At 44.2% G+C, this 72,089-nt stretch overlaps 1 long non-coding RNA gene across 1 annotated transcript; it reads left to right on the top strand.

The window, feature by feature from the left end:
• Nucleotides 1-41,837: 41,837 nt before the first annotated feature.
• LOC123188556 (uncharacterized) lies at nt 41,838-45,307 on the top strand. Its single transcript, XR_006494805.1, has 3 exons — nt 41,838-43,137; nt 44,116-44,180; nt 44,562-45,307. It is a non-coding gene; the product is annotated as an uncharacterized lncRNA (long non-coding RNA).
• Nucleotides 45,308-72,089: the final 26,782 nt, after the last annotated feature.

The following is a 72,089-nucleotide window of genomic DNA, read 5'->3' as shown; positions in this document are numbered from 1 at the left end:
CTTACTCATATAAGAAAAGAGTAGAGATACTCGTGGCAACGCATGGTAAATCATGTCGAACATGGCTAGTTGTAGGCAGGCTATCTCTACAGCCATGATGATAGTGACTACACACGGTAAGGCTGACTTTGGTATGCTGAACATGTCGCCTACACAGGTGTCATCTCCAGCGCAGGGTCTTGTCACTTCACTGTGAGGAGCAGCATATAATAATTTGACCAACGGGTAGTACTATTACTAGTCTGGCACCACTAAGGGAGTCCTGGATTAGGGGGTCTCCGGACAGCCGAACTATATCCTTTGGCCAGACTATTAGACTATGAAGATACCAGATTGAAGACTTCGTCTCGTGTCCGGACGGGACTCTCCTTGGCGTGGAAGGCAAGCTTGGCAATACGGATATGTAGATCTCCTCCCTTTTAGCCGACTCTGTGTAACCCTAGCCCCCTCTGGTGTCTATATAAACCGGAGGGTTTAGTCCGTAGGACAACAACAATCATACCATAGGCTAGCTTCTAGGGTTTAGCCTCTACGATCTCGTGGTAGATCAACTCTTGTAATACTCATATCATCAAGATCAATCAAGCAGGAAGTAGGATATTACCTCCATCGAGAGGGCCCGAACCTGGGTAAACATCGTGTCCCCCGCCTCATGTTACCATCCGCCTTAGACGCATAGTTCGGGACCCCCTACCCGAGATCCGCCGGTTTTGACACTGACATTGGTGCTTTCATTGAGAGTTCCACTGTGTCGTCATAATAAGGAGGGATGGCTCGTCTCGTTGTCAAGAACAAGATCACCTCTGGGGGAGCCCTGGCTGTTGGCCAAACTCTTCGACTAGACGGCTTCGTCATGACCGCCCGCTCAGCCGCTGAGCCGACAATGAGTTCTCGAGTCATCGAAAATAGCCTCCACATCGGCTCGAAATTCACCGAGTAGATGGATCCAATTGAGCTCTCCTCTTTGAACGATCTCTTGGATCGCATTGCCGCTCTGGGAGTTGCTACGGACTATGATCGGATTGGGCTTAAACTCGGCCAAAGGGAGATTAACTCTCCGCCGGTCACCCATCAGATAGCGGTGGTGGAGGAGCAATGCGGTGAATCTTCCTCTATCCTGAGGACGAACTATGTCCGGATTCTCGAGCTCTCTGAGCCGGATATCCGTCCACGGGAGGACATCACCCTAACCCTGAACCTAGAATCAGGCAGTATGTCGAACCTGCGGGGCAACATCCTGGAGCCCGAACTTCCTAGATCGGAAACTCCCCCGCCCCTGGGTCTCAGATTGGGTCAAGGTCTGGACTTAAATCCACCCACCCACCCAGATATAAACGATCTTTCCCACATTAGGCAAGATCCCCAAGAGACATTACATCACTATTGGGCCAGATTCCTCCTTGTAATGAACAAGGTCAAGGACTGTCGCGAGGAAGATGCAATTTCGTTCTTTTGCAACAATTGCATGGACAAGGGAATCCTCAACGCCATAAGTCGCCGTGACATAGCACACTTCACTGACTTGGCGGCCATAGTACGGAAGTATTGTGCAATGAAAAGCGCCTGGAAAACCCAAACAAAATTTTGGGATAATCCGGCTCTGACAAAACCCCCAGTCCGAACTAAAAGGGTGCACTCTCATAAGTCACCCGACTCAATTACAAAGAAGCAAAAGCCCACTACAGGGTGTGGAACCATATTGGAGGGATGGCTTAACGGGCCCTGCAATATTCATAGTACATCGGATACCATACCAACACACAGCCTTAGAGCATGTTGGGTACTCCGGCAGGTGGCCAAGAGCGGTGAGGATCTCCTCATTCAAAACACCACAGAGCACCATGCCATGGATAACAATACAGTATTGACGGTCTTCGAGATCTTTGCCTCAATTAATAGGCGTAAGCGAGCACTCTGCAGCCTTACCGAAGTCTGCCACATGGCAGCAATAAATCATGGAGCGACACGGCTATCACCTTCAATGCCAGTGACGAACCTAAATTCCGAACAGCCCGAGCACCAGCCGCCTTGGTCCTTAGTCCAATTATGGACGGCTTTCGGCTTACTAAAGTGCTGATGGACGGCGGCAACGGATTAAACCTCATTTATGAGGAGACTCTTCAAAAAGTGGAAATAGACAGAAACCGTATTGAGCAAAGCAGTACGACCTTCCGAGGAATCATCCCCAGTCGGGAGGCACATTGCGCTGGGAAAATCGCACTAGATGTGGTATTCGACACTCCGGAGAATTACAGGTCCGAAGAAATTACATTCCAAGTGGCCCCATTCAGTAGCGGATACCACGCCCTCCTAGGGCGGGAGGCATTCACGATCTTCCAAGCCATACCCCATTACGAGTACATGAAGCTCAAAATGCCCGGGCCCAATGGAATCATCACTCTAGCTAGTGATCCGGACATAGCACTCCGCGCCGAGAACAAAACAGCCGCACTGGCCCTCGAGGCATTATCCGAAGCCCTTGCGGTGGAGGAATTAACTGCGCTGCGCTCCATAGTGGACAAGGACGACGTGATACTCAACAAAAGATCCAAGTCCACCTCTTTTAAACCAGCGGATGAAATAGTCAAATTCCAAGTCCATCCAACGGACCCCGCAAAAACAGCATCCATCGGGGCACAGTTAAACCCCGCTGTAGACGCCGCACTATGGGAGTTCCTGCGCAAGAATTGGGACATATTCGCCTGGCATCCTTCAGACATGCCAGGAATCCCACGCAGGCTGGTCGAGCATAGCCTTAACATTCTAAAGGGATTCAAGTCGGTCAAGCAGACTCTTCGGCGTTTCTCCGAACCTAAGCGACAAGCCATGGGAGAGGAGCTAGCCAAGTTACTGGAGGCCGGATTTATTAGAGAAATAGAACATCCGAACTGGCTAGCAAACCTGGTAATGGTACCAAAGAAGGACAAATCCTGGCACCTATGCATTGACTTCAAGGACCTTAATAAGGCTTGCCCAAAGGATCCCTTCTCCCTCCCTCGCATCGATCAAATTATCGACGCCATCGCAGGAAACGACTCATTGTGCTTCCTCGACACATACTCCGGTTACCACCAAATTAAGATGGCGGAGTCCGATCAAGCCGCAATGTATCAGCGCATGTTTCAGACATGTCTGGAAAAGCAGATCGGCAAAACAGTGGAGGCATACATAGACGATGTGGTCATTAAAACCAGACACGTCGACTCCTTAATAGACGACTTGAGGCTCACATTCGACAATCTCTGAACATATGACATTAAGCTCAATCCAGAAAAATGCGTTTTCGGCGTACCCGCTGGAAAGCTCCTGGGCTTCATCGTCTCCAGTAGAGGAATTGAAGCAAATCCGGCTAAAATCCGAGCTCTGTCACAGTTGGCTATCCCCACTGACCTCAAGCAAATCCAGAAGTTAACTGGATGTGTGGCGGCCTTAAGCCACTTTCTCTCCCGATTAGGAGAAAAGGCACTCCCCCTTTATCGTCTTCTTCGGCGCACCAAACACTTCGAGTGGACGGACACAACCACGGTCAGATTGGAAGAAATAAAAGCCATCCTGGTCACCAACCCAATCTTGGCCGCACCAAATGTCGGCGAACCAATGTTGTTATATATAGCGGCAACTCACCAAGTTGTAAGCGTAGTGCTCGTCGTCGAACGAGAGATGGATGGACATAAATTCCCACTTCAAAAGCCGGTATATTACGTATCCACTGTCCTCACTCGATGCAAATCACGGTACACACATTATCAAAATATAGCATACGCGGTATTCATGGCATCCCGGAAATTACGACACTACTTTCAAGAGTGTTCAATTACGGTGGCCTCAGAAGTACCACTCAACGACATAATAAACAACCGCGATGCCACGGGCCGTATTGCCAAATGGGCTATCGAGCTCCTCCCGTTCGACATAACATATAGACCACGGAGAGCCATTAAGTCGCAAGTACTGGCCGATTTCATCGCCGAGTGGACAGAAGCCGAACTCCCTAAAGAGTACGGCGCGTACTCCAATTGGATCATGCACTTTAACGTCTATAAAATGCTGGCTGGTCTGGGGCTGGCGTCGTCCTGACGTCCCCCACCGGAGATACTGTCCAATACGTACTCCAAATACTATACACAGACTCCAACAACACAGCTGAATACGAGGCCCTATTACACGGTCTCCGGATGGCAGTTTCCATGGGCATTCAACGCTTGGAGGTGCGTGGGGACTCGAACCTCGCAATATCTCAAATAAATGGAGACTTTGATGCCAAGGATCCGAAAATGGTGGCATATCGCAACGCCGTCCTCAAAATGTCAGCTCGGTTCGAGGGGCTTGAATTCCACCATGTGGCTCGGGAAAACAATCAGGCGGCGGATATCCTCGCTCGTATCGGCGCTAAGCGCGATCCTATCCCACCTAACATATTCTTGGAAAGGCTATTTAAGCCATTTGTGGTATGGGAAGGGGACACCGGTAACAATAGTCTGGACTTGGCCACAACACCAGATACCGAACACTCTGACACAATCGGAGGCTCTGCCATCGAAATAACACCTTCAGCCCACGTGATAATGGCCGTCATCGCCCCATGGACAGAACCATTCCTGGCCTACCTAACCAGGAAGGAACTACCCGAGGACCAAAATGAGGCATGCTGCATAGTGCGGCGATCTAAAGCCTACAAGGTACATGAGGGAGAGCTTTATAAGAAAACTACTGGAGTCCTTCAAAGGTGCATCTCCGAAGAGGAAGGGCAGAAGCTTTTGGTAGAAATCCATGGTGGACTCGGCGGCCACCACGCCGCAGCCCGGGCCCTTGTAAGCAAGGCCTTCCGTACATGTTTCTATTCGCCGACGGCCCGGGCAGTTGCACAGTATCTGGTCCAACATTGCGTCGGTTGCCAGCTTTTTGCAAACCAAAGCCATATGCCACCTACCGCTCTCCAAACAATCCCCATTACTTGGCCCTTTGCTGTCTGGGGGCTTGATATGGTCGGACCCCTTAAAGGGGGAACCCATAAAAAATACTTACTGGTCATGGTGGATAAATTCACCAAATGGATAGAAGCCAAACCCGTTAAAACGGCTGAATCCGGACCGGTGATAGACTTCATATCTGGGGTTGTACACTGTTATGGCATCCCCCACAACATCATCACTGACAACGACGCGAACTTTACAGCCGACGAGGTAAAACTTTGGTGCAGCAACATGGGCATCAAGCTCGATTATGCTTCTGTCTATCACCCGCAAACTAACGGTCAAGTCGAGCAAGCAAATGGTCTTATCATGAGTGGCATGAAACCCATATTAGTGTTGTCCTTAAAGGAATCAAACACGCACTGGGTAGAGGAGCTCGACTCCGTACTATGGGGGCTGCGGACCACGCCGAATCGCACTACTAGATACACACCATTTTTATGGTGTATGGTGCAGAGGCGGTTCTGCCTTGCGACATAATTCATGACTCACCTCGAGTGCGCATGTACGAAGAAAAAGAGGCCGAGCTCGATCGACAGGACAGTTTGGACGCCCTGGAGGAGGAGCGCGATGTGGCAAAAGCCCGTTCCGCATTCTATCAGCAACAAGCTCGAAGGTATCAAAGCAGAGAAGTATGGGCCAAAACCTATAACGTTGGTGAACTAGTTCTACACCTGCCGGAGAAGAAAAAGAACAAGCTCAATCCCAAATGGGAAGGTCCTTCATTATTGACCAAGTTCTGACCAGTTGAGTGTACGGTCTGCGGGATGCATCGGACAATCGACTCCAGCCAAACCCATGGAACGCAGCCAGACTCCGAAGATTCTACGCTGAGTGCCAGACTCTATGTTCGTCTCCTTACCCCCGTCAATTTTTTGCATATCCGTTATCTGTCTTTTCTCTCTTTCTCTCCTCTTTTTTCTTCTCCTTAAGGCCTTAAAAGGCTAACTTGTGTCCTGACTACACAATCTTGACGCGCTAACCGCGCTCATTATACCTGGGGGCTTCTTATACAGAAGCTTAACATAACTATTTTTCTGGGCTTTATGCCCCACACATGTGTTATTATTCCGCATGTACCTTTTTCCGCCATTATATGCATCGATATGACTTAAGTTTTGGCCAAGCTGGGTTGCCTGGCTCTTGTATTTATGCCCTACGTTCCCATTAATTCAGCTAGGGCATAAGGGGAGCACCTCTGCGATTGTTATTGTCAGGTCAGCCGGATGTGTACCTCAGACTAGGTGGAGCCGAAAGCTAGCGTTCTTAAGGGAATATTCAGTCGGTGAACAAAAGGTGACTTTTATTTATTTTGATACATGCCCCCAGATGTTTATAGCCTGCGTCTCTTTCCACAGTTCGGACATGCACATTAGGGCATGCGTACCCAGGGAAAGGAAACCTTAACGGAACTATTCTCCCTGGAAGATGTTTCTTACTATCCATGTAATATAACATAGCTAGTTGGGTACTTGTCTGTTCAATCACTTATGACCCCTACGCCTGGTTTCCATGCATACCCCGGTTTTTACATAACCGAGCGGGTATTCGGATACACTCCGGACTATCGGGTCTAGAGGTCGAAGCGAAAAGGTCCGCCATGACAAATGATTTACAATCCGGCTAGGGACATTATATATGTCACTTAAAGTACACAGTCACTAAGAATGATTAAATTCTTCTTCTATACCATCCAACAGGCTGTCTAGCCTACAATCCTGTTGGGAATACATTGCGGCTAATTGTACTTGGTCATACACCAAACTGACGGGGATCTCTTTCCCATCAGGCCCCACAGGTCCGACCTCGGCCATGTGGTTTGGGTCAGCTTTGGTATATCACTTCTTCACCATGGCCTAGGCTTCCCTTGCACCTTGTCAGCAGGCTGATATCTTCCATAATCGGAAGCGCCGTCGCGCTCCCTTGAGCTTCTCTATAAGCTCCCCCATGCCTACTGGCGGGGAGGCTATGACGCCCCCGATTTGACCGTACACTAATCATACACGCAAACGTGTACGATCAAGATCAGGGACTCACGGGAAGATATCACAACACAACTCTACAAATAAAATAAGTCATACAAGCATCATATTACAAGCCAGGGGCCTCGAGGGCTCGAATACAAGAGCTCGATCATAGACGAGTCAGCGGAAGCAACAATATCTGAGTACAGACATAAGTTAAACAAGTTTGCCTTAAGAAGGCTAGCACAAACTGGGATACAAATCGAAAGAGGCGCAGGCCTCCTGCCTGGGATCCTCCTAAACTACTCCTGGTCGTCGTCAGCGGGCAGCACGTAGTAGTAGGCACCTCCGGTGTAGTAGGAGTCGTCATCGAAGGTGGCGTCTGGCTCCTGGGCTCCAACATCTGGTTGCGACAACCAGGTAGAAGGGATAGGGGGAAAAGAGGAAGAAAGCAACCGTGAGTACTCATCCAAAGTACTCGCAAGCAAGGAGCTACACTACATATGTATGCATTGGTATCAACTGGAATAAGGCTATCATATGTGGACTGAACTGCAGAATTCCGGAATAAGAGGGGGATAGCTAGTCCTTTCGAAGACTACGCTTCTGGCAGCCTCCGTCTTGCAGCATGTAGAAGAGAGTAAACTGAAGTCCTCCAGGTATCATCACATAGCATAATCCCAACCGATGATCCTCCCCTCGTCGCCCTGTGAGAGAGCGATCACCAGTTGTATCTGGCACTTGGAAGGGTGTGTTTTATTAAGTATCCGGTTCTAGTTGTCATAAGGTCAAGGTACAACTCCAAGTCGTCCAGTTACCGAAGATCACAGCTATTCGAATAGATTAACTTCCCTGCAGGGGTGCACCACATAACCCAACACGCTCGATCCCATTTGGCCGGACACACTTTCCTGGGTCATGCCTGGCCTCGGAAGATCAACACGTCACAGCCCTACCTAGGCACAACAGAGAGGTCAGCACGCCGGTCTAAATCCTATCGCCCATTGCACACCTGCATGTTGCGTACGCGGCCGGAAGCAGAACTAGCCCCCTTAATACAAGAGCAGGCTTACGGTCCAATCCGGCGCACGCCACTCAGTCGATGACGTCACGAAGGCTTCGGCTGATACCATGACGTCGAGTGCCCATAATTGTCCACGCGTAGATGGTTAGTGCATATAGGCCAATAGCCAGACTCAGATCAAATACCAAGATCTCGTTAAACGTGTTAAGTATCTGTGAACACCGACCAGGGCCATGCCCACCTCTCTCCTAGGTGGTCTCAACCTGCCCTGTCGCTCCACCACAAAGTAACAGTCAGGGGCCATCCGCAACCCAGGCCCACCTCTACCGGGATGGAGCCACCTGCCCCTTCAGCCCCCATCTCCGAACAGTATCACATGTAATGTAATTGTGTATAGTATATTGTATATGCCCGTGATCACCTCCCGAAGTGATCACGGCCCAGTAGTATAGCATGGCAGACGGACAAGAGTGTAGGGCCACTGATGGAACACTAGCATCCTATACTAAGCAGTAGGATAGCAGGTAATGGTAACAACAGTAGTAGCAAGGACAGGCTATGCATCAGGATAGGAATAACGGAAACCAGTAACATGCTACACTACTCTAATGCAAGCAGTATAGAGAAGAGTAGGCGATATCTGGTGATCAAAGGGGGGGGCTTGCCTGGTTGTTCTGGCAAGGACGACATGTCGTCAACACTGTAGTTGAAGTGGGGTTCGCCGGCAGTCTCAGGGTCTACCGGAAAGAAGTAACGGAGGGGGAACACAATAAATAACAGAGCAATCAAAGTATAACATGGCAATGCGCGATGCTAGAGGTGACCTAACGCGGTAGTAAGTGATACTGGTGAAGGGGGCAAACATCCGGGAAGGTATTCCCGGTGTTTCGTGTTTTTTTATAGACAGGCCGGAGGGGAAAAGTTGCAGGTTTGATATGCTAGGGACGTGTGGCTGACAAACGGACTGCCTATCCGGATTCGTCTCGTCGTTCTGAGCAACTTTCATGTGCAAAGTTTTTCCATCCGAGCTACGGTTTATTTTATATTAATTTAAAAAGGATTTAATCATTTTCAGGAATTAACAGATTTAATTTAAACCAAAATAGGTTTACTACACCAGCATGACGTCAGCATGACGTCAGCGGTCAACTGTGACCGTTGACCGGTCAAACTGGCAGGTGGGGCCCGTTCGTCATTGCCTTAGACTAACTAAGCAGGTTTAATTAGTTTAATTAAGTCATTAGGTTAATTTAACAGATTTAATTAAGTTAATTAATTATCTAATTAATTAATTAATATTTTTCTAATCAATTTTCTATTTTTTTCTTTACCCTAAAACGTTCAGGGGCGGGGCCCCACTTGTCAATGGCCCAGGGGCCAATCGGGTTCGGGCGAGCAGCGGGGCGGGCACCCGAACGGGCGCGAGCACGAAGGGCGCTGGACGCGCACGGCGCACACCGGCGCCGGCGGCCAGTGCCAGGGGTGGCGGCGGAGGGATGGCCTGGGCGAGCAAGAGGCCAGGGCGGCGCGCAGGCGGGTGAGGCCGGCAGGGCTCGCAACATTGGCGAGCGGGGTCGAGCGGGGCGGCACCAGCAGCAGCAGATACGCGGGCGCGCATGCACGTGCGAGGCGCGGCCAGAGGACGGCCAGCGCGCGGCCGGTCGTGGCCAGGGGGCGGCATGGGGCGCACATGGGGTGACCGTGGTGCAAGGTGTAGGCGCCGTAGGGCGCGCCGTGACCGCGGCCAACAGCCGGAGCCTGGGACAGCGTGGGGCGGCGATAAACAACGTTGGGGAGGGGCAAACAGGGGGAACGGGCGAAGGCTCACCCCGGGGAGGCCGTGGACGAGCTCGGCAAGGCCGGGAGGCGCCGACGGTGGAGATCGACGGAGATGACCGCGGCGGACGAACGGGAGAGAGAGGAGAAGAGAGGGGTTGGGGTCCTCACGATCGAGTAGAGATCAGGGCGACAAGGCTCGAAGGAGGCTGTTGGGGAGGAGGACGGGGACGCGTGCGTCGATGGAGTCGAGGCAGAGGAGCTCCGGGTAGCGGCGAGAAGCGACGGCGGGGTCGTCCTCGGGCGCTGGGACGGCGGCAAGCGACGGTTCCTCGGGCGGGGTCGCGCGGGCGAGGTGGGGCTCCGACGCGGCAAGGGATCAGGCGCGGGGTGCTCGGCGACGATGGAGAACGAGAGGGAGTGGGGTCGTTGTGCGGGGCGACGGGGATGGGCGTCGTGGGTTCGTTCCCCCCGATCCAGATCGTGGAGGAGAGGGGAATCGTGGGTGGGGAATTGGGGATTTAGGGTTACGTGGGAGGGAGAGGTGGCCTTGTAGGCCAGAGAGGGGGTGCGGTTGGGCCGGTTGGCTAGCTGGGCCGCACGGCCAACTGGGCCAAGGCCCAGTCGGGGGGGGGGTTGTCTTCCTTTTATTCTTTTGTTTCCTTTTTATATTAGTAATTTTGCTTTATTGTTTTATCTTTATGCTCATTTAATTTTGTTTTACAAAATATATACAGAAGCACCTAAATTAGTGTGAATAGTTTTACCACTGCCACAAAAAGTCCACACCTAATTAAAATAGTTTAATACTCTATAAATTATGAAAGGCATTTATTTAAATGTCTAAGCTATAGTTTTATTTATTTTAGAGCCTTTAAACACTTTATCAAAGTTTGGTTTCTCCACCACAATTACCTATGCAATATTTGGATTACTCCGAACATTTAAGTTTTAATATTTGAAAACTTTTATTGTTTGCCTCTATTTTGAATTTGAATTTTGAATCGGTTTTTGAACTAACCCGAGATTAACTACAGTGACAGAGGTGACGTGGCATCATTAACGGGGGTTACTGTAGCCTAATTATCCGGGCGTCACAATTCTCCTCTAGTACAAGAAATCTCGTCCCGAGATTTAAGAGGTAATGAAAGGGGGAATGGATTGGTTACTAATCTAGCGGGCCTTCTCAGTCGTGATTGCTCTCCTCGAAGAGGTCGATCCATAACGCTGATGTCTTCATACTTCAGCTTGAGGTCATCATGATGAAGTCGGTATCCTTTCTTTGGGAACTCCATCGTACTTACGAATAGGAAAGGGGCAGCTTCAAAAGGACAGACCTCTACAAGGTTGCTTATCCGGTAGATAATATTAGGGAAGGTGGCAGAAAGTAACTCTCGAGTTGAAACTTAAGAAATTAACGAGAGCAAAATAATGAGGTTTCATGGGAAGTTTCGAGCGAGCAGGCAACAGTTCGATGCCCGAAATAGGGCGGGAAAGCGGCTCAAAGCAATCGGGAATAAGTATTGCGTCCGGTAACATATTTGATGATCTCTCAGAAGGTGGTTCATGAATTACATACGAGGACACACGCGAGGAACAACCTTGGGAAGAGGGGGTGCAGGAGAGTCAGGTTTCGATCCTGTGGAACTGTGGGTTATGGGCCCACCATGTGGTTAAAAGTAGGAAAAGCGTTGATATCTTGCACGGTCATGATAGCAAGACATGTCAGATAATAACCTGTCAGTTATGTCGGCAACAACATCGGTACCAAGGGCGAGGGATGAAGAGAACAATTTTCCTGCTCGTTGAAACGAGGCGGACCAATAGGCAAAGTTCTCATCCATCGGTGGTTACCGGAATGTCATCAACAATAGTAACAGGTCTCACTGACAGAGTTGTACAATGAGGTGCTTACTAAGCATGGAATTATCACTGCACAGTTAAGTCAGATTACAAAAAAGCTTAGCAAGACAATGGAAAGGAAAATGCGATTATCAGGTTTTAAACAGAAGAATGGAAAGGAAAATGTGTTTTAAACACATAATTCAGGGATATATCCTTCCCAAGGACAAGCAGAGCATGATATCCGTGGCAGGATATCATGTAGAAAACCCCTTAGGTAAGGGGAGAGAAATTTCATGACATTACCCATACAACGGTGTTTGGATAATTGAGCAAGAAACATTTAGCATTGGCATCAAATGTTCTTGTTGAAAATCGGAGTACCACAGATAGGCTTCGAGATAGCATTGACATGGTCATCAGGTAAGGATCAGGCTATGGATACACAAAGGATCCATCAGGAACAACTTATAGAATAAGTCTTACCATTTTCTCATGGAAGAAAGGATAACCTTACTAAAATGGAAACTATAACCACAAGTCCTCCGGCCAGGTGTGATGGGCATGACATCACCTTACCAATATATAAGGACCAGTGTTATAACTCTTGGAGATATGTCCCAACCATCATATCTGACCGGGATTCATATCTGATTGGTGTTAGGATATCTCAGACTCGGGGTGCCTGAGAAAAGAGGTGCAACACAAGTGACGAGATGACATTATATGACTCTTGGGAAATGAACTATGAAAGCGAGTCCCGATCAAGGGTTCATCATTAAGCCAAGGGGAGGATGAGGAAGTGGCTGATGGACTCAGCAATAATTCAACGAGGTATCCAAAAGGATGCATCTCCACAATTATGTGGATAGGGAGATAGCATTTGTCAGATCAAATAATATAATGAAGTATGCTCGAGGAAAACATACACAATTAAACATTGGTTGAAAGGTGCGCCCGAATTATGGGTTGGGTTGCACGACCAATGTCAGAATGGTGATTCAATAATCAATAGTCTAAGAATGAACGGATATGGCAAGAAGTATCACTTGTACCAAGAATGCATAAGAGGTGGTGAAATTCCCACAACATTCTTGACATAAAAGGTGGTAATATCCAAGGTAAAGAAGAACAATGCTGGGTAGCAAGGAACTCAAGGTATAACACAAAACACGAACAAGTTTGTGTCGAACGGAAGGCAATAAAGTGGTAGATGATAAAACAAATCATCAAGGGCAAGGATGGTATTTCTCATCATGAATTCGATATATATCTTGGAAGAGCTCAGGATGTTGCTGATGACCACGACACATTTGTCGAGAGATTTCATGAAGATGTAATTGGTCGGCGATGACATCAAGTCAAATGATGATGCAGCGAAAGTCAAATAATACTTGAAGAAGAACTCATAAGAAGTTATGCAGTTCCGTGATAATCTCGAGATACCAGAGGGGGTAATACTCGATGACAGATCAAAGTAGAGGTTGGACTGGGGTATTGCTCTATAGAAGACAAGCGCTTAAACTTGCACGCGAAATGGTATTTAAAGGAGAACATGGTCGGAACCACGATTGCAAAAGGCCAGATCCCGGATATAAGATGAACTTATACCAAAGGAATAATTTAATTTAAGAGAAGCTTTAATGATAAGATCTACATCGTGTCCATGGGCATGAACACAAAGTTCAAGGTCGACTCCCACTTCTCCAATGCATAACCTTCCATTCACTTCTCACTTTCGAAGAAGTTGTAGTGTTGAAATTTTATCTGGAAAATACCAGAAGTGTATGACTCGTGAAAACTTTCGAGTTCACACAGTTTAGAGAAGGCATATGTTCAACCCATAGGGGCTTCTTAGAAACATATACCACAAGTTTCAAGAGTAAATATCACAAGCTCGAAAGTAGAGCAAGGTTGTGAAAGTAGATGATACCATTTACCAAAGGCATTATGTATCCGAGGGAAGGCTCACAAGGTTATTGAATATGAAGGACGATGTCGGATAAAATCCATTAAAGGATCTGCCGGTCTATAACAGAGCTGACGTGAGCATCGGCACACAACCAGAGGAAGTAACAATGCAAAGGCATTGGATTATGGAAACAACTGACTAATCCAGAGCTCAAATGCAAAGGAATTATGATTTTCAAATCAAGGGATCAGAAGCAATGTTCTGATTAGGGATGGATAAGTTGAATAGCCTTAGGGGTACAATCGACGGCAATTGGATTTGTTGAGAACCAGCTCATGTTTAAAATGACGTCTGAGCCGGAAAGATAGTATAAAAGGATCAACTGATGATTGCGTGCATTCGCACTCATGTTGAATTAAAGGGATCAAAATGACGGTGTCTAAGGATACTAACGAATATTGCCAGACATATGGAAAGCATCCATCATGCAAGCAGACAAGTATTGCAGAGCAATAAGCTACTAAGGATTTTTGGAGGATCGAATAGTATTTCGGTGACCATTATGAAACACATGATCAATTGGGGGATGAGCGGATACTCGATAAGTGCGAGAATTATCCGTAGGGGTATTCATGTGACAAAAAAAACAGCAAGGCAGTAAGCTCAAAGGATTATCGAAACAACGACGAGTATTTCGGGGTATCTTGTAATAACAAGACCAACTGGGAATAAAATTAAGAACGATAGGTGTAAGTATTTATCCATAGGGATTTTTCACTGGTAGGGAATTGCAAAAGCAATGGCACAAGGTTTCGGGAGAACATCGGAGAGTATTATCAGAATCTTCTGTTGAAGCAGTCGATCATCTGTAATGAAGGGCTCTCCGGGAGAAAGTGATAATGAGATCCTAATGTTAGATTTAGCAAAATTCATTTAACCCGAATAGAAGAGAGTTCAGAGTCCCAGAGTAAAGATCGAGGAGTAAAAGATTCTAATACCACCCAAATGGCGACGTGGGCCCGTAAGGCACACAACAATGTTAGTAAAAGTTTTTGTAATGTCTAGACTCAACTTCGACCAAGGAGTGTGGAAGGGGGGATTCCTATAGGCAGTCTGCTCTGATACCAACTTGTGACGCCCCCGATTTGACCGTACACTAATCATACACGCAAACGTGTACGATCAAGACCAGGGACTCACGGGAAGATATCACAACACAACTCTACAAATAAAATAAGTCATACAAGCATCATATTACAAGCCAGGGGCCTCGAGGGCTCGAATACAAGAGCTCGATCATAGACGAGTCAGCGGAAGCAACAATATCTGAGTACAGACATAAGTTAAACAAGTTTGCCTTAAGAAGGCTAGCACAAACTGGGATACAGATCGAAAGAGGCGCAGGCCTCCTGCCTGGGATCCTCCTAAACTACTCCTGGTCGTCGTCAGCGGGCAGCACGTAGTAGTAGGCACCTCCGGTGTAGTAGGAGTCGTCGTCGAAGGTGGCGTCTGGCTCCTGGGCTCCAACATCTGGTTGCGACAACCAGGTAGAAGGGATAGGGGGAAAGAGGGAGAAAGCAACCGTGAGTACTCATCCGAAGTACTCGCAAGCAAGGAGCTACACTACATATGTATGCATTGGTATCAACTGGAATAAGGCTATCATATGTGGACTGAACTGCAGAATGCCGGAATAAGAGGGGGATAGCTAGTCCTTTCGAAGACTACGCTTCTGGCAGCCTCCGTCTTGCAGCATGTAGAAGAGAGTAAACTGAAGTCCTCCAGGTATCATCACATAGCATAATCCTAACCGATGATCCTCCCCTTGTCGCCCTGTGAGAGAGCGATCACCGGTTGTATCTGGCACTTGGAAGGGTGTGTTTTATTAAGTATCCGGTTCTAGTTGTCATAAGGTCAAGGTACAACTCCAAGTCGTCCTGTTACCGAAGATCACGGCTATTCGAATAGATTAACTTCCCTGCAGGGGTGCACCACATAACCCAACACGCTCGATCCCATTTGGCCGGACACACTTTCCTGGGTCATGCCCGGCCTCGGAAGATCAACACGTCGCAGCCCTACCTAGGCACAACAGAGAGGTCAGCACGTCGGTCTAAATCCTATGGCGCAGGGGTCTGGGCCCATTGCCCATTGCACACCTGCGCGTTGCATACGCGGCCGGAAGCAGAACTAGCCCCCTTAATACAAGAGCAGGCTTACGGTCCAATCCGGCGCGCGCCACTCAGTCACTGACATCACGAAGGCTTCGGCTGATACCATGACGTCGAGTGCCCATAACTGTCCCCGCGTAGATGGTTAGTGCGTATAGGCCAATAGCCAGACTCAGATCAAATACCAATATCTTGTTAAACGTGTTAAGTATCCGCGAGCAGCGACCAGGGCCAGGCCCACCTCTCTCCTAGGTGGTCTCAACCTGCCCTGTCGCTCCGCCACAAAGTAACAGTCGGGGGCCGTCGGGAACCCAGGCCCACCTCTACCGGGATGGAGCCACCTGCCCCTTCAGCCCCCATCTCCGAACAGTATCACAGGCAATGTAACTATGTAAAGTATATTGTATATGCCCGTGATCACCTCCCGACGTGATCACGGCCCAGTAGTATAGCATGGCAGACGGACAAGAGTGTAGGGTCACTGATGGAACACTAGCATCCTATACTAAGCAGTAGGATAGGAGGTAATGGTAACAACAGTAGTAGCAAGGACAGGCTATGCATCAGGATAGGAATAACGAAAAGCAGTAACATGCTACACTACTCTAATGCAAGCAGTATAGAGAAGAGTAGGCGATATCTGGTGATCAAAGGGGGGGGGCTTGCCTGGTTGTTCTGGCAAGGAGGACGTGTCATCAACACTGTAGTCGAAGTGGGGTTCGCCGGCAGTCTTGGGGTCTACCGGAAAGAAGTAACGAAGGGGGAACACAATAAATAACAGAGCAATCAAAGTATAACATGGCAATGCGCGATGCTAGAGGTGACCTAACACGGTAGTAAGTGATACTAGTGAAGGGGGGCAAACATCCGGGAAAGTATTCCCGATGTTTCGCGTTTTTTTGATAGACAGGCCGGAGGGGAAAAGTTGCAGGTCTGATATGCTAGGGACGTGTGGCTGACAAACGGACTGCATATCCGGATTCATCTCGTCGTTCTGAGCAACTTTCATGTACAAAGTTTTTCCATCCGAGCTACGGTTTATTTTATATTAATTTAAAAAGGATTTAATCATTTTCAGGAATTAACATATTTAATTTAAAGCAAAAATAGGTTTACTACACCAGCATGACGTCAACATGACGTCAGCGGTCAACTGTGATCGTTGATCGGTCAAACTGACAGGTGGGGCCCGTTCATCATTGCCTTAGACTAACTAAGCAGGTTTAATTAGTTTAATTAAGTCATTAGGTTAACTTAATAGATTTAATTAAGTTAATTAATTATCTAATTAATTAATTAATATTTTTCTAATTAATTTTCTAATTTTTTTCTTTACCCTAAAACGTTCAGGGGCGGGGCCCCACTTGTCAATGGCCCAGGGGCCAATCGGGTTCGGGCGGGCAGCGGGGCGGGCACCCGAACGGGCGCGAGCCCGAAGGGTGCTGGACGCGCATGGTGCATTCCGGTGCCGGCGGCCAGTGCCAGGGGTGGCGGCGGAGGGATGGCCGGGGTGAGCAGGAGGCCAGGGCGGCGCGTAGGCGGGTGAGGCCGGCAGGGCTCACAGGGATGGCGAGCGGGGTCGAGCGGGGCAGCACCAGTAGCAGCAGATACGCAGGCGCACGTGCACGCGCGGGGCGCGGCCAGAGGACGGCCAGCGCGCGGCTGGTCGCGGCCAGGGGCGGCGCGGGGCGCACGTGGGGTGACCGTGGTGCGAGGTGTAGGCACCGCAGGGCGCGCCGTGACCGCGGCCAACAGCCGGAGCCTGGGACGGTGTGGGACGGCGACAAATAGCGTTGGGGAGGGGCAAACCGGGGGAACGGGCGAAGGCTCACCCCGGGGAGGCCGTGGACGAGCTCGGCAAGGCCGGGAGGCGCCGACGGTGGAGATCGACGGAGATGACCGCGGCGGACGAACGGGAGAGAGAGGAGAAGAGAGGGGTTGGGGTCCTCACGAAGGAGTAGAGACCGGGGCGACGAGGCTCGAAGGAGGCCGTCAGGGAGGAGGAGGGGGACGCGTGCGTCGATGGAGTCGAGGCGGAAGAGCTCCGGGTAGCGGCGAGAAGCGACGGCGGGGTCGTCCTCGGGCGTTGGGGACGGCGGCAAGCGACGGTTCCTCGGGCGGGGTCGTGCGGGCGAGGTGGGGCTCCGACGCGGCAAGGGATCAGGCGCGGGGTGCTCGGCGACGATGGAGAACGAGAGGGAGTGGGGTGCTCGTGCAGGGCGACGGGGATGGGCGTCGTGGGTTCATTCCCCCCGATCCAGATCGTGGAGGAGAGGGGGATCGTGGGTGGGGAATTGGGGATTTAGGGTTACGTGGGAGGGAGAGGTGGCCTTGTAGGCCAGAGAGGGGGGTGCGGTTGGGCCGGTTGGCTAGCTGGGCCGCACGGCCAACTGGGCCAAGGCCCAGTCGGGGGGGGGGGGGGTTGTCTTCCTTTTATTCTTTTGTTTCCTTTTTATATTAGTAATTTTGCTTTATTGTTTTATCTTTATGCTCATTTAATTTTGTTTTACAAAATATATACAGAAGCACCTAAATTAGTGTGAATAGTTTTACCACTGCCACAAAAAGTCCACACCTAATTAAAATAGTTTAATACTCTATAAATTATGAAAGGCATTTATTTAAATGTCTAAGCTATTGTTTTATTTATTTTAGATCCTTTAAACACCTTATCAAAGTTTGGTTTCTCCGCCACAATTACCTATGCAATATTTGGATTACTCCGAACATTTAAGTTTTAATATTTGAAAACTTTTATTGTTTGCCTCTATTTTGAATTTGAATTTTGAATCGGTTTTTGAACTAACCCGAGATTAACTACAGTGACAGAGGTGACGTGGCATCATTAATGGGGGTTACTGTAGCCTAATTATCCGGGCATCACAGAGGCGGATGGCCACAAGGCTTAGGCAATACCCTGCATCACTTGCCGAACTTGTTCGTGTAGTTGTGAGAGCTCTGGTAGAAGATCACCCGCAGACCCGGGCATCTCTTCCACGGGACGACCCGTCAGCATACCTACAGACATAACTCTGTTAGCCGGCTTCTTCGCTGAACTCTTTCAAAAGTTCGTTCAAGCACTTACTGAAAATGCCGCGTCGAAGCAGCTTATTCTCCTTCACGGAGTCCGCAAGCTGGGCTCGAACATCTTTCAGTTCCACGCCCAGCTGGATATTGGCGTCCTGGAGATTATTTTTCTCCTGCCTGACCCGCGTAAGCACGCGCTCGCCAGCATTTAGCTGTCGATTAGCACGTTGCGCATTCTCCGGCACGTCCTCCGGATTCACTCCGGAGTCATCTGCAACATCTATTGTTAGATTTGCATGTCTGCCGCATACTATCTGGTACCTGTCATTCTTTGCAATGGAAGCAAGTGTTACCAGAGGGGGCCTTCTCGGACTCCTTCAAGGTGGCAACCGCGGCCCGTAGCTGGGCTTTGCACTCTTCCAACTCTTTAGACAATTGGGTATTCTTCTCCGTAAGAACCTGCACAAATAATGATCCTTAAATCAGTTGTGTCAACTGTTTCAAGTCTCAGGGGCTACTGATATATATAATCGTCAGATTTTCTTACTTGTATATCCTTTACATACTGGTCCGTGGCTCTGGTAAGACCGTTTTGAGCAGCACGGATGTACGCGTCTCCTGAGTTGAAGGCATCGAACGCCTCTTGGGAGAAACAAGCGTCACGGAGTACGGCCTGGCAACGCATGTGATTCATGGTGCTCTCCACTTCAGAATTTGTAGCGGATAGTCTATCCACATCCTCTGTAGGAGGAGCATCCGGCGTTCGCCCCATGTTAGCTTCTGCCTCTATGTCCGGCCCTGGAGCCCGACTGGTGGAGGCGTGATCGGCAACCTCTCCGGATATAGTCCGGCGAGCGTTTTTCCTACTAGGAAACATGGACGTCATTATATTTTAAGAAAGAGGACAACCACGGAGCGAGGTTCTGTATCATACCTCTGCGTCGGTGCCTCAGTCCTGACCGCCTTCCTTTTTAGCCTACCCGGCTTCGGTGCCCCTTGTTGGTGAGTCACTGTGGGTTCGGCATGGCGTCCCGAGGGCCTTCCCTGTAAAACACCATATGTGTATGTTAGGTGAAGTGCATAAAAGGGGATCCTTCTCGGAAGTTGGGACTTCGGTTTTTCTTACATGCGATGCAGGGAGTAGCCCCCGGATAGTTGGCTATGATGGCTACCATGGCATCATGATACGTCTCCGTCGTATCTATAATTGTTGATAGTTCCATGCCAATATTCTACAACTTTCATATACTTTTGGCAACTTTTTATACTATTTTTGGGACTAACATATTGATCCAGTGCCCAGTGCCAGTTCCTGTTTGTTGCATGTTTTTTGTTTCGCAGAATATCCATATCAAACGGAGTCCAAACAGGATAAAACTGACGGAGATTTTGTTTTGGAATATATATGATTTTTGGGAAGAAAAATCCACGCGAGACGGTGCCCGAGGGAGGCACGAGGCAGGGGCGCGCCCCTGACCCTCGTGGCCACGCCGTAAGGCGGTTGATGTCCTTCTTTCGCCGCAAGAAAGATAATATCATGATAGAGATCGCGTTAAAATTTCAGCCCAATCGGAGTTACGGATCTCCGGGAATATAAGAAACAGTGAAAGGGTAGAATCTGAGAACGCAGAAACAGAGAGAGACAGAGAGACAGATCCAATCTCGGAGGGGCTCTCTCCCCTCCCACGCCATGGAGGCCATGGACCAGATGGGAAACCCTTCTCCCATCTTGGGAGGAGGTCAAGGAAGAAGAAGAAGGGGGGGGCTCTCTCCCCCTTGCTTCCGCTGGCACCGGATGCCACCGGGGGCCATCATCATCACCGCAATCTTCACCAACAACTTCACCGCCATCATCACCAACTCTTCCCCCCTCTATGCAGTGGTGTAACCTCTCTCTTACCCGCTTTAATCTCTACTTAAACATGGTGCTAAAAGCTATATATTATTTCCCTATGATGTTTGAGTAGATCTGTTTTGTCCTATGGGCTATTTGATGATCAAGATTGGTTTGAGTTGCATGTTTTATTATTGGTGCTGTCCTATGGTGCTCTCCATGTCGCGCAAGCGTGAGGTATTCTCGCTATAGGGTTTGCAATATGTTCATGATTTGGTTATGGTGGGTGGCGTGAGTGACAGAAGCACAGACCCGAGTAAGTAGGTTGTTTGCGTATGGGATAAAGAGGACTTGATACTTTAATGTTGTGGTTGGGTTTTACCTTAATGATCTTTAGTAGTCGCGGATGCTTTCTAGAGTTCCAATCATAAGTGCATATGATCCAAGTATAGAAAGTATGTTAGCTTATGCCTCTCCCTCATATAAAATTGCAATAATGATTACCGGTCTAGTTATCGATTGCCTAGGGACAAATAACTTTCTCGTAACAAAAAGCTCTTTACTAAAACTAACTTAGTTGTGTCCTTATCTAATCAGCCCCTAGTTTTTATTTACATGCTCTTTATTATCTTGCAAACATATCCAAAAGCACCTACAAAGTACTTCTAGTTTCATACTTGTTCTAGGTAAAGCAAACATCAAGCGTGCATAGAGTTGTATCGGTGGTCGATAGAACTTGAGGGAATATTTGTTCTGCCTTTAGCTCCTCGTTGGGTTCGACGCTCTTACTTATTGAAAGAGGCTACAATTGATCCCCTATACTTGTAGGTTATCAAGACCTTTTTCTAGCGCTGTTGCCGGGGAGCAATAGCGTGGGGTGAATATTCTCGTGTGTGCTTGTTTGGTTTATCACTAAGTAATTTTTATTTGTTGTTCTAAGTTGTTCTCTATCTTTAGTTATGGGTAGGAAACACAAAATACCAAAAAAAAAGTTGTACCTACTGAACCAATGGTTGAAGAACCACTCAAAATCTATCACACTCCTGAAGCTTATTACTTGGATCATCTTCGATCCCTATGTGCTCATGTTGAAACCCCAACTAGCTTAGTTGAAGGAAAATCTTTAGATGAGCATGCTTGTTATGTGCGACACCGTATATCTGAAAAGGGAAGATTTTACTGGGTCAAATTCATCGTTTGCAATGCTATTCTTGGAATTTATGTGAAATATATGATTTTACTTGTTGTTCTGAAAACCCTAAGAAACACCTTCCCTATCAATGTGAGTTTAGTGATAATGGAATCGTATCTTCATATGCTAAGGGTGTTTATAATTACTATGATGTTCAACAAATTGATGAATTTGTTGCTTTTAAGGGTGCTTACGAAATTTCTTCTTTGATTGAAAAGTATGATGCTACTCTTTACAAATCTAAAATTTTTGCCATACTTAAATATTGCTATGATAATTATGCTTCTAATGCCTATGTTGAACCATATATTGAGGACTACTCCGTTGTCCAAGAAGAGACTAATATTTTGCAGGAGTCTATGGAATAAGAAATTGATGAAACTGTGAGCTCATTGGATGAAAAAGATGATGAGGAGAGCGAAGAACAAAAGGAGGAAGAGCGGATTAGCTACTCATGCCCACCTTCTAATGAGAGTAACTCTTCAACTCATACATTGTTAATTTCCCTTCATGCTTACCGAAGGATGAATGCTATGATAATTGCTACGATCCCGTTAATTCTTTTGAAATATCCCTTTTTGATGATGCTTGCTATGCTTGTGGCCAAGATGCCAATATGAATTATGCTTATGGAGATGAACTTGCTATAGTTCCTTACGTTAAACATGAAATTGTTACTATTGCACCCACACATGATAGTCCTATTATCTTTTTGAATTCTCCCAACTACACTATATCGGAGAAGTTTACCCTTATTAAGGATTATATTGATGGGTTGCCTTATACCGTTGCACATGATGATTTTGATGAATATAATATGCATGTGCTTGCTGCTTGCTGCTCCTACTTGCAATTATTATGAGAGAGGAACTATATCTCCACCTCTCTATGTTTCCCACATGATAAAATTGCAAGAAACTGTTTATACTATGCATTGGCCTTTATTATGTGTGCATGAATTGTTCTTTTATGACATGCCGATGCATAGGAAGAGAGTTAGACTTCGTCATTACATGATATATGTTGCTTTGTGCTCACTAATAAATTACAAATCATTGCTAATTAAAATTAGCTTTGATATACCTTGGGATCCGGGTGGATTCACTACTTGAGCACTATATGCCTAGCTTAATGGCTTTAAAGAAAGCGCTGCCAGAGAGACAACTCGGAAGTTTTAGAGAGTCATTTATTTCTGTTGAGTGCTTTCATATAGTTTAAAAACAACAAAAATAAAGAGGGGAACCCAAAACTTTTTCAAAAAGAAAAGCGAAAGTGAGAAAGACGAGCATTGTTGAAGTGGGAGCTAGCCTTGAACTTTGTTCAAGCTCACAGAAACTTTGTGAATCTTGATTACAGAAACTTTTCGACAAAAAATAATTATCCCCTTGTACAATTCCATTGTATTATAAAAATAATGTGCCAAGGTTTGCCTTTAGGATGTTTTAGATGCTTGTTGGTTTGTACGGTGCAAGACATAAACTTTGGTTGTAGTGCGCGATTTTACATTTTTAGCTGGAACGTCAAATGATTCTGATTATTTTTGAACTGTCTTTATATACAAATTGTTTATTGTTCCTAATTTTGGCAGAATTTTTCAAGTATCAGAAGTATGGTGAATGTTCAGATTATTACAGACTGTTCTGTTTTAGACAGATTCTGTTTTTGATGCATAGTTTGCTTGTTTTGATGAAACTATCGATTTAAATCAGTGGATTAAGCCATGGAAAAGTTATATTACAGTAGCTACAATGCAAAAACAAAATATGAATTGGTTCGCAACAGTACTTAGAGTAGTGATTTGCTTTATTATACTAACGGATCTTACCGAGTTTTCTGTTGAAGTTTTGTGTGGATGAAGTGTTCGATGATCGAGAAGGTCTTGATGTGAGAAGAAGGCAGAGAGGCAAGAGCTCAAGCTTGGGTATGCCCAAGGCACCCCAAGTAAATATTCAAGGATACTCAAGTGTCTAAGCTTGGGGATGCCCCGGAGGGCATCCCCTCTTTCTTCAACAAGTATCAGTATGTTTTCGGATTCGTTTCGTTCATGAGATATGTGCAACCTTGGAGCGTCTTTTGCGTTTAGTTTTCATTTTTCTTTTATGCACCATGCTGGTATGAGATATTCCTCGGTTTATTTATAGAATGCTTTATGCACTTCACTTATATCTTTTGAGTATGGCTCTATAGAATGCTTCATGTGCTTCACTTATATCATTTGAAGTTTGGATTGCCTGTTTCTCTTTACATAGAAAACCGCCATTTGTAGAATGCTATTTTGCTTCACTTATATTTGTTAGAGCATGGGCATATCTTTTGTAGAAAGCTTTAAACTCTCTTGCTTCACTTATATCTATTTAGAGAGATGACAGGAATTGGTCATTCACATGGTTAGTCATAAAATCCTACATAAAACTTGTAGATCACTGAATATGATATGTTTGATTCCTTGCAATAGTTTTGCGATATAAAGATGGTGATATTAGAGTCATGCTAGTGGGTAGTTGTGGATTAGTAGAAATACTTTTTTGAGGTTTGTGGTTCCCGTAGCATGCACGTATGGTGAACCGTTATGTAATGAAGTTGGAGCATGATTTATTTATTGATTGTCTTCCTTATGAGTGGCGGTCGGGGACGAGTGATGGTCTTTTCCTACCAATCTATCCCCCTAGGAGCATGCGTGTAGTACTTTGTTTCGATGACTAATAGATTTTTGTAATAAGTACGTGAGTTCTTTATGACTAATGTTGAGTCCATGGATTATACGCACTCTCACCCTTCCACCATTGCTAGCCTCTCTAGTACCGTGCAACTTTCACCGGTGCCATAAACCCACCATATACCTTCCTCAAAACAGACACCATACCTACCTATCATGGCATTTCCATAGCCATTCCGAGATATATTGCCATGCAACTTCCATCATCGTCATATACATGACTTGAGAATTCATTGTCATATTGCTTTGCATGATCGTAAGATAGCTAGCATGATGTTTTCATGGCTTGTCAGTTTTTTTTGATGTCATTGCTATGCTAGATCATTGCACAAACCCGGTACACTGCCGGAGGCATTCATATAGAGTCATATCTTTGCTCTAGTATCGAGTCCTAATATTGAGTTGTAAGTAAATAAAAGTGTGATGATCATCATTATTAGAGCATTGCCCACAAAAAAAGAGGCCAAATAAGCCTAAATAAAAAAGGGGGCCAAAGAAGCCCGCAAAAAAACAAAAAAAACAAAAAAAAGAAAGAAAAAAAGAGAAAATAAAAAGGGGCAATGTTACTATCCTTTTACCACACTTGTGCTTCAAAGTAGCACCATGTTCTTGATATAGAGAGTCTCTTGAGTTATCACTTTCATATACTAGTGGGAATTTTCATTATAGAACTTGGCTTGTATATTCCGATGATGGGCTTCCTAAAATGCTTGAGGTCTTCATGAGCAAGCAAGTTGGATGCACACCCGCTTAGTTTTAGTTTGAGCTTTCATACACTTATAGCTCTTGGTGCATCCGTTGCATGGCAATTCCTACTCACTCACATTGATATCTATTGATGGGCATCTCCATAGCCCGTTGATATACTCCTAGTTGATGTGAGACTATCTTCTCCTTTTTGTCTTCTCCACAACCACCATTCTATTCCACCTATAGTGCTATGTCCATGGCTCACGCTCATGTATTGCATGAAAGTTGAAAAGGTTTGAGAACATCAAAAGTATGAAACAATTGCTTGGCTTGTCATTGTGGTTGTGCATGATGTGAATTTTTTGTGTGGTGAAGATGGAGCATAGCCAGACTATATGATTTTGTAGGGATAACTTTCTTTGGCCTTGTTATTTTGAAAAGACATGATTGCTTTATTAGTGGGCTTGAAGTATTATCGTTTTTATGTCAAATGATAGACTGTTGCTTTGAATCACTCTTGTCTTAATATTCATGCCATGATTAGATTACATGATCAAGATTATGCTAGGTAGCATTCCACATCAAAAATTATCTTTTTTATCATTTACCTACTCGAGGACGAGCAGGAATTAAGCTTGGGGATGCTGATATGTATCCGTCATATCTATAATTTTTTATTGTTCCATGCCAATATTCTACAACTTTCATATACTTTTGGCAACTTTTTATACTATTTTGGGGACTAACATATTGATCCAGTGCCCAGTGCCAGTTCCTATTTGTTGCATGTTTTTTTTCGTAGAATATCCATATCAAACGGAGTCCAAACAGGATAAAAACTGACGGAGATTTTTTGGAATATATATGATTTTTGGGAAGAAAAATCCACGTGAGACGGTACCCGAGGGAGGCACGAGGCAGGGGGCGCGCCCCTGACCCTCTGGCCACCCCATAAGGAGGTTGATGCCCTTCTTTCGCCGAAAGAAAGCTAATATCCAGATAGAGATCATGTTAAATTTTTAGCCCAATCGGAGTTACGGATCTCCGGGAATATAAGAAACGGTGAAAGGGTAGAATCTGAGAACGCAGAAATAGAGAGAGACAGAGACACAGATCCCATCTCGGAGGGGCTCTCGCCCCTCCTACGCCATGGAGGCCATGGACCAGAGGGGAAACCCTTCTCCCATCTAGAGAGGAGGTCAAGGAAGAAGAAGAAGGAGGAGGGGGGCTCTCTCCCCCTCGCTTCCGGTGGTACCGGAGTGCCACCGGGGGCCATCATCATCACCGCAATCTTCACCAACAACTTCACCGCCATCATCACCAACTCTTCCCCCCTCTATGCAGCGGTGTAACCTCTCTCTTACCCGCTGTAATATCTACTTAAACATGGTGCTCAATGCTATATATTATTTCCCAATGATGTATGGCTATCCTATGATGTTTGAGTAGATCTGTTTTGTCCTATGGGCTATTTGATGATCAAGATTGGTTTGAGTTGCATGTTTTATTAATATTGTTGTCCTATGGTGCTCTCCATGTCGCGCAAGCGTGAGGGATTTCCGCTGTAGGGTTTGCAATATGTTCATGATTTGCTTATGGTGGGTGGCATGAGTGACAGAAGCACAGACCCGAGTAAGTAGGTTGTTTGCGTATGGGATAAAGAGGACTTGATACTTTAATGCGATGGTTGGGTTTTACCTTAATGATCTTTAGTAGTTGCGGATGTTTGCTAGAGTTCCAATCATAAGTGCATATGATCCAAGTAGAGAAAGTATGTTAGCTTATGCCTCTCCCTCATATAAAATTGCAATTATGATTACTGGTCTAGTTATCGATTGCCTAGGGACAAATAACTTTCTCGTAACAAAAAGCTCTTTACTAAAACTAACTTAGTTGTGTCATTATATCTAAACAGCCCCTACTTTTTATTTACATGCTCTTTATTATCTTGCAAACCTATCCAAAAGCACCTACAAAGTACTTCTAGTTTCATACTTGTTCTAGGTAAAGCGAACATCAAGCGTGCGTAGAGTTGTATCGGTGGTCGATAGAACTTGAGGGAATATTTGTTCTGCCTTTAGCTCCTCGTTTGGTTCGACACTCTTACTTATCGAAAGAGGCTACAATTGATCCCATATACTTGTAGGTTATCACATCATCGCTACTCAATTGATAGAATGTCCTATCGATCAGCTCCACAAATATGTCTGGATCCTCTTCGAGTCCGGGATCGAGGGCCCGATCAGGGTCCTCCGGTTGTGGAGGTGGGCTGTTGACCTCCCTTACAGCTTTTCGCAGTTCCTACCATGAAACGGCAAGGTGAGTATTTATGACGAAGAATGAGGGAAGGTTGGTAGTAAAAAGTGACAGCTCACCCACCTTGGAGGGTTGTACATGGAGAATCCATCCCGTGGCTTAATACGGATGAACTCCTCTTCCTCTCCCTTGAACAAATTGGATAGAATTTTTGCTAGAGCAGCGACTGAGTCCGGTCCGTTACGCCCGCAGCGGGTGGCATCATCTTCCCTGTTAAAACGGCACATGGGGTGCCCTCTATATTGAAGTGGTTGCACCCCCCGCATTATACATATTGACATAACCTCGATTATTGTCAGTCCTGATTGAGCCGACACTTATATCCGGCCCATGAGGTAAAGGACTTCTCCGTTATCTTCCTCTTGACGGCTCCATGGGCGCCAGCTTCGGCGTTCCTTCAAAGGGGCATTGTCGAACTCGGGAAGACCCATCCGAATAGGATCTGGAAGGGGAACGTCATCCATGTAAAACCACTCCGAAGGCCAGTCTTCGGACGCCTTCTTCGGGGTACCGGACAGGTATCCGGTCCCGGCGATGCGCCATATTTCGCCTCTGCCCACTTGATATATTGACCCCTTCTGTGTACGGGGCGCAAGGTAGAATAGCCTTTTCCACAGCTCGAAATGAGCTTTGCAGCCCATAAACAACTCACAAAGGGCAACATAACTGGCGATGTGTAATATGGAAGCAGGGGTGAAATTATGCAACTGGAGGCCATAAAACTCCAGGAGCCCGCGGAGGAAAGGATGGATTGGAAATCCAAGTCCCCTTAGTAAATAAGGGACGAGGCATACCCGCTCCCCCTTGGAGGGATTGGGGAAGCTCTCCGCTTGCTCCCCGCCATTATAGGTGGCGAGCCCGGCTCGAATGGGGACTATATACGCTAGAGGAAGAAATCCCTGGGTCTGTAACTCTACTAATTGGTTGTGCGGGACGGAACACTTCTCCCAATCACCGGGCTTAGGGCTACGGGAGCGGGAGGAGGAGCTGCGATGGCCAGCCATTTTGGAATGGATTTTTCCGAGTGCGCTTCGATGGATACTCGCCGTGGGAGGATGGTGTGGTCCAGATCTAAGAATCCCCGTCTCTTTAATAGACAGTTTACTTACATGGCTAGGGTGGCGAATGTAAACATGCCCTGGCTCCTCGCATTCACTCGACACATGGAAGATAGCCCTTATTGGGCGCGGAAGCCAAGAAGTGCAACATTTATGGGGAGCCGGACACTACTCGGCAGATATTCAGAATTTGGTGAAGAACCCACCTTGCAATGCCGAAGATAGTTTGCGCGCCGGACTCATCATCATTGAAGCCTGGTTTAGGGGCTACCAAGGGAGACCTGGATTAGGGGGTCTCCGGACAGCCGGACTATATCCTTAGGTTGGACTGTTGGACTATGAAGATACAAGATTGAAGACTTCGTCTCGTGTCCGGACGGGACTCTCCTTGGCGTGGAAGGCAAGCTTGGCAATACGGATATGTAGATCTCCTCCCTTGTAACCGACTCTGTGTAACCCTAGCCCCCTCCAATGTCTATATAAACTGGAGGGTTTAGTCCGTAGGACAACAACAATCATACCATAGGCTAGCTTCTAGGGTTTAGCCTCTACGATCTTGTGGTAGATCAAATCTTGTAATACTCATATCATCAAGATCAATCAAGCAGGAAGTGGGGTATTACCTCCATCGAGAGGGCTCGAACCTGGGTAAACATCGTGTCCCCCGCCTCCTGTTACCATCCGCCTTAGACGCATAGTTCGGAACCCCCTACCCGAGATCCGCCGGTTTTGACACCGACAACCACCGTCTGGATTTAGTAGTACTACCATGTCCGTCTGGATTTAGTATTTGATTAGAAATATCCAGTAATGCATGTCACAAAAAATATACTGCTCCATGTGTAAATAAATACATGGAGTATTGCTTTATTCGGTTTTGAACATAGTTCCCAATGATATTATACACTCTCCCTTTTGGTAGATGGCTCAAATTTGAAGTCTCGTCATTCAAACTACTATTGTACTCACCGAGCAGTCAGCTTGTTAAGCAACCAACAAAAAATTGCAATCAAAGACTACTATTGTACTCCCTTCGTACTGGTGCATTAGTCACGTTACGAAAACCAAATAATCCCAAAACTTTTAGGCGTGGTGCATCAACTACCCACCTCGTTCCCTGTTTTTTGCCACGAAAAAAGAAGTCACACAATAGGAGACGTGGGGAGCGTATGCATTCAATGACTTGAGACTACTTAGCACAAAATGCAGTGCTCAATTCTCTTTATGCAATGACATTAATTACAAAATACTACTCCTACCTCCGTCCTGGTTTATTGGTCCCCTTAGTATTTTGTGCCAAATTTTGACCATAGATTTAACTAAAAAAATAATAATGCATGTCACCAGAAATTGTATCATTGGATTCGTATTTGAACATAGTCTCCAATGATATTATTTTTTGTTACATGCATTAACATTTTATTAGTTAAATCAAAGGTCAAAACTTCGCGCAAAATGCAAAGGGGACCAATAAACCAGTAAACATCAAAGTTATCTCGTTTTGCCCCAACTTGGTCTCGGTGAGATGACTATACTGCACCGGCACTAAGGAAGGACCGAGGAGTTATAACGCCCGGATAATTAAGCTACAATAATCCTCTGACTGATGATGTCAGGTCATCATAATTAATATATTTTTGTTCAAACCTCACTTGTTTCAAATCGAGTTCAAAGTCAAATTCAAATGGCAAGTCAAATTAATAATTCTTCAACATGTAAAATAAAAATGTTCAACGGATTGCAAATATTCTCTAAGTAATTAAAATATAAGAACCAAAATTATTTGAATATTTAAAATGCCTTTAACCCAGTTAAAATTGAACCAATATCAATTATATTAGGACCTTTCAATTTAAACAAATGTGTAAATTGTTCAAAATAAATCTTAACCTTCTAGGCTAGCTCATTACACTGCCTAGCATTTATGTACCGAGTTTTATTTGTAACTGAAAGCATTTGCTTTTAAAATAAAGTGCAAAAGAGTAAAGAAAATTGAAAACAGAAAACAAAGCTAAAAAAAGAGAAGCCCCACCCCCACTGGGCCAACCGGCCCAGCAGGCCACCTGGCCGGCCCACCAGCCGCGCCCATATCCCCCCACTACTCCCGAAACCCTAGAGCCCCACCCCACTTCCCCCCCACGATCCCACCCTCTCCCTCCAACGCCGTCACAGGAGAGGGCACACGACCCCATCGCTCTCCCCACTCTCTCATCGCGCCCCTCCTCTCGGACCCGATCTGGATCGGGGGCAGGCGACCCCCGTCGCCCCGCTTCTACCTCGCCGGCACCGCTTCCTTGTCGGACCGCCGTCGTCGTCACCTCCTCCCCGCTGGAACCGCCCCGAGCCCTCCGTCGCTCGGCCCCGACACCACACCTTCCCGCACGGCGCCGCCCTCCGCCGCCCCCATCGCCGGAGACATTGCGGCCACCTCCCCGAGCCCACTGCCTCCCCCTGCATCGCCCGTGAGGCCTCCCTTCTCCTCCCCTCTCCCCGCCTTCCCCTTGTCTCTGTCGCGCACGCGCTCCGACGCCCACTCGCAGCCACCGCCGCCCCGCACGCGCTTCGGCCGCGTGCACGCGTATCGCCGCCAGCCCACGCGCGCCCGCGCTCGGCCACAACATCCCGCGCCCCCACTCGCACTAGCACCTCGCCTGCGACCCCGTCACCACGACCGTGCCGCTTCACGTCGCCTGCGACCCCGTCACCGCGACCGTGCCGCTTCACGTCGCCTGCGGCCGCGACCGTGCCCTGCCTCTACTCCGCCATCGCTAGCTTCTGCTGCTCGCGCACTCCCTCGCTCGCCCCCACGCCGCGTCTTGCATCGCCAAGCGCTGCTGCTGCACCGCTGCCCCTGCATGCTGCCCGTGACCCGCGCCGTCGCCTCCTTCCCCATCTGCTCGCCCCACTCGCTTGCGTCACCGATGCCGCCCGGTCCGGGCCTCATCGCGCTATGGCAGCCGCGCCGCTGGTCTCGCCCGAGGCCAGGGCCCGAGCTTGCCCCATCTGGTGCTCGTGGTCATGCCCGCGCGCCCGTCACCCGCGCGCCCGCTAAGGCTTGTGGCCCATTGACAGCCGGGCCCCGCACCCCAGAACGAATTAAAAATAAAATAAATATAAATATAAATAAATAATAATTAAAATAATTAACTAATTAATTAAGTTAATTAATCCTAATTAACTAATCTAATTAACTAGTTAGTTTAATTAAACAATAATTGGATTAGTTAAACCCTAATTAGACTAAACAGTCAATGACGAACGGGACCCACATGTTAGGTTGACCAGGTCAACTGCTGACGTCATGCTGACGTCAGCAAACACTGTTCTGGATAATGTTGATTTAAATAATTAAATAAATCCTAATATTGATTTAAATATTTTAAAATTAATATAAAATAAACCGTTGCTCGGATGGAAAAACTTTGTACATGAAAGTTGCTCAGAACGACGAGACGAACCCGGATATGCAGCCCGTTCGTCTGCCACGCATCCCTAGCATAGCAAACATGCAACTTTCCCCCTCCGGCTCCTCTGCCCGAAAACGCGAAACACCAGGGATACTTTCCCGGATGTTTTCCCCTTCACCGGTACCACCTCGTACCGCGTTAGGGCACACCTAGCATCACGCTTTTTCATATCATGCATCATCATGCATTTGTTTGCATTATATTTATTGTTTCTTCCCCCTCTTCTCTCTCTAGACACCGAGACCGACGCCGCTGCTACCCAGTACGACTAAGGTGTTGACGACCCCTCTCTCTTGCCAGAGCAATCAGGCAAGCCCCCCCTTTGATCACCAGATATCGCCTACTCTCCTCTATACTGCTTGCATTAGAGTAGTGTAGCATGTTACTGCTTTCCGTTATTCCTATCCTGATGCATAGCCTGTCCTTGCTACTACTGTTGTTACCATTACCTGCTATCCTACTGCTTAGTATAGGATGCTAGTGTTCCATCAGTGGCCCTACACTCTTGTCCGTCTGCCATGCTATACTACTGGGCCGTGATCACTTCGGGAGGTGATCACGGGCATATACTATATACTTTACACAGTTACATTACCTGTGGTACTGTTCGGAGTTGGGGGCTGAAGGGGCAGGTGGCTCCATCCCGGTAGAGGTGGGCCTGGGTTCCCGACGGCCCCCGACTGTTACTTTGTGGCGGAGCGACAAGGCAGGTTGAGACCACCTAGGAGAGAGGTGGGCCTGGCCCTGGTCGATGTTCGCGGATACTTAACATGTTTAACGAGATCTTGGTATTTGATCTGAGTCTGGCTACTATCCTATACGCACTAACCATCTACGCGGGGATAGTTATGGGCACTTGACGTCGTGGTATCAGCCGAAGCCTTCGTGATGTCAGCGACTGAGTGGCGCGCGCCGGATTGGACCGTAAGCCTGCTCTTGTATTAAGGGGGCTAGTTCTGCTTTCGTCCGCGTACGCAACATGCAGGAGTGCAATGGGCGATGGGCCCAGACCCCTGCGCCATAGGATTTAGACCGGCGTGCTGACCTCTCTGTTGTGCCTAGGTAGGGCTGCGACGTGTTGATCTTCTGAGGCCGGGCATAACCCAGGAAAGTGTGTCTGGCCAAATGGGATCGAGCGTGTTGGGTTATGTGGTGCACCCCTGCAGGGAAGTTAATCTATTCGAATAGCCGTGATCTTCGGTAACAGGACGACTTGGAGTTGTACCTTGACCTTATGACAACTAGAACCGGATACTTCATAAAACACACCCTTCCAAGTGTCAGATACAACTGGTGATCGCTCTCTCATAGGGCGACGAGGGGAGGATCATCAGTCCAATCTACGAAATCCTACACACCTACGCACCCTAACCAAGGGCAAGTGTGATCACTCCAATCGCAAGATCAGTTGACTAGAAGCTAGACCCATAGAGGTGATGAGTGTGAGCATCAGCCGGCTGTGCCAGATGGTACACGACGCCGGCCTGCGGCCCGGCACCAAGGAACGTCTCTAGGTCATGCTTGAGGCTGCCAGGGCGAGAGGCCTCTTGGATAACAGGTTTGTCTCCTTGTTCGACGAGGTCCTCATCGGCTTCCTCGACAAGTTCACCGTCGTTAAGAAGCTCGCGGATGACCTTGATGTACCCCTCCAGCCCACGTGTCCAGACTCTGCGATGCCCACCACCCTCAACGGCATCTATGGTGACAACCTCTTTGACGCACTAGTGGCCCTACGACTGCCCGCCGGTGCGCAAGAGAATGTCCACCATAAGGTCGCGCTCGCCGCGCAGCGCCTGGCACAGCAAGACGCCATCGACACAATCACCCACGTATACGCGCAAATCGTCCACAAGGACTACTATGTGCAAGAGGAGGACGATAGGATGCTGGCCTTCTTGGACCGCAGGGCAACCTTGGACGGGATTGTTCAGAAGCACGGTGAGCTCGCCGCCAACGCCGCTGCTCCTCACACATCGGTTGGTGACCCGATGCACTAGGGCGTGAGGATGTCGTTAATGGATCCGTATGTATCTTTATCTTTCCGTAAATTCCATGTAGTAGTATATTGTACTAGTAATTATCTTACCTTTCGCATCAACTTCATAATTTTTGTACGTATTCCATGCATGAACCGGGCCAGAACCAACCCTCTCATTACACTAGGGAAAATCATTATTTCTATCTATCCATCGCGCCATGGAGCAGAACCAAATTTTACAAGTTACAAGTTCAAAAGGAAAAGCATGCCGTGTTCGCGTTGCACCCCCACATGGTTGGTCCGGCACGCTGCTCAAGGGGGAATGCATGTTGTGTTGCATTTTCACTTACAAGTGGGACCGCAGTTGAGCAAACCGACTATCGGCAAACCCCACCCTGCCCATCGCCGATTGCTGAGTTAGAGAAAACAGGAGGGAGAAGAGATAGTTGTAGCACAGACTCCAAGAAAATTGGTGTCAGATGGGACTCGTGTGGGTGGTGTGTGCCATACTGCTAGACATGGATGCTAGTTATGGCCCATGCCATCCTACTATATCGAGGTGCTGGTTATGTAGAGCGAACACATTATCTCTCCAGGAGTACGGTACACCACTAGTACTACTCACATTGTGGCAAAATTTCCTGGAGTCTGCGCTGAGCCCTCCTCTCTCTCTCTCTCTCTTCTCAGCCAACCAGCAGACGTGCAAAGTGTTCCCATCGTCTACTTGCTCACATGCGCTCCCACATGTCAGTGAAAATGCAAGACGACCCACTGAACCTGCACATCTTTCACCTCGACGTGCTGGTAATGAAAACAAATCCAGTAAAGATCTTTGGTGGCCACTTTTGGAGTTACTCAAGAGTAAGATTCTATTTACAGTTTAACCCAAGATGCACATAATGTGGCTTCAACTAGCACTCCATTTTCTTGCATGACATGACCTGGATGCTGGATATCCCACATGTCGGCAAAAGGAGGAAGAACTCGACCAAATCTTCTCCACATTTAGACCGGAGGAGTAGGAAACATGGCAAGCCCTATGCCTACATCATACTACGTACACCACCTCACGTAGTCACGCTATCACCATATTTCTTGGCCTCCGTGCGACACCTAGCTCTAGTTGATGGTATACTACTACTAGGACTAACTATTGCACTAGCATACTCCACTATTAGGTTGGCTCTATGTGATGTGGCAACTACATATAATCGGATGTTGGCCATACTACTATGGTACTCACACTCTAAGAAGCGGCCCGAAAACCATTCATAAATTGATTTTATTACAAGCATATGCAAATGTACCATTCATTACATACAACAAGTCGTCAACACACAACGACAACGAGGATACATGTTGGATTATAGATTATTTCCAACAAAACATTCTAGTAAATACTAAAGTTTTTATCACACAACAAATAATAGGCAATGAAATGAACTTCATCTCAACCAATCGTCGGTGTTGGAAATGCTTGCTTTGGACCATAAGTAAGCCTCTGGGAAGGGGAAGCTATTGTTAATATCGAGACCAACGCAGGACTCATCATCCAGGCTGAAGCGGCCTATATCAGGACGCATATTGTGATACACAAGGTAGGGAACCATAGCAATGTCCGAGGTATAGATACAGTTGCTTCTCATAAATGTTAGTAACGTTGTGCCAACATCAGCTGGATCACCTTTCACCATCCTTGGATAGTTTTGTCCAAGCAAGAGCTAGTTTTCTTCAAGACTATCAATACGGAACCAGGCAGAAGATGCTGGTGCTAGCACACTAGTATCCACCCCGAATACCCTGCAACGGATGTTGGAATAGGTCCTGAGAGTGCGACAATGGGAGACAACACCTGCTTCCTTAGTAACATCAATAGTGCCATGTATACATACAATAAGAGCTGATCCATCAAAATAAGTTGCCAGGCGCCACTAAGTATGTAGGTCCTGCTCGTCCTCATGATCGTGATCATCACCATCGTCATCTCCCCCCTTGGTTATAAAAAATTTCAAGTATAGGTGGTGGATTGTTCACAGCACCTTGGAAACACAAGAAGGTTAATTCGTACGGGGATACTAACTCGCATGCACGTGGATGAAACAATTCTAATTACGGTGGAAGGCAAACATACCGAAACGATAAGGATTCCATGCAAAAATAGTGCCATGAGTGGTGGCAGCAAACACAAGACTCTCGTATTGAATTGCATCACAGTACTCACCCGTGTACAGAAATTGATTTTTGAGAAATATCCGTCGAGGGTGGAAGTAAGGACGACAACAAGCTTGTCGAAGATAGCAAGAACATGATAGTTCGTGTAATCCCAAGAGCGGTTGGGAACTTGACAAATTGCTATCTTCTGTAGATGACAGTCACCATGATTGTATCTAAACCTATGTAGATCATCTGTGTGCTGAACCTCAGGGCACTCTGAGATTTTTGGAAGTGGAACCCGGTGACGAGTGTACACATTCACAAGTTCTCACTCGCAGTTGTACCCAATATAAACAACCCAATCTCCATTTGCGCCTGCCCAGGCCTTACCCTTAAGCGATGGCATCTTAACATCACATGTATCATTATCAAGCAGCATCAACTTGCACAAGGCGAGGCTTCCGTCATCCCCGCTCTAGTGAGCAGGGTCATGGCGAAGAAGATAGGGGAGATCAAACCGCTCTTAAACCCTTGGGTTCATTGTAATTATATTATTTGGTGAGTCGAGAATGGTCTTAAGCGAACCTGCCATGCTAGCCGAGGTGCTGATGTCGCACCAATCAGTGAGTTCCTCCACCACGTCATCTTTCAGATCAGGGCAAGAATAACGGGGTCGTTTCCGGCCTATTACCTCCATGGAGAAGACGATCAAACAATGGCAGAAGGAAGGGTGAAGGCAAATGGAGGGAGGAAGAGCATGCGACATCAGTTCCATATGAAGAGGGAAAGGCGAAGAGGCGATGGAGGGTTGCCACGGTACAGGAAGAGGTGCCCCGGCCTACATAGACGTTCGTTTGGAAATTGTACAAAAGGACTCGTCGTCATCTCAGTGACATGTTGGAACAGGACCACATATCAACGAAACATGGTGTGTCATTTCTCGTGCAAAATGCGATCTGGCCGTGTTGGCCCGAGGTGCCGCATTATTTCTTGACTTTATTATTTTAATGGCGTGTCTTTCAGTTTTGAAGCATGACTAACTGGTACTGTATGCAGAGAAAATATAAAGTACTCTAACACAACTCCACCTCTAGTACTAGTATCAAAAAAGATATATAGGCTGGAGCTTCAGCGCTTGCTTGCTAAGGGCTAACCAATTGCTTCTCACACTATCACCCTCTCTCCAAATGTAAAAAAGATGATGGTGCCCTTCTCTCTCCCTCCTCATTGATGGTCACAAATCCGTCGGGGAAGAAAAGGATGTGCATTGTTGACGCACTCGTCGTCGGCAAGCGAGGTCAAGCACCGACGACAAGGCCGTCCTCTAAGACCTACCGCCCACGCGGGATGGCCTTCGTCCCCAACCTCGCTGCCATAGTGTGTGCAGAGGACGACGACCATGAGCGAAGCCACTTCCCGCCGACCCTCAGGCATGCTACCTCTTTTCGAACCATACCCTTGTTCTATTACCCCATCTGTCACGTCATTGCATGTGGATCTTTTTCCACTCCACCATCTCCCCAATTTGCTATCCTCTACTCTGTTGGTCACGCAGACGAAAATCTTAATTTGCACTATTAAAGGAAACCCTACTTCATGCAGACTCATCTATGTTTGAAAAGGGGAAATCAGTAGCTAAGGAACGAGTCTCGTGTCTCTTAGTTGAAAAAGGGTAGAAAGGCATGACAACGCAATAGAGAATGACCAATTCGATCGGTTTGTTATCCTCACATAGGAAAAACATGGCTAAAGAGAACAAAAATGGGACATAATCCACATATGCTGCCTGGATATTTGTTGCTCCGGGCAACCATCCCTGCCTCACCACTCTATGCGTTTGTGGAGGTACATCGTATTGGTGCGCCCACTATCTGAATGGGCCTCCCATGCTCTTATTGCTACTTTTTTATGTTAGTATAACGCCATTGGTAAAGTAAAGCAATGTTAATGCTAAAGTGATGCCACATTTTACTAATGTCGCACTCAGTCTAATGCCACCGATAAATTTAAGCAATGCCATTAATGTCACTGGATTATTTCAAGGTTAGCTGTTGATTGTGGATGTATTAAAGATTTTTCAGCTAAGGCATTCTAATGTTGTTGCACAGCCAGTATACCAACGATGAAACTTGTTACTACCTTCAGATTTTTGCACTGTTAGTGCTTATAGATTACATACCTCACTTTCATAAGATAAGTCAATTTTTTGTACAATGACACTAAAATGCCAAGGCGCTAATGTCATTTTATTTTGGTTAAACTGCACAAAAAAATATGAAGAGAAGAGGAAAGTTCAAGAGTGGGCACCTCCTCCTCCGGCTGTTTTCTTGATTCGGTTGATCAAGTTTTTAGTTTGATCGATTATCAGGATTGGGATAGCAATTTTTCAAGTACCCTCGAGTTAGAAATGATATTTACCTTGAAGGTACATGGTTTGCAAAAAAAATTATATTGTCATTAGCTAATAATGCTAGTTACCCTCAGACTTTTGTATTTAGTTTAATGCTGCTGCACAACTAGTATACCAATGTTGAAAATTGTTACCTTTACATTTTGTATAGTTAATGCTTATAGAAATCTTCCAATGCTAGCTTATGGAAATCTATTCGGCAAAACCATTGTACTGTACCCCGTAATAAAAAAATACTCTACTGTTGCACTAGCCATGGGATTATTGTATATTTGTACTATTCGAATGGCGTTGCATTAGCGTACGGAGATATATAGGGTGTGGCAAGCTTTCCCAGATATGTTCTCAAGAAAACTACTACCTGTTTTTCTAAATACTAGACGTTTGGGTGCTTTAAATTGAACTATGAAAATGTCTTATATTAAGGAACAAAGGTTGTAGAGTTCACTCAAATTATGCCGGTAAATCTAGTCACACCTTTGTTAAAATTAATGTTCATTATGTTATCGGAGGAGGTCTGCATGTTTATCTCTAATGCATGTCGATCACATACCTGACATCATGATGTAATGGTAAGTCATTGCTTTTTGTACAGTGTCACTGAATTGTCAAGGTGGTGATGGCGTTTTATTTTAGTTGAACTGCACAAAATATGCTTAAAAGAGGAGGAAAGGTCAGGAATGGCTCAATCTTTTAGAAAATACCATGTTTGCCTTCCTGACAATAGCCATTGTTGCCTTATTTATTCCCTCAAAAAGGTGGTTAGACACAGTCTTGCTACCTTCTCCCATTAAGAAAGTGGGATGCTTATATTTTTGAGTCTATGCTTCAACTAGTGCCACTTTTATAGTAATCACACTTTCAATATCTGTGCAAACAGGGATGCTCGATTTTAGTGGAACTGCACAAAAAGTCCAAATGGTCAACATTATGAGCATGTTTGCTTCCAAACCGGTATATCCAATTGGTGGCACTATGAGTTGTTCATTACGAAGGTACATGGTTTTCAACTATCTTGCTACTCTTTTTGTACTGTCATTAGATAGTAATATCAGTGGTTTACATGTGAATTTATTGGCAGGATGGACCTATATTGGAGGTGCAGGACATGATTCAATGATAGGATGCTCAATTTTGGTTGTATTGATTTCACCTCTTCCATCATTACGAACATGGATATCCTTGGTCTGATGAAGAATAGGCGCTATATTTCTGCTTTGTGCCAGCAAATCAATTCAGTACAAAATTGTCTAGGGCAAAACATGACAGTGTCAAATTGTCCAGTGCAAAACATGACAGATGGTAAGGGTAAATGACTAGAAGAGACATGTTTAAACCAAAAATACAAGGTGTGGTATATGTTTACTAGCTGCTTGATATTTGTGCAGACAGATGCCTGCCTGTTGCTATTTGGAAAACAAACAAAGTGGCCTCAATTTTGGTGGAACTGGACAAGAGAATAGTATAGTCACTGCATACAGTGCCATTTGAAAATAGACGCAGAAAGATTTGATAGTCACTTCATGGACTGCACAAAAGTAGTACTGTACTATTTTGGCCAACACTAGGTGATTCATTGCTTTGGTATGGTTATACAATGGGCATCATTTTTCCTAAGTTAAAGTTTGTATTCCGAAAATAGTCTCGCTGTGTGATCGAGAGAATACCAAATCATATTGCAATGGATCTTCCTCCATCATGTGTGGTTCATTCTCATGGTTCCAGCTGTTGGTGAAACCACTTACGTTTGCAAGAGGAATTGTAGACTTCACAAACAAATTTGTCTTTCACTCTATACTGAATGTTGGCCCAGAGAAGCATCCATGTTATTAGGAAGAACAGATGTTTTTTCTAGATCTTTGCTTTTGGAGCTACATATTTGTATATGATTTGTGAATCATTGAGATGCATCAACATGTTGATCTTATGTATGGGAACTATACTAGTTGGTTGTGAATTTGGGCTACTAATGTGAACACATTACAATGCCAGGCCTGTGAGTCTCATGTGAACATTTCGAACAGATCGACTCTTACTACTGTGCACAGCATGATCCTTATTTCTATGTGCTTAGTGTTTACAAGTTACTAGCAGTTCCTTATTTATGTTCGCTCGGTGTTTACAAGTTACTGATCGATCACTAGCTAGCCTACTAATATGCTCCTCGCAGTTTTAGTTGCGACGCAAGATCCGAAGCTGGCAGTTTTTTGAATAAAATGCCTACCTCTGAAGAAACTGACATGATGTTTTGAAGAAAATGCCACGCAAATCTGAAGAAACTGCCAGCAAAAAGTTCGCAAATGCCTTATCTTCCAGCGAACGTTCATCAGCTATTGCGATCCTAAACATACACTATCCGACTGACTCGATCCTATACGATTAACCAACGGACACGCACGTACCTCATCTGGATGAATCGAGCGCACTCATTTGCACTACAAAAAAATACACTTCCATGATGATATGTGTTTGTCACAGTAGGTCACGTTTTCTGTCATGCATGTACATCCATGACAATTTTATGACAGAATCAAGATAGTCATACATGTGCTGTTGTAGAAGTGTTCCATGACATTATCAAAATTATCATCACGGAAGTGTCCACTTCCATAATGATAAATGGCGCGTCATGGAAGTGCTTTCGGTGACCGACACGTGGCATCCACCATAATGGGTCGTCGTTAAGCTATCGGGTCCGGTTTTGAATCCGATAACCCGCTAACAGCCCGAACCAATAAGGATTTTCCACATTTAAAATTCTCATTGGCCGGAGGAAACACATGTTGGCTCACCGTTGGGACAGATGTCATCCAATCATTGGACAGGAGGCGCCTATGATACGTCGACACGTGGCACGACCCAACAGAGGCCTATTCCGGTGAAAAAGTCAATCTGTTTGACTTGGTCAAAAGGTAATGGGCCGGCCCACGAAAAGCCTGTTAACGGCTTGTTCGTATATAGCCCATTTACGACCCGCTAACTCACGACCTGTTATGGCCTATCGGAATTAAGCCCAATAGCTTCATGTGGGCCGTCCAATATGATTCCAGCCCGTTGTAACTTCCATCCCATGTATGGCCTATGATGTCTTTCCGCCCATACGAGGCCATTTGTAACTCTTGGCCCATTAACGACACATGGTGAATCTGGCCCGCAATGGACAATGTACCGCTTTATCTCTACCTAATAATAAAGCACGGATTGAGTCTCCGGGTTCACCGTCGCGGCATTTTTGCAAAAAGGTCCCTATTGTTTCATATACTCAACCCGAGCTCCAACTTAAGTGGCTAACCAGCGAAAACGTTTCGTTCTTCCAAAAACGACCATGTAGTTTATGGTATTTGGCCCATGCTCCTCTTTTAGGTGCCCAGAGCACACCCGAGCTGGGGCTCTCCTCGATCCGTCCGGGTACGGCACCGGTGGCGGCGGCCGGTCTTCTTCTCCGGCCATCTGCCGCTCTCCTTCCCTTCCCCATCCGCCCCTAAAATTCTCCGGCATCAACCCAGCCTCCTCAATCTCTAGCCCATATCCATGGAGTTCCAGACTTGGATTTCAAAGGGATTCGGTGCCTCAGGAGGATGAACGCCATGGCAGCTACACACACGCGGCGGCAGCGGATTGAAGGATGCGGCAGCAAATCGGCGTGAGCATCCATCTTCTGCTCTCTAAATCTCTCTCTCTCTCTCCAACCTCCTCTATCCTCTTGCATCACAAACAGGCGGCGACTCTATCCGGCCGAGTGTGGCGTATGTGGTGCCTGTGTTGTGCTCCCGGCGGCCTAGCGTGTGTGCGTGCGGCTGGATATGCGTCTGTGTTCATGTGTGTGGCGCTCTACAGGCAGAGGAAGTGGGTGGTTGCAGGCAGAGGAGTATTAAGATTAGTATGGCACGATTAGGATACTTCCCTTGATTTCTATAAGAAAAATTGATAGTTTCCTTGATTTGTTTTGTGGTGCACTGATATTTGGTTTGTGGTGCAGGAGCTTGAAGATATCAGGGGCAGCAGGCTTTACTGCAATATATTCGTCCATGATTTTCTCACCAAATCTGAAATTATTGGCCACCTAAAGTTTAATCCCCTTGAGAAAATGAGAGTATTTATGTACTATGCTCTATGGATGTTGACAATTTTGATTGCAGGGGCTGGCAAAGTAAGTGCAGTGCTTGCCGTTGCATATAGATATTTAGGGCTACATCAAACTTCAGTCAGTAGAACATGATGACCAGGCAGGGAGGTTCATGCAGCATTGGAAGTGAGGATGTTTGGTGTAGAATCGGTGCCGCCTCCACTCTACCCCGCCCCTCTGCATTGTCCTCGGCGGCAATACGGGCGACCTCGCTGCTTGCCTCGCGTGCAACCACTTCATCCCCAACCTGTCGGAAGAGAGCATTGCAGACTGGGCGGACAAACAATGAGGTGTAGCAGCACAACCTTGCCTCTTTCCCTTACTCTCATTTACAAGCGAGCCAAAGACACCCCAAGTGATGGCACGATGGCCCATCGTGTATGAATGTGCTTCCAAACAAGCTTGCGGCGGCTCAGACCAGACTTGCTTGGCATACATGGCTGCAATGCATACATGTGGCGGGAAACAGGCAGGGAAGCTTGGGACTGGATATGCAATTATGCCTTTGTAAGTATTATTGATGCAATTTATTTTTGAAAGATCCCTAAGTCATTTACCGTTTTGCTCCTGAGAATTGTTTACTATTGTTAATTGTATCAATGGTCAATTAACGACATAGACCAAGATACCATTGAACACCTTTGATAGATCGACTGAAATATGAACACTCTTGGCCCGAAGTTACAGCATAGCACCAATTAATTGTTAACCTGTTGGTTTTAATGATAATTGTTCTACCATGCGTTTTTCTTCTGCTAGCATTGCATCAACAATGTCAGTTGTAATTATATATATAACTTAGAAATTCAGTGTGATATATTCTGCAGGATGTGTCTAAATCACTCTATTTTTCCATGACATTAACAATTGTTCTTTGACTATTTAAGTGAACGCTCTCTGAAATTTAATTCTCAGTTAAGTCTGGCCTTCTATGGGTAATTTATATAGGAGGCTCTACAAGAATTGGACACAGATCCACTATTTCCCCCCTCTGTGTTTACTGCAATGCATATTTACCTGGCCCTGTGTCATGGGCCCGCACTGCTGCCTTAAGCTCCATGAGATACTTGCCGAGGCAGTGTTTGACCCGCGCCAACAAGCTCGGCCAGGACGTCCTCAAGTCCGACCTTGAGTTTGACACTGACGATTTCGTCCAGCCCGACCACGGTCACTAACCTATTTCTCCTCCTCCCAGAACCTCACCTACTCTTTCAATATTTTTTATGAACTCTGATTCAGTTTGTCCACTATTTGGATATATGTACGCCACTTATAAAATGTAGTTCCTAGAGCATGATATTGTTCCAAGGATCTATGTACTGTAGCAAGATCCTTGAAACTGTTGTGCTCAATGTGTAAAGAGAAGACAAAGCTGTTGATTCCGAGTTATACATGACGTACAGATTAAATGATGGTCTGCATGTTTGGTTTTCCCTCTAAATTTTTTAGACATCGTTACAAGGATATCACTTTATTTTTTTATAGGAAAAATGTGCATCTCCGCATCAGAATTCTTTTGTGGTACGTTCTTCGTAAAGATATGCCTCATGGTGAGTTCTGAACATTACTTTTAGCAGTTCACCATACTGTTTGCATCTTTGTCCCAGTGAAGTTTCTCATATGCGAGGCATTGATGATGTAATGTGCAAAGAGCAAGATGTTTATTTCTGAATTATATATTTACATGCCGTATAGGTTAATGTTGATCATTGTTTTCCCGTATGGGTTTTCCTTTGAATTTCATGAAGTCGTCGTATTGAGGTTATCACGTTATCTTTTTTATAGGAACAAAGTGTCATCTCCGCATCAGAATTATTTTGTGCCACATTCTTTGTTTAGATATTCCTAAATGCTTACCTGATCCAGTTCTTAACCTTACTTCGACAACCTGTTTTTAGCACTTCATCGTATTGTTTGCATCTTTATTCCAGTGAAGTATACCATATGCAGTTGAGGCTATCATGCTGAAGGGTAGGAAGATGGAGGAGTGGATTATTTTAGCAAGCTGGTAACCTATTGGTTTGTGAGTAATCTTCTGTATATACTATTTATAGGACTGTTGTTGTGGTGTTGACGACGACAACGAAGTGTGCAGATGTTTGGTATGGAGAGAAATTCAGAAGGACAGGGAGAACTCATCTCTTCAGAACTAAAGTACACCTCTGAATCTATTTGTGAGCAATTCTTATGCACTCAATTGGCCTATATACATGTCTGATTTATGCCAATGAAGTTGACCAAATGAGAAACCTCAATGATAAGTAATTCTTTAATAAAACATCTAACTATAATTATGCTTAAGATATTCTAGCTCTCTACATGGTTAAATTATTATTCTATTACATCATTATACACTATCCTATAATTTTAAATGGCTAGAAATTTCAGTCTTCTTCTGGCTAATTGTTTTTTAAAGTCAAGTGTTAAAGTCACTCTGACGCGGATACTGTATATCCATTGATAGTTTATTAGGCGAGGCGTTGTATTTTTCTTTTGTTTCTTCGGTCTATTTTGTAATGAAAGTTACTCTCAAACTGATGATTCCATGTTTTGGATGACAATCAATCATAAGCATATATATGTTCCAAATCTTCAGCCTTCCTTGGTTGACAAATACATTTATTGCACATGTATGTTGTTTAATAAAAGGAGGATTAAGATTGATGAAGTTTTTGGTTGGGACAAATCTTACCATCACTTAGCTACAAGTGAGTTTCTTTCGCTGCAATAGCACATGTCCATGCGTTAGATACATATGGACATATATTTGTTTTCTTCCGTAGCAACGCACGGGCATATTTGCTAGTACCCATTAACGACTCATTATTCCATTGGGCCGTTTTCAACTCGTGTTATCTTTTGGCCTTCTCGGGGTCCATTTATTCTTGGGTTCATTTTCAACATTCGGTTACTTACGGCCCGTTACTGGCCTTTTCTGCTTGTGGGCCAAATTCGGCCTGTGGTTACAATCGGCCCGTTTGCAGCCTGTTAATCCGTTGGGCAGTTTTCATAGCGTCATCAAATACGGCCGATTAACGACGGCCCGTTATTGTCATCCCATGAACGGATGATTCTAAATCTAGCCCATTTACGGCCCATAATGTGGTCTGTTATTGGCCCATGTTTGGCCGATCGATCATACGGCCCATAGAAGGCCCATTGATGCTACGACTCATAGAAGGCCCATTGATGCTACAGTCCGTAGAAGGCCTATTGATGCTACGGCTCGTAGAAGTCCCATTGTTTCTACAACCCGTAGGAGGCCCATGGTAACTACAGTAAATATGTAGCCCATGGTTATTATGGCCTAGATTTAAAAAATAGGTTATTGCGGCCACTAGCAAACCGTGGAAAAAGAACTGTACTGACTACAAGCAAACAAATAAACAAGACAACAAGGAAATAAATAAGCAAGCAACTTACGCTAGGCTATCACGGCTATTAAACATATTACATCCACTGGGCATCAAAGTTCGCCACCAGTGCAAATATAGGGAACATAGCAGCATATCATATATAATGGTTGTCAAAGTTGGCGACCAATGCAAATAAACGCCGCAGCAAAACAAGTCCAGAACTGAAACTGCTTCAGAAGAGCTCAAGAAACAATATTCTGGGTACCCATAATGCTGGCAAGATGCTTAGCAAGCTTATTAACTTTCTCTTGTTTGGCGCTTATATCCTCTAGCACTTGCTGTTGCACCAGAAAGTATGCATCTGAATTCTGCAGGGACTTCCTCAGTCCTTCGGCTTCCTGTCGCATAACATCTGATCGATGTCTTTCAACTTGAAGTTGAGACTCTAAGAAGTCGAACTAATTCAGGCAGCGAGTTCGAAGAGTTGGTGCTAGCAGTAGTAGCCAGTAACTTGAACACTACATCAAGATAGGACTTTGGGGTTGTCTCAGTGTCTTCAATATAGTTTTTATCAGCTTTCTTGGAGACCAATAGGGATGTCTCACTATCTTGAACCTTATCTGCATTACTTCCTTTACCATTGCATAACGGCGTACTCTTCTCCAATATTTTATCCGTGTTCTAAAAGAGAAACAAACAAACACATCATAGGTTTACCTTGTTGTATATGAAATCATTTTGGTAAACCAATTCAGTAGTAAGGTGGACGGGGTAACAGCATGAAACAAACATATATCTATGTAGTATGGTCGTTGTATGGTCTATATCATTCTAGTTTATGTTGCCAAATCAAGATAGAGACAGTTCGAATCATATCTATTTAAGACAAAGCAGCATAGATAGAATATAAGTGTGGGAAACTACACAGCAATAACAACACTTGTAATGTGCATGGCATGAGAACATAACTGTTTATTGAAACTGAAATTAGCATAGAGCAAGTTACAACAGCAAACACGTTAAAAAAACAGGTTTAAAACATACCTGTTGCGCCATTAGAGTTTCAATTGCATCCTTCAAATTTGAAATTAGTTGGTATGAGTAAATACAATGATATAAGAGCAAAGTAATATGAACCATAGCTACGGAACCTGACCTGAGAACAATTCTTTCTTCTGCTTTAAGCATAGACTTGGGGTTCGGGGTGGTGGTCCTCGTGCTTTGGGCACTGTAGTTGCCTTACTAACTGCTCGTGTTTGGGTGCTCTATGGTGGAGGCAGTGTTGTGTCAGCTGGAACTAGGTTACTATCTATTGGGGTTGGGGTTAGAAGGGGTGTAGCTGGTTCTTTGTCCAGCTGGGTAGGGGTACAATCTTCGTGAGTCTCAGTTATATGTGGTGGGCTGGTTCTTGGGCAAGTACAACTGTGGTTCTATCTGCATCGACAGGTAGCACGATCTTTTCTGAAGACCGTGTTTTTACTCCCACAGATACTGCCATCACCCCCTCCAATTGAAATGACTGATAAACAAGAAAAGTAATTGAATGTACAGACATTGTAAGATAGACAGGTGCAATGGATAGTAGGGAAGAAAACAGGGCATGAAATAACTCACATTTATGTTTTCTAACCAAACAGAATAGCAAGACATAATTTCACATATATGATGGCTAATTAAACAGGATAGCATGACACAATTTCACATGTATGATGGCTAACTAAACATGATAGAATGACATACTTCAAAATATGATGACTATGTAAACAGGATGACATGATATAACTATACGATGTGTCTATTAAAGTGGTTGGCATGCCATAAATCACAAACATGCCGTCGATGGAAACATGATGGCATGATATAATTCACGGATAGAATGACATAATTCAAAATATGATGACTATGTAAACAGGATGAGATGATATAACTATATTATGTCTTTAGAAAATGGGTTGGCATGCCATAATTCAGATACATGTTGTCTATGTAAACATCATGGCATGATATAATTCAAATATATGATTTATATACTAAGCAAGTGAGCAGAGGGCAATCGCATATATGATGTGTCAACTAAGGAGATGGCATTTAATATTGTGTATATGATGTAAAAACTAAGCATTGCAATACAACATATGCATGATATGAGTAATATAACCCTGTCAAATTTGAGCATACACCTCAGGGGGATAATAGGACTGGTCATCTGCCTCTGAATCCTCCTATGAAGAGCTATCTGTAACCAGCAAGATATCTGCTTCAGCTGGTAGCATTGTTTGCTCTAAAGACCTTGTTTTCACTCCAGATTTCTCCATCACCAATTCAAATGGCTGATGCATAGGAAGAGCAGTTGAATATACAAACATTGTCGACAAATGCAACGAGAAATACAAAAAAAGACGGCATGATATAATTCACATATATGACGCTTGGCTAAACATCATGGCATTGCATAATTCACATATATAATACATTGCAACAAGATAGCATTGCATAATTCACGTATATAATGTCTTACAACAAGATGACCTTGCATAATTCACATATATGGTAATTAGACACTAAACAGGTGGCATTCACACAAAGCATGTCTAAACTAAGCAAATGACATAGAAATGCAAGATACCATGTGCACGATATGAGCAACATAACCTTGCCAAGTTAGAGCATGCACCTCGGGGGGGGGGGGGGGGGAATAGGACTGGTCATTTGTCTCTAAATCCTCCTGTGAGGAGCTATCTGTAACCAGTAAGACATGCACTTTGTCAGATAGCATTGTCTGCTCTAAAGACCTTGTTTCCACTCCAGATTTTTCCATGACTGTGTCGAATGACTAATGCACATGATGAGTAATTGAATGTACTAAAATTGTTGACAAATTTAACACGTATGGCATGATATAATTCACATATAAGATGACTGGCTAACCAGGGTGGCATTGCAAAATTCACATATATGATGCCTGGCTAAACAAGATGGCATTGCATGATTCACATACATGATAAAGAAACTAAATATATGGCATTCATGCAAAGCGTGTCTAAACTAAACAGATGACATATTTGATGTATAAAGTAAGGAATGCAAGGCACCGTATGCATGATATTACCAACATCAGGATGCCAAGTTAGAGCGAAGACTTCATGGGGTAAATAGGAGTGGTCTTCTCCTTCTGAATCCCCCTAAGAACATTTATCTTCCTCTTGATTACAATCCAAAATGGGTGGAGGGGGGCTGCCTTTGCGCCCATCATGGAGCGACGTATGCATGAAATTTTATTGCCACGCAAGGCTCGTCTCTTTTGCTCCACATGTTCAGTTCCATTGTGTACAATAACTGACATGCATAGGAATAAAACATAGTGAGATTATGTAAGGAGTGCATGCACAAATCCAGAGTGATGGTAGCAAACTGTGGATAGACCCTAAACCAATGATAGCAGGCAGATAATAGCTTTAGTTAAAAAATACAGATAATTGCTCCTTTAATTTTTGTTTGCACCCAACATGAAACTCATAGTAGACACCCGAGATTAACCAGATAGTAGACAGATAGTACTAATTGCTGCTCCAATATGTACCCCACAACCATTTAAAAACTCAAGTTTCAGCATTAATTTGGACCTGACTTGAAGTCTAATAGGTGAACGCGACGATCAAGTAGCATGTCATCATATTAAGCCATGCATAACATAAGCAGACACGAAAGACTGCAGCCTCTCTTGCGGACCCGTGTAGTCCTCAAGGTCATCTGCTTAGTTGATGATGGTAATGGAGTTGTCATGGCTGCCGGTGGCGGGGAAGAAGATCTGAGGCGGCGAAAGACAGTCTGGAGAGCGGATCCCTGCAGTGGTGAACCCTTCCATCATTGGAGCAGCTGAGTTGGGGTGGAACACAGCGCAGCAGGAGCAGGACAAAACACACAAGGTTTTCTTTGACACATATCTGTAGCAGAAGTAATTGTGTAAGGGCTTGTTTGAATTTGAGGATTCTAACAATGCAGTGATAGAAAATAGACATGAATAGGATAGGAATGCACGTGCAAAATAGAGAATTTAAAATCACTGGATTTCTACCAATCTGGGTGTTTGGTTCAGAAGAATTGGAAGATCACAGGATGCAAAAAAGCATGGTGAGATTAAGTCAAACCACAAGAAAATGTACGGTTATAATGCTATTATGCTACTATCTCTTAGTCTTGTGCTTCATGAATAGGAATTTGGAAAGGAGGACAAGTGGAAATTAAAATTCCTACAATTTTTCTTTCAAGGAGACACTAAAGGAACAAATCCTACAGTTTTCCTTTGCTCCATTCCTTTGAACCAAATGCATGCATAGTAGTACCATAGGAAACTTTCCAATTCCTATGTGTTTCCTTCACTTTTCCTTTCAAGCACTAGTGATTCTAGTAGGTAGGCTTGAGCAAGGAAAAGCCTACACTCAAAAAATGTTTTTGTGCTAATTCTACTACTTTGGACCCCGGCCATTGCCCCACTAGCTCAACTCCCAGGCCCATCGACAAATGCACAGCTCAAACGCATAGAGATAAATAATGATGGCGTTCAAGAGTGTCCATCACGGATAGCTAAGTTGCCTGGTACCTCACTTCTTGTCATATAGTAGGATAAAATAATCGCATTTCACGTTACTACGTGTGATCGGTGGATAATATATATAACATGTAGAGTAAAAAAGAGATGCAACAAGTGTACAACCTCTTTGGCGAAGTCATGTCGATCTCAACGTGATTGGGTTGGTCGGTGAGGATGCTCCGGCTGACTTGGCCATCGGAGGAGGGGAAGAAGATCTTAGGCATCTGGAGATGGAGCTCGGGATACTGCTCCACTGTGATGGAGGGTTTCGTTGTTGGAGCAGCTCTGATGAGTTGTGCGACGCCGAGGCTAAAGCAGGACAAGAGAGACAACGTTATCCTGAGTGGAATTCTAATAGCATCTCCAATAGATGACGTAAAATACATAACCATAAAGTGCTACATGTAAAATACATCAGCCTCTCATCTCTGAACTTAACTGTCGAAACTGAATTTAACTGTCGAAACTGAACTTAACTGTCGAAACTGAATTTTGCTGTCGAAACTGAATTTTACTGTCGAAACTGAACGCACTAGTAGCAGAAAAGCAGTAGCAGCAACACGTGCAAGAGCCGTGGCAGCTAGTCATGTAGCAGTTCATCTTCAACCCCCACCCCCCTGACCCGCCAGCCACCAGCGGCCAAACCACCGCCCCCCCCCCCGCTGCCCGCGGTGCGCCACCCCGCCCGCCACGAAACCACTCCCCACCGTCGGTCCGCTGCCGCCCCGGCCATCCCTCTAGCCCTCCCATGCCGAGCTTTTTCTTTGGCAATCCCCATGCCACTGCCCCCACCCTGAACCCTAAGATAGATAGTGGGGTACCTCTCCAGCGAGCCCCCCTCCCCGCTACGGCTGGTTCTTCCTTAACTACGGCAAGCCCCCCATCCCCTAAAAATCGACTGACCCAAAAGTCGACTCAGTCGATTGAAGTGTAGACAAATCGGAGCAGCATCGCAAGCAAGAGCAAGAGCGAGAGCAGCAGTGCAAGCAAGAGCAAGAGCAAGAGCAATAGGAAGAGCAGACTAGGCAGGGGACCGAGAGTGAGAGCAGAGAAGTAGCGCGAGCCAGAGCTAAAGCAGCAGCAGCTCCTACTGATGTGGACATCGCTGCCGAGGGAGCGACGCCATGGAGGAAGTGGCCGGCGATGCCGCCGTGGATGGGGCCGCGCCATGTCGGCTCGGGACCGAGCACTGGCAGCACCGTGAGATCGAATCAAGAAGAAAATGCGGCAATTAGTGTACAACCTCTTTGGTCGCACCGATTAGGCCTTAGCTTCATTCGAGGAAATGGTGATGATGCTGCTCTTCCGGTGGTGCAGGTGCACATGGCGGTGTGGGAATGGAGGTGGCACGAAAGACGAGGGGAACATCGGGGCAGCTCCTTGGAGGTGGAGGACGGGGTGGCTCAACCGGCGGGACAACGAGATCGGCGATGGATCCTCATCTGGTACGATGGATGAGGGACGTCCAGGTGTTGCTGTGGACGACGTCATCGGGGAAGAGGCTCTGGATAGGTGGCGGACGGGGGAGGGTGTGGGTGTGGGGCTTCACGGGTTCTCGTGGCCTCGGTGTACGAATGGGTGGGCGGATGGGATGGGAGTGGGGAACCATGGCTTAGGGACGCGCTTGTCCAAAATTTAGGGTAAGTTACGAAACTACCCCCACCGATTTGAGCTAGGCGGTTCTTTCGGTTCAGGGGTATCACGGGCATTTAACGTGTCGGGATTTCGCAGGAGGTGGGAGTTTTCGCGGGTTGTAATTTTGGGATAGCAAGGCGCGGGTTGAGATGGAGGGAGTTTTTGGAGCACAACGAGACAAAGATATATCTTAAATATATCGTGGTAACAAGGCGCGGGTTGAAGAGGCAGGAGTCTCGCAGCACGATAGACAGAGATGCTAGCTTGAAATTTCGGCATAACAAGGCGCGGCTTGAAATTTCGGGAGAACAAGCTTAATATGTACCCAAAAAAAGACAATTCGCACCTCATCACTAGAGAGAGCCATGTCCCGTTTTACTATATTACTAGAAATGCATTCAAATACAACAACAAAAACTAAAAAAATTGGAACAACAAACATAACATGTACAGTATCAAAACAATTTGCACTTCCCTCAACAATAAAAAAACAATGTGTGTTGTCTAGCATATGGACTAAATTTGAGTACATTTTCCCTGTTTGAATGGGATTGTACTCAGGTTAGTTATACAACCATCTAAATATTGTCTTCACAACAGATGACATGAATATAGGAGAAGTAAATTCCTATATAAATACGAACTACATGTACATATGATCTCAAATTCAAATATATGTATCCATTTTATGTTGAATTCAAATCATAGTACATGTATGCTCTAGCTAGATGTTTGGAATCTAAACCATGTATGATACTACGTACAATATGTTTAACATGCACAACACATACACACACACACCATTTAGACTAGTAAGGTACATGTGCATTGCACGCATGAGATTTGGCAACCAAATTATGAATAAATACCACATTATAGCATGTAAGCTTTGAGTCATATATGCATGATGTAGATGTTCGTTTAATTCTTATAGTTCATTTCATTCAAAATCATCTAGTTTTTATAAGAAAGCTAATCTATTTTAAGATTCATGGAATTGTGCGTTGTAAAGCATAAAGTAAAAACAAATAATGGCAAATCATGTAGAAAAACATTTGGTTAATTCTGATACGGAAGATTCTAGAATAAAGAAGAAGTGCTTGTGTTTTGAGGTTTGTGCATTATGCTTAAGTTCAACCATGGAGTCTTCTAGATTGTACATGTGGCAAAATCTGGTGGAATCTAGATGATATCCAACGGCCAGTAGTGCTCAAATTTGCCATCTCTACACCATCGGATTGGCTTCATCCAATGACCATCTTTCAAAGTTAAAGTTATCCGCACACTATATAAAAAATATATAGATTTATAGATATAGATATGTGATGCGAAAGCCACCCATCATCTCCAATTAGAATAGTGTGTCCATGCATGGATGCAATGTGGCCAAACAATGTCTGCCATCGGTATCTCAAATTCAAATCAGTCTGACCTTGTTCAATGTGTATACAGTACAACATGCTCGTTTCCAAACCACACCGTGCATATCTCAGTTATATTCATGCATGCATGGGTTTCAAACATGATAATCTCTTATTCAAATATTTGAATTCAACTTTACATTGATTATGACCTCACCTAGTCTTTTACACCCACACGGTCCTCTTCTCTTTATAATTGTACCACTAACTTTCTCTCGTGCATGCATGCACACACACTACCAGTCGGCATTATCCATCACACACATGCAATCTTTTTCTTCAGGTCGGTCTCCCATGCATGCACACACACACACACCTCCCCCTCTCCATCAAATCGGGCATTCTTTATCTCTCACGTGCATGCGCAACGATCGATGTTCCTCTATGTGTGTGTATATATAGCTAGATCTTTCACAGTTTTCCACACAAACCGATCAATCTATATATCTAGTGAGGTCTCACCCTCTTTCCCACATCCACATCGATCAATCTATACCTATCTATATAGGATTACATAGTTAATACACCCATATTAATTATATATCCAACGTCCCCCTCTCATCATCCATGCCTTTCGCTTCATCTCTCAGACACGCGCACAGTGGCGAAGATAGGGGGCAGCAAGGGCCCTGCCCCCCTAACATCACTATATATCGAGGCTAATATGAATGTGATCATTAGACAATTACTGGTAAAATGGTTTAAGTTGATGAATTGGCCTTCCTCGTAAAGGATTAGCAATGCTTGGCCCCCTAGCACATTTATTTTTCATGGCTCCGCCACTGCGCACAACAGCGCACGTTCTCGCCCCCTCTCTTTAAATATCGATCTCGCACTTGTGCACTCCTTCATATTCTCCCTCCACTTGGCCCCTCGCGCAATATTCTAGCCCCCCACCAGATTTTGCCACATGTACAATCTAGCAGACTCCATGGTTGAACTTAAGCATAATGCACAAACCTCAAAACACAAGTGCTTCTCCTTTGTTCTAGAATCTTTTGTATCATAACCGCACAAACTTTTTTGTCTAGTTGAATTGCCATTATTTGTTTTTACTTTATACTTTACAACGCACAATTCCATGAATCATAAAATAGATTAAGGGCTTCTTTTATTTAAAGGATTCTCAAAGGAATTTTGGAGGATTCTAACCCTTAGGAATTTTTCCTATCTTGGTTGTTTGATTCGTAGGATTGTAAACCATAGGATTTTTTTCCATAGGATTCATTTGCACTAGATTTCATAGGAAACATCCCATCCACTCAAACCTCTTTGAAAGAATCCTGCTTTTTTTCTATGCACAATCAAAAACTCGTACAATCTTGTAGGATTCAAGACGACATTCCACTCTAATCCCATGTTTTTCCTATTCCCACGCTTTGGAAATCCTACGAATCAAAGAGGCCCTAGCTTTTTTATAAAAACTAATTGATTTTGAATGAGATGAACTATAAGAATTAAACGAACTCTACATCAGACATATATGACTCAAATCTTACATGCTATAGTGTGGTATTTATTCATAATTTGGTTGCCAAATCGGATGTGTGCAATGCATGTGTACCTTACTAGTACTTCGAGTATGTGCAAAACACGTAAATTAGAATTTCAATGGCACGCTACACGGTGTCTCTCTTACAGTTCATGAAGCCATGTGGCACATGTGGAGGCGTTGTCAAGACCTCCTTGTGTGGATTGATCATAGTGACGTGCTGCTGGTTCTAGAAGAATGTACTCGTCCTCTTTGAGGCACACTGGTGGTACATGCACGAAGCGAAGATGTGGACGCACGTGATACGTCTCCAACGTATCTATAATTTTTGATTGTTCCATGCTATTATATTATCAACCTTGGATGTTTTATATGCATTTATATGCCATTTTATATGATTTTTGGGACTAACCTATTAACCTAGAGCCCAGTGGCAGTTTCTGTTTTTTCCTTGTTTTAGAGTATCGCAGAAAAGGAAAATCAAACGGAGTCCAATTGACCTGAAACTTCACGGAACTTATTTTTGGATTAGAAGAAGCCCAGAAGACTTGGAGTCCACGTAAGGGAAGCTTCAAGAAGGCCACGAGGTAGGGGCGCGCCCACCCCCCTGGGCGCGCCCTCCACCCTCATGGGCCCCTCGTGGCTCCCCTAATGTACTTCTTCCGCCTATATATCTCCATATACTCTAAAAACATCCGGGAGCTCAATAGATCAGGAGTTCTGCCTCTAGAAGCCTCCGTAGCCACCGAAAGCCAATCTAGACTCGTTCCGGCACCCTGCCAGAGGGGGAATCCCTCTCTGGTGGCCATCTTCATCATCCTGGTGCTCTCCATGACGAGGAGGGAGTAGTTCTCCCTCGGGGCTGAGGGTATGTACCAGTAGCTATGTGTTTGATCTCTCTCTCTCGTGTTCTTGATTTGGCACGATCCTGATGTATCGCGAGCTTTGCTATTGTAGTTGGATCTTATGATGTTTCTCCCCTTCTACTCTCTTGTAATGGATTGAGTTTCCCCTTTGAAGTTATCTTATCGGATTGAGTCTTTAAAGATTTGAGAACACTTGATGTATGTCTTGTCATGTGTATCTGTGGTGACAATGGGATACCGCGTGATTCACTTGATGTATGTTTTGGTGATCAACTTGCGGGTTCCGCCCATGAACCTATGCATAGGGGTTGACACACGTTTTTGTCGTGATTCTCCGGTAGGAACTTTGGGGCACTCTTTGAGGTTCTATGTGTTGGTTGAATAGATGAATCTGAGATTGTGTGATGCATATCGTATAATCATACCCACGGATACTTGAGGTGACATTGGAGTATCTAGGTGACATTAGGGTTTTGGTTGATTTGTGTCTTAAGGTGTTATTATAGTACGAACTCTAGGGCTGTTTGTGACACTTATGGGAATAGCCCAACGGATTGATTGGAAAGAATAACTTTGAGGTGGTTTCGTACCCTACCATAATCTCTTCGTTTCTTCGCCGCTATTAGTGACTTTGGAGTGACTCTTTGTTGCATGTTGAGGGATAGTTATGTGATCCATTTATGTTATTATTGTTGAGGGAACTTGCACTAGCGAAAGTATGAACCCTAGGCCTTGTTTCAACACATTGCAATACCGTTTACGCTCACTTTTATCATTCGTTACCTTGCTGTTTTTATATTTTCAGATTACAAAAACTATTTTCTACCATCCATATACCACTTGTATCACCATCTCTTCGCCGAACTAGTGCACCTACACAATTTACCATTGTATTGGGTGTGTTGGGGACACAAGATACTCTTTGTTATTTGGTTGCAGGGTTGCTTGAGAGAGACCATCTTCATCCTACGCCTCCTACGGATTGATAAACCTTAGGTCATCCACTTGAGGGAAATTTGATACTGTCCTACAAACCTCTGCACTTGGAGGCCCAACAACGTCTACAAGAAGAAGGATGTGTAGTAGACATCAAGCTCTTTTCTGGCGCCGTTGCCGGGGAGGTTAGTGCTTGAAGGTATATCTTTAGATATTGCAATCGAGTCTTTTAGTTTCTTGTTTTATCACTAGTTTAGTTTATAAAAGAAAACTATAAAAAATGGAATTGAGATTACCTCATACGCTTCATCTTTTTAATATCTTTCGTGAGTATGAGGGAAAGGAAAATTGTGCTCAAATACTAGAAGAAGAATTACATAGAATGCTTGGCATAAAATATGTGAATGATGAGCATGATTGCAATGTTGTTAGTGCTAAATCTTTGAATATCCATGATGCTATTGATATGCAAATCCACAAGCTTGGGGAAGCTATGTTTGATGAAGATGATATTTTTTGTCCCCCAAGTTTTGATGAGAAAATTTATTATGATGAAAGCATGCCTCCTATCTATGATGATTATTGTGATGACACTTATGCTTTAAAGAATAATGATAACCATGAACTTGTCATCTTGATCTTAATTTTCAATCACATGATAGTTATTTTGTTGAGTTTGATCCCACTATTATTCCGAATGAGAAGAATTTTGCTTATGTGGAGAGTAATAAAATTTCTATGCTTATAGATCATGAAAAGAATGCTTTAGGTGATGGTTATATTGTTGAATTCATTCATGATGCTACTGAAAATTATTATGAGGGAGGAATATATGCTTGTAGGAATTGCAATAATATCAAGTTTCCTCCCTATGTGCTTAAAGTTTTGAAGTTATGCTTGTTTTGCCCTCCTATGCTAGTTGATTATTGTTCCCACAAGTTGTTTGCTCACCAAATCCCTATGCATAGTAAGTGGGTTAGACTTAAATGTGCTAATCATATTCTTCATGATGCTCTCTTTATGTTTCAATTCTTATCTTTTATGTGAGCATCATTGAAAACATCATGCCTAGCTAGGGGCGTCAAACGATAGCGCTTGTTGGGAGGCAACCCAACTTTATTTTTGTTCCTTGATTTTTGCTCATGTTTAGTAATAAATAATTCATCTAGCCTCTTTTTAGATGTGGTTTTATGATTTTAATTAGTGCTTTTGCCAAGTAGAACCGTTGGGAAGACTTGGGGAAAGTCTTGTTGATCATGCTGTAAAAAAACAGAAACTTTAGCGCTCACGAGAATTGCTGCCATTTTTTATTGGAGAGTGCCATTTAGTTAATTATTTATGCAGATGATTAATAGATAAATTCCTCAGGTCCAGCAATTTATTTGAGAATTTTTGAGGTTCCAGAAGTATACGTTTGATCCAGATTACTACAGACTGTTCTGTTTTTGACAGATTCTGTTTTCGATGTGTTGTTTGCTTATTTTGATGAATCTATGGCTAGTAAAATAGTTTATAAACCATAGAGAAGTTGGAATAAATTAGTTTTAACACCAATATAAATAAAGAATGATTTCATTACAGTACCTTATGATGGTGATTTGCTTTCTTATACTAACGGAGCTTACGAGTTTTCTGTTAAGTTTTGTGTTGTGAAGTTTTCAAGTTTTGGGTAAGGATTCGATGGACTATGGAATAAGGAGTGGCAAGAGCCTAAGCTTGGGGATGCCCAAGGCACCCCAAGTTAATATTCAAGGATAGAAAAGAGCCTAAGCTTGGGGATGCCCCGGAAGGCATCCCCTCTTTCGTCTTCGTTCATCGGTAACTTTACTTGGAGCTATATTTTTATTCACCACATGATATGTGTTTTGCTTGGAGCGTCAATTTATTTTGTTAGAATTTGCTTGCTGTTTGAATAAAATACCAAGATCTGAAATTATTAAATGTTAGAGAGTCTTCACATAGTTGCATGATTATTTGACTACTCATTGATCTTCACTTATATCTTTCGGAGTAGTTTGTCATTTGCTCTAGTGCTTCACTTATATCCTTTTAGAGCACAGTGGTGGTTTTATTTTATAGAAATAGATGAACTCTCATACTTCACTTATATTATTTTGAGAGTCCTAAACAGCATGGTAATTTGCTTTGGTTATGAATTTAGTCCTAATATGATGGGCATCCAAGAGGGATATAATAAAAACTTTCATATAGAGTGCATTGAATACTATGAGAAGTTTGATACTTGATAATTGTTTTGAGATATGGAGATGGTGATATTAGAGTCATGCTAGTTGAGTAGTTGTGAATTTTAGAAATACTTGTGTTGAAGTTTGTGATTCCCGTAGCATGCACGTATGGTGAACCGTTATGTGATGAAGTCGGAGCATGATTTATTTATTGATTGTCTTCCTTATGAGTGGCGGTTGGCGATGAGCGATGGTCTTTTCCTACCAATCTATCCCCCTAGAAGCATGCGCGTAGTACTTTGCTTCGATAACTAATAGATTTTTGCAATAAGTATGTGAGTTCTTTATTACTAATGTTGAGTCCATGGATTATACACACACTCACCCTTCCACCATTGCTAGCCTCTCTAGTACCGCGCAACTTTCGCCGGTACCATAAACCCACCATATATCTTCCTCAAAACAGCCACCGTACCTACCTATTATGGCATTTCCATAGCCATTCCGAGATATATTGCCATGCAACTTTCCACCGTTCCGTTTATTATGACACACTTCATCATTGTCATATTGCTTTGCATGATCATGTAGTTGACATTGTATTTGTGGCAAAGCCACCGTTCATAATTATTTCATAAATGTCACTCATGAGTCATTGCACATCCCGGTACACCGCGGGACGTATTCATATAGAGTCATATCTTGTTCTAAGTATCGAGTTGTAATTCTTGAGTTGTAAGAAAATAAAAGTGCGATGATCATCACTATTAGAGCATTGTCCCAGTGAGGAAAGGATGATGGAGACTATGATTCCCCCACAAGTCGGGATGAGACTCCAGACGAAAATAAATAAATAAATAAACAAAAGAGGCCAAAGAAGCCCAAATAAAAAAAGAGAAAAGAGGCCAAAAAAAGAGAAACGCCCAAATAAAAAAATGAAAGAAAAAGAGAGAAGGGGCAATGCTACTATCCTTTTACCACACTTGTGCTTCAAAGTAGCACCATGATCTTCATGATAGAGAGTCTCCTATGTTGTCGCTTTCATATACTAGTGGGAATATTTCATTATAGAACTTGGCTTGTATATTCCAATGATGGGCTTCCTCAAAATGCCCTAAGTCTTTGTGAGCAAGCGAGTTGGATGCACACCCACTATTTTCTTTTGTTGAGCTTTCATACATTTATAGCTCTAGTGCATCTGTTGCATGGCAATCCCTACTCACTCACATTGATATCTATTGATGGCATCTCCATAGCCCGTTGATATGCCTAGTCGATGTGAGACTATTTTCTCCCTTTTTGACTACTCCACAACCACCATTCTATTCCACCTATAGTGCTATGTCCATGGCTCACGCTCATGTATTGCGTGGAGATTGAAAAAGTTTGAGAACATCAAAAGTATGAAACAATTGCTTGGCTTGTCATCGGGGTTGTGCATGATTTAAATATTTTATGTGATGAAGATAGAGCATAGCCAGACTATATGATTTTGTAGGGATAGCTTTCTTTGGCCATGTTATTTTGAGAAGACATGATTGCTTAGTTAGTATGCTTTAAGTATTATTATTTTTATGTCAATATTAAACTTTTGTCTTGAATCTTATGTATCTGAATATTCTTGCCACAATAAAGAGAACTACATGGATAAATATGTTAAGCAGCATTCGACATCAAAAATTCTGTTTTTATCATTTACCTACTCAAGGACGAGCAAGAATTAAGCTTGGGATGCTGATACGTCTTCAACGTATCTATAATTTTTGATTGTTCCATGCTATTATATTATCAACCTTGGGTGTTTTATATGCATTTATATGCCATTTTATATGAGTTTTGGGACTAACCTATTAACCTAGAGCCCGGTGCTAGTTTTTGTTTTTTCCTTGTTTTAGAGTATCGCAGAAAAGGAAAATCAAACGAAGTCCAATTGACCTGAAAGATCACGGAACTTATATTTGGATCAGAAGAAGCCCAGAAGACTTGGAGTCCACATAAGGGAAGCTTCAAGGAGGCCACGAGGTAGGGGGGCGCTCCCACCCCCCTGGGCGCGCCCTCCACCCTCGTGGGCCCCTCGTGGCTCCCCTGACGTACTTCTTCCGCCTTTATATCTCCATATACCCTAAAAACATCCGGGAGCACAATAGATCAGAAGTTCCACCGCCAGAAGCCTCCGTAGACACCGAAAGCCAATCTAGACCCGTTACAGCACCCTGCCGGAGGGGGAATCCCTCTCCGGTGGCCATCTTCATCATCCCGGTGCTCTCCATGATGAGGAGGGAGTAGTTCTCCCTCGGGGCTGAGGGTATGTACCAGTAGCTATGTGTTTTATCTCTCTCTCTCTCTCTCTCTCTCTCTCTCGTGTTCTTGATTTGGCACGATCTTGATGTATTGCGAGCTTTGCTATTATAGTTGGATCTTATGATGTTTCTCCCCCTCTACTCTCTTGTAATGGATTGAGTTTCCCCTTTGAAGTTATCTTATCGGATTGAGTCTTTAAAGATTTGAGAACACTTGATGTATGTCTTGCCGTGCGTATCTGTGGTGACAATGGGATACCGCGTGATTCACTTGATGTATGTTTTGGTGATCTACTTGCGGGTTCCGCCCATGAACCAATGCATAGGGGTTGGCACACGTTTTCGTCGTGATTCTCCAGTAGGAACTTTGGGGCACTCTTTGAGGTTCTATGTGTTGGTTGAATAGATGAATCTGAGATTGTGTGATGCATATCGTATAATCATACCCACGGATACTTGAGGTGACATTGGAGTATCTAGGTGACATTAGGGTTTTGGTTGATTTTTGTCTTAAGGTGTTATTATAGTATGAACTCTAGGGCTGTTTGTGACACTTATAGGAATAGCCCAACGGATTCATTGGAAAGAATAACTTTGAGGTGGTTTCGTACCCTACCATAATCTCTTCGTTTGTTCTCAGCTATTAGTGACTTTGGAGTGACTCTTTGTTGCATGTTGAGGGATAGGTATGTGATCCATTTATGTTATTATTGTTGAGGGAACTTGCACTAGCGAAAGTATGAACCCTAGGCCTTGTTTCAACACATTGCAATACCGTTTACGCTCACTTTTATCATTCGTTACCTTGTTGTTTTTATATTTTCATATTACAAAAACTGTTACCAACCATCCATATACCACTTGTATCACCATCTCTTCGCCAAACTACTGCACCTATACAATTTACCATTGTATTGGGTGTGTTGGGGACACAAGAGACTCTTTGTTATTTGGTTGCAGGGTTGCTTGAGAGAGACCATCTTCATCCTACGCCTCCTACGGATTGATAAACCTTAGGTCATCCACTTGAGGGAAATTTGCTACTGTCCTACAAACCTCTGCACTTGGAGGCCTAACAACGTATACAAAAAGAAGGTTGTGTAGTAGACATCAGCACGCCACACACGCACTCATTCCCTCGCACGCACACGCGGGTACATGGGGGGATGCATTTTTGTACGAAGATCCACCCCATGTGATAATTTGACGCGTGTAAAGTCCTTCACTTCATTGATGGTCAACTAATACAGTGCATGCAAATTGAGTGGATGTGAGGGAGGAAGAAAGACATTACTACTCCAATGCGTGCATACGAGTCGTTAAATCATGGGTTGCTACTTCCATTGGTCTCTTCGTATTTTGTGCCAATTTTTTACCATATTTTTAAGTAACATCATATTTATGCATGTCATAAAAAGTGGCACAAAAGGGGGCCAATAAACCAAGACGCTGGCAGCATGATCAATTTTTGCTAGGGCTACTGTTGGTGGCCTTTGTATTTAAATATGGATGGAGTGGAGTACTACTATCTTTATCTTAGCCTCGTAGGGCTCTCCCAGCGCCTAGGCTCGCCTCCCTGACTCGCCCACCGGATCCCGCCATGGATAATCCCTTAGACCCCAGGATCCCATGGGCTGCCCTCTCGTTGCGGCCCGCAACACTGTTGCCTTTGAGCGAAACCCACATGTGTTTTAGAGGGGATCCATTGCTCTGGAATAGCAGATCGGTGCCGCCGAAGGACATGCCAGGGCTGCATTTCAGGTGGTGGGCAGCAAGGGAAAATCGGATTGAGGAAGAATCGCATCGATTGGAGAGAAGTTCCAAGGAGTTGCGCCTGGCGCAGCACAAGGCGGAGGCGCAAGTTGATCTCAGGGGAGAGATGCTGAGGGATGTCAGCATCTGGCAGTGTCGCGTTGATTTCGAGCTAGGGCTAATGGCAGAGATCATATTCACGGAGTCGACTGCGGAGGAAAGAATGCGCAATGGCATGAGCAGTCGGTGCAACTGTTCAAATGGGTGGTAGGAGAAGCCAAATCCCATGACCAGTTGAGGCGGCACCGCTGGGCATGCATCATAGGCGATGAGCTGCCCTCCTTCCCCGCCAGCGATGCAGTGACCTAGTAGTCGGTTGCTGCTGCAGTGAACTTGCAACACCATGTCGGTTTGCAACCTTGACAATCACTCCATCTATATGTATTGTATTCTTGTGAAAATACTTGGTTGTTTGGAAAAAGACGGTAATTGATTTATCACTAGTTTTAGAATGCTTGGTCGTGACAATCAACTGAAGCCTCTCCATCGCGTAATACTTTACGGTTAGTCGCACCAACAGGCGGTCGGTCGGACCCGCGTCTCACCGAAGGGACACGCATCGGCTTGGTCTGACATGTACGACCAGTTACATCACTGACTTGTGCGACCGCATTTGAACATCAAATATTCTATTTTTGATATATTTTTATGTTAAACAATTTATTTTATATAAGTTACATTCACGACCTAGATACATGTGCAAGCCTTAAACTGAGATGGAGGGAGTACTTGAAATTTATGTTCCACTAAACTCATCGAGAGCCGTTTCGGGCCTCGAAACCAAAACCATCAATTAATCTTTACCTTGTTCCCATCACATTCCAAAGTACTAGTGCTACAATTAAGTGCAAGCCTGCTCACACCTACTAGTACATACCAAACCTGAATGTGTTCCCACTATGCAGGTTTTAGTACTAGTGCCGGTACTTAGGTTATAAAAAGGGGAACTACCTAAACGAAAATTACTCTACCTTCGTCCTCATAAGCCCTTCTTCGCCATCCATCCTTGCCATAGCCAGTGTGTAAAGCTCTAGGTCGAGAACTACTCTTAACAAGGGAGCGGCAACCAAGGCTGTGGGAAAAAAAAGAGGGCTCGCCGCCTCGCAAAGACCTCGAAAGATCTCTCACGGGAAGGCGATGGCTCCTAGGAGAGCCCTAACCGCGGAGGCGAACATGCCGGCATGGCCGGTCAGCTCAATAAGCACCTCAATAAGCAGAAGGAGTTCATCCACGGCTTGGTGGAGCTGCTAAAGGAGAGCCTTGATGACATGCCCGCTGAGCTCAATGAGCAGGGGGAGTTGACCGCAGGCTTGGTGATGCTGCTGAAGAAGAGCATTAGCTCGGAGAAGAAGGCGACCGGTGAAATCCTGCAACTTTAGGAGGACAAGGCGAAGCCTCTGCCACGAGCTCGACCTGCTGAAAGGGGAGAACACCGGCTGGAAGAAGCTGCATGAGAATAGTAGTTCCTCGATGAAGATGCTGCAGGCCCTCGTCATGGAATAGAAGGTGGAGTTGGTGATACGTCCATTTTGCATCATGCTTTTATATCGATATTTATTGCATTATGGGTTGTTATTACACATCATGTCACGATACTTATGCCTTTTCTCTCTTATTTTACAAGGTTTACATGAAGAGGGAGAATGCCGGCAGCTGGAATTCTGGGCTGGAAAAGGAGCAAATATTAGAGACCTATCCTGTGTAACTCCAAAAGTCATGAAACTTCATGGAGGCACGTTTTGGAATATATATAAAATATTGGGCGAAGAAAGAACCAGAGGGGGGCCACCCACCATCCACAAGGGTGGGGGCGCACCCTACCCCCCTGGGCGCGCCCCCCAACCTCGTGGGCCCCCTAGCAGGCCTCCAGTGCCCATCTTTGGCTATATGAAGTCTTTTGCCCTGGAAAAAAAATCATAGGCAAGATTTCGGGATGAAACGCCGCCGCCACGAGGCGGACCCTTGTCGGAACCAATCTAGGGCTCTGACGGGGCTGTTTTGCCGGGGAAGCATCCCTCCGGGAGGGGGAAATCATCACCATCGTCATCACGATGGATCCTCTCATCAGGAGTGGGTCAATCTCCATCAACATCTTCACCAGCACCACCTCATCTCAAACCCTAGTTCATCTCTTGTATCCAATCTTTGTCTCAAAACCTCAGATTGGTACCTGTGGGTTGCTAGTAGTGTCGATTACTCCTTGTAGTTGATGCTAGTTGGTTTATTTGGTGGAAGATCATATGTTCAGATCCTTTATGCATATTAATACCCCTCTAATTATGAACATGAATATGATTTGTGAGCAGTTACGTTTGTTCCTGAGGACATGGGAGAAGTCTTGCTATAAGTAGTCATGTGAATTTGGTATTCGTTCGATATTTTGATGAGTTGTATGTTGTCTTTCCTCTAGTGGTGCCATGTGAATGTCGAATACATGACACTTCACCATTGCTTGGGCCTAGGGGAAGGCATTGGGAAGTAATAAGTAGATGATGGGTTGCTAGAGTGACAGAATCTTAAACCCTAGTTTATGCGTTGCTTCGTAAGGGGCTGATCTGGATCCATATGTTTCATGCTATGGTTAGGTTTACCTTAATACTTATTTTGTAGTTGCGGATGCTTGCAAGATGGGTTAATCATAAGTGGGATGCTTGTCCAAGTAAGGGCAGTACCCAAGCACCGGTCCACCCACATATCAAATTATCAAAGTACTGAACGCGAATCATATGAGCGTGATGAAAACTAGCTTGATGATAATTCCCATGTGTCCTCGGGAGCGTTTTCCTTTATATAAGGGTTTGTCCAGGCTTGTCCTTTGCTAAAAAAGGATTGGGCCATCTTGCTGCACTTCATTTACTTTTATTACTTGTTACCTGTTACAAATTACGTTATCACAAAACTATCTGTTACCGATAATTTTGGTGCTTGCAAAGAATATCTTACTAAAAACTGCTTATCATTTCTTTCTGCTCCTCGTTGGGTTTGACACTCTTACTTATCGAAAGGACTATGATAGATCCCCTATACTTGTGGGTCATCAAGACTCTTTTCTGGCGCCGTTGTTGGGGAGTGAAGCGCCTTTGGTAGGTGGAATTTGGTAAGGAAAAATTTATATAGTGTGCTGAAATTTACTATCACTTGTTACTATGGAGCATAATCCTTTGAGGGGCTTGTTCGGGGTATCTTCACCCCGACCAGTAGATCAAAGAGTTGCTCCTCAACCTATTGAACCTACTGAATATGTTTACTTTGAAATTCCTTCGGGTATGACAGAGAAACTGCTAGCTAATCCTTTTATAGGAGACGGAACATTGCATCCCGATTTGCACCTAATCTATGTGTATGAAGTTTGTGGATTATTTAAGCTTGCAGGTATGCCCGAGGATGTTATAAAGAAGAAGTTCTTCCCTTTATCTTTGAAGGGAAAGGCATTGACATGGTTTAGGCTATGCGATGATATGGGATCATGGAACTACAACCGATTGAAATTGGAATTTCATTAGAAGTTTTATCCTATGCATCTTGTTCATCGTGATCGTAATTATATATATAATTTTTGGCCTCGCGATGGAGAAAGCATCACTCAAGCTTGGGGGAGGCTTAAGTCAATGTTATATTCATGCCCCAATCATGAGCTCTCAAGAGAAATTATTATTCAAAAAAATTATGCTCGGCTTTCTCTCAATAATCGCTCCATGCTCGATATTTCTTGTATTGGTTCTTTTATGATGAAGACTATTGAATTCAAATGGGATTTATTGGAAATAATAAATGCAACTCTGAAGATTGGGAACTCGATGAAGGTAAAGAGTCAGGTATAACACCTAAGTTTGACTGTGTTAAATCTTTTATGGATACCAATGCTTTTTGTGAATTTAGCACTAAATATGGACTTGACTCTGAGATAGTAGCTTCTTTTTGTGAATCCTTTGCTACTCATGTTGACCTCCCTAAGGAGAAGTGGTTTAAATATAATCCTCCCATTGAAGTAAAAGTAGCTGAACCTATTAAAGTTGAAGGAAAGACTATCACTTATAATGTTGATCCTATTGTTCCTACCGCTTATATTGAGAAACCACCTTTCCCTGTTAGAATAAAGGATCATGCTAAAGCTTCAACTATGGTTCGTAAGAGTAATGCTAAAACACCTACCCCTCCTAAGCAAATTAAGGTTGAACCTAGTGTTGCTATGTTTAAGTATCTCTTGGCAGATAATATTGATGGGCATGTTATTTACTTCTATGATGAAGCTGCTAGAATTGCTAGACCCGATACTAAAAATAAACATAGACCTGTTGTAGGCATGCATGTTATTTCTGTTAAAATAGGAGATCATTGCTATCATGGCTTATGTGATATGGGTGCTAGTGCAAGTGCAATACCTCATTCCTTATACAAAGAAATTATGCATGATATTGCACCTGCTAAGATAGAAGAGATAGATGTTACAATTAAGCTTGCCAATAGAGATACTATTTCACCTGTTGGGATTGTTAGAGATGTTGAAGTCTTGTGTGGGAAAGTTAAATATCCTGCTGATTTTCTTGTTCTTGGTTCCCCACAAGATGACTTTTGTCCCATTATATTTGGTAGACCCTTCTTGAATACTATTAATGCTAAGATAGACTGCAATAAGGATATTGTTTCTATTGGTTTAGCGGATATGTCTCGTGAGTTTAATTTTGCTAAATTTCGTAGACAACCCCATGATAAATAATTGCCTAGTAAAGATGAAATTATTGGTCTTGCTTCTATTGCCGTGCCTCCTAGTGATCCTTTAGAACAATATTTGCTAGACCATGAAAATGATATGTTTATGAATGAAAGAAGGAAAATAGATGAAGTACTCTTTAAACAGGGACCTATCTTGAAACACAACTTGCCTGTTGAAACTCTAGGGGATCCTCCTCCACCCAAGGGTGATCCCGTGTTTGAGCTTAAACCTTTACCTGATACTCTCAAATATGCTTATATTGATGAGAAAGAGATATATCCTATTATTATTAGTGCTAACCTTTCAGAGCCAGAAGAGGAGAAATTATTGAAAACTCTGAAGAAGCATCATGCTGCTATTGGATATACTCTAGATGATCTTAAGGACATTAGTCCCACTCTATGCTAGCACAAAACAAAATTGGAGAAAGACGCTAAACCGGTCGTTGATCACGAACGGCGGTTAAATCCTAAGATGAAAGAAGTGGTAAGAAAAGAAATACTAAAGCTTCTGGAGGCAGGTATAATTTATCATGTTGCTGATAGTCAGTGGGTAAGTCATGTCCATTGTGTCCCTAAGAAAGGAGGTATTACTGTTGTTCCAAATGATAAAGATGAATTGATCCCACAAAGAATTGTTATAGGTTATAGAATGGTAATTGATTTCCGGAAATTAAATAAAGCTACTAAAAATATCATTACCCTCTACCTTTTATTGATCAAATGCTAGAAAGATTATCCAAACATACACATTTTTGCTTTCTAGATGGTTATTCTAGTTTCTCTCAAATACATGTGTCAAAAGAGGATCAAGAAAAGATCACCTTTACTTGCCCTTTTGGTACCTTTGCTTATAAACATATGCCTTTTGGTTTATGTAATGCACCTGCTACCTTTCAAACATGTATGACTGCTATATTCTCTTACTTTTGTGAAAAGATTGTTGAGGTTTTCATGGATGTTTTTTCCATTTGTGGAACTTCTTTTGATGATTGCTTAAGCAACCTTGATCGAGTTTTACAAAGATGTGAAGAAACTAATCTTGTCTTGAATTGGGAGAAGTGCCACATTATGGTTAATGAAGGTATTGTCTTGGGACATAAAATTTCTGAAAGAGGTATTGAAGTTGATAAAGCTAAAGTTGATGCTATTGAAAAGATGTCGTGTCCTAAGGACATTAAAGGTATAAGAAGTTTCCTTGGTCATGTCGATTTTTATAGGAGGTTCATTAAAGACTTCTTGAAAATTTCCAGGCCTCTGACCAATCTCTTATAAAAAGATGTTCATTTTGTCTTTGATGATGATTGTGTAGAAGCATTTGAAATACTTAAGAAAGCTTTGATTTCTGCACCTATTGTTCAACCTCCAGATTGGAATTTACCCTTTGAAATTATGTGTGATGCTAGTGATTATGCTGAAGGTGCTGCTTTAGGACAAAGAGTTGATAAGAAATTAAATGTTATCCAATATGCTAGTAAAACTCTAGACTGTGCCCAGAGAAACTATGCTACTACTGAAAAAGAATTTTTAGTAGTTGTATTTGCTTGTGATAAGTTCAGACCTTATATTGTTGATTCTAAAGTACTTGTTCACACTGATCATGCTGCTATTAAATACCTTATGGAAAAGAAAGATGCTAAACCTAGACTTATTAGATGGGTTCTCCTACTACAAGAATTTGATTTGCATATTATCGATAGAAAGGGAGCTGAGAACCCCATTGCAGACAACTTGTCTAGGTTAGAGAATGTTCTTGATGACCCACTACCTATTGATGATAGCTTTCTTGATGAACAATTAGCTGTCATAAATGCTTCTCGTACTGCTCCATGGTATGATGTTATGCTAATTATATTGTTGCTATATTTATACCACCTAGTTTCACATACCAATAAAACAAAAAGTTTTTCTATGATTTAAGACATTACTTTTGGGATTACCCACACCTTTATATAGAAGGAGTAGATGGGGTTATTAGACGTTGTGTACCTGAGCATGAACAGGAACAGATCCTACGCAAGTGTCAGTCCGAGGCTTATGGAGGACACCATGCTGGAGATAGAACTGCACATAAGGTATTGCAATCCATTTTTTATTGGCCTACCCTCTTCAAGGATGCCCGTAAGTTTGTCTTGTCTTGTGATGAATGTCGAAGAATTGGTAATATTAGTAGACGTCAAGAAATGCCTATGAATTATTCACTTTTTATTGAACCATTTGATGTTTGGGGCTCTGATTATATGGGGTCGTTTCCTTCCTCTAATGGGTATACACATATTTTAGTTGTTGTTGATTACGTTACTAAGTGGGTAGAAGCTATTCCAACTAGTAGTGCTGATCATAACACCTCTATTAAGATGCTTAAAGAAGTTATTTTTCTGAGGTTTGGAGTCCTTAGATATTTAATGACTGACGGTGGTTCACATTCTATTCATGGTACTTTTCGTAAAATGCTTGCTAGGTATGATGTTAATCATAGAATTGCATCTCCATATCATCCACAGTCTAGTGGTCAAGTAGAACTGAGTAATAGAGAGCTTAAATAAATATTGCAAAAGACTGTTAATAGATCTAGAAAGAATTGGTCCAAGAAACTTGATGATGCTTTATGGGCCTATAGAACTGCATATAAAAATCCTACGGGTATGTCTCCATATAAAATGGTTTATGGAAAAGCATGTCACTTACCTCTCGAAATAGAACATAAGGCATATTGGGCCATTAAAGAGCTCAATTATGACTTCAAGCTTGCCGGTGAGAAGAGACTATTTGACATTAGCTCACTTGATGAATGGAGAACCCAGGCCTATGAGAATGCCAAACTGTTTAAAGAAAAAGTTAAAAGATGGCATGATAAAAGGATACAAAAACGCGAGTTTAATGTAGGTGATTATGCATTGTTATACAACTCTCATTTAAGACTTTTTGCAGGAAAACTCCTCTCTAAATGGGAAGGTCCTTACATTATCGAGGAGGTTTATCGTTCCGGTGCCATAAAAATCAACAACTTCGTAGGCACAAATCCAAGGGTGGTGAACGGTCAAAGAATCAAACATTATATCTCAGGTAACCCTATAAATGTTGAAACTAATGTTATTGAAACCATAACCCCGGAGGAGTATATAAGGGACACCTTCCTCAATGTTTCAGCCTCCGAAAAGGAATAGGTATGTGGTACGGTAAGTAGACCGACTCCAAAACAGTTCTAATAGCAATTTTTCTCCGTTTTGGAATATTTAAGAAAATAGGAAAATAAGAAGTAGTCCGTGAAGGACACGAGGCATCCACGAGTGTGGAGGGCGTACCCTACCCCCCTGGGCGCGCCCTCCTGCCTCGTGGGCACCTCGTGTGCTCTACGGACTCCGTTTTCTTGCACGATACTTCTTTTGGTCAGTAAAAATTCATTATATAATCTCCCGAAGGTTTTGACCATCGTACAATGCAAATATCCTCTGTTTTTGTTTCGAGCTGTTTTCTGCCAGAGTTGCCAAGGCCAGGCATTATGTCGTCCCCCTCCAACAATGAGCGCAATGATGCTTGGCTAATGAAGATAGAGCTGAAGAGAGAAGAACCCGGGGAGATCAACAAGGATGATGGGATCAAGAAGGCCATGGAGGATCAAGCTCCGGCAGCAGAAGACGAAGACATCCTCCAAACTCATTACAATCTTCTTACCCCAATGGAGATTGAAGCTTTCAAGATGATTGAGTTAGCTTGCATACAAAATAAGTATCTCACGCGTGAAAATATTTTGTTGAAGGAGCATATCATCACACTCAAGGGCATTATCCGCAAATTGGAGGATCTCCTACGCTCGATGTGCGACTATCCATCATCACCATCATCTTCTTCATCAGCAAAGTAGAACTGAGTATCTATTATGGGCACTCCCCTTGGCAACTGCCAAGCTTGGGGGAGTGCCCCGGTATCGTATCACCATCACACTTCTATCTTTACCGTTTTTCTTAGTCTGATCCTTTTGGTAATATCTTGATCTACCAGAATAAAAGTTTTAGTATGATTTAGTCTTGAGTTTTGCTTTATGATCCTTCTATGTAATCGAGTCCATGAGCCATATGTAATAAATATTAGTGTTGAGTCAAGGGCTTTGCCATCTTGCTATGATCTTGAAAAAAGGGAAGGGGAGAGAA

Source organism: Triticum aestivum, chromosome 2A (assembly GCF_018294505.1).
Source record: "Triticum aestivum cultivar Chinese Spring chromosome 2A, IWGSC CS RefSeq v2.1, whole genome shotgun sequence".
In the NCBI taxonomy this organism is placed as follows: Eukaryota; Viridiplantae; Streptophyta; class Magnoliopsida; order Poales; family Poaceae; genus Triticum; species Triticum aestivum.
This window is presented reverse-complemented; position numbering and strand designations above follow the sequence as displayed.